This window comes from Monodelphis domestica, chromosome 1 (genome assembly GCF_027887165.1).
Source record: "Monodelphis domestica isolate mMonDom1 chromosome 1, mMonDom1.pri, whole genome shotgun sequence".
Classification (NCBI taxonomy): Eukaryota; Metazoa; Chordata; class Mammalia; order Didelphimorphia; family Didelphidae; genus Monodelphis; species Monodelphis domestica.
The window spans coordinates 263,242,742-263,303,689 of NC_077227.1; the positions used below are offsets into that span (position 1 = coordinate 263,242,742).

A 60,948-nucleotide genomic window follows, 5' to 3' on the forward strand; every position below is an offset into this window, starting at 1 on the left:
CCTGAGCACTGGGGTGGGAGGTAAGTCCTGCCTGGGGAGGGGGTCCACAGACAATGCCTTCTTCTTCCTGTCATCTCCCTCCAGCTCGAGCTAAGGCTTCACTTTGTTGGGGTTACTCAGCTCCATTATCCACTCCAGGAGTTATCCACTCCAAGACTCGTCTTTAACCCCTCCAGAGCCAGCGCCTGAGTGCTCTCTCTGGGTCTCTGTTTGAGTCCAGTCTCCAGGCAACAGGGTAAATCCATCACCCCTCATAGGGGGAGGGCTGCTGATAGGTAACAAATATTAGTACAATGTACGGGCAGCAGGGTCCCCGTTCTTTCCGAGATCTTGCTGTAAAGTTGCGTGATTTCTCAGCTGCTAAAGTCATCGGAAATATGTATTTTCCAATGGCTTTAGGTGACCCCTGTGTTTTGGTCGTTCGACCCCCACCAGGGTCACGACCCACAGGTTGAGAACCACTGCTTTAAGGTCTAATTAAAATACTACCTTTTATAGGAAGTCTTCCCTAATCCTTCTTAATTCTAATGCTTTCTCTCCTTTAATTATTTCTTATAAATAATGTGGGGGAAAAAAGATCCCTGCCCCCTTATACTTGATTGGATTTTAATGATAGTGATAGGTTTAAGGTCATCAGCATTGTGATTCTAATGTGATTAGTATAAATTCTATTATAATCTTAATACAATCAGTAAAATTCATAATTTTTACAAGGATTTCTAACTAAAGCATAAAAACTGCTTCTAAAGGGATATCTAACCTCTCCCTAAGTTTGTACTTCCCTTTATCATAAGATGCTGACTATCCAAATCTCATGTCCCAATATGGCACAAACATCACACACCCTTTCCTGTTTGGAAATAGTCATCTCTTCCCCCAGATCAGATGAGAGAGAGGTATTGGTCATTTGACTTGACTAAGTCATTAGGCAGAAGACTAATATGGGCTTTCCGAAATGAACTAACCAATCAGCTTTGTAATTGGTTAACTGTTTCTAAAATAAGGTCTATGTGATGTTATGTCTTGTGATCTTGTATGGAAGTATTCATTTTGTTATAAAAACCAGGTCTCAGCCTCTGGGCGCTGTCTCTTGCCAGGGTCCAACAATGTAATACATGCAAGAGAACACTTTTATTGGAGGACTTGGCTCTCTTCCAATAAAATCTGACTTTCTACCTTGACTTGGAGAAATTTGGCTTTATTTGACGTTATTTACCTCAATTGCCTATATGGAGTCTGTGGGTTTCTATTTCACAACAGTTGGCGACTCTGATGAGACTAGAGTGCCAGCCTTGTCACCTCCAATGGGTTTCTCCTTCATACAGAAAGATATTGATCTCAAAAGGGTACCCACAGGATTTATTCTTCCTGTTTCTTTTTCTGTATGAGAGAGAGGCTGAGTTTTGGTAGGCAGATGATGGCTCCTCTAGACCAAGAATCCTGTCATCCAAGTAAGGTAAGAGGATTTGGAATTCTTCAAGGCTGCAGACTAGGAGATATTCCCAGACCTATCTCTCATTTTTCTTTAATAGTCTTTTAAATTCAGTATAAGCCAGAAGTTTGTGAAAAAGAGGAACTAAAATTTTTCCTTCTCGTAGTTTGTGGAAATGAAAAAAAAATGTTTTAAAATTAATAAGGCAGTTTTCTTCTGTATGTCCTAGGCTAAGTAATATGAAATTGGCAGAGAGAAAATTAAGTGTTTCTGTCTAGGTTATTTGTTTAAGGTGTTATGCTCTCTTAGAAACTGATTTTTTGTTTGTTTGTTTTTTAGCTCACTATGAGGGAAAGCAGACTCTGTGAATAAATAACATGAGGTTGTGTTTTGGGGGGGGGGTTCTTATGGTTCAGGTTTAAAATTTTATGTGTGGGACGTATGCTTGGGCAAGAAGTTTTGGGGAAGGTGAGTCAGAGGGCTAGATTCGGTGGCCAGAGGGGCCCTGGCTAGGTCTATGCCTGGGGGACATTCACATTGTGCTGAAATTGTTCACACTCACATATTTAGTTTAATGTAGTTTTGTGTGTGTGTGTGTGTGTGTGTTGCAGTGCACTGCAGGAGAACTGGAACTCCCAAGGAGACCAGAGTGCTGGTCTCATGGCCAAAGAAAGTTTGCAAGGGTTTCTCAGCATTAACCCTTTGATTGGGTGTTCCTGAGAAGCCCTTGCCAAGATTGGCATTGGAGTACACGAACCCCCAAGCAAACATGGTTTTTTCATGCAGCACATAGGGTCTAGGGTGCATGAAGGGTTAACATTTCTTCTTGACAAGCTTTGTGACCCCCAATGGGTGGGACACCTCCCAATAGGGACTCTAGACTTTTGAGGGGACCTATTCCAGAAGGCTCCCCCCAAGACAGATTTTTTTAAAAGCTTGGGATAATGGAGATCTGCCTATTGAACAAGGAAAAGATAGGGACAAATCTCTTAAGTATTGTTTTCTTTGATCTAAAGCCCTTAAGAACTTCTGGCCAAAATCTGGGACCCAAAATTTTTTGATTAAGTTAGAAACCCTCTTAGAGAAACAAGAAAATTGGAAACAGCTTGAATATTTAGGAGATTTGAAATATCTGGTTGAGCAAGAAAGTAAGAAAACTTGAGGAGGAAGAGATGAAGAAAAATAACCTTTATTTCAAACTGAGACCATTTTTGCAAACCTCCTTAGTCCTTCCTTTCTATTCTGAAACTGGAAAAGGGAAAAGCAGTGTCCAAAATCAGGAACCCAGTAAACGCCTGTCTGAGAGTCCAGTTTCTGGGAATGTTGCCAAGATATGGGTGGAGAAAAAAGTTTTGCACAGAATCAGGCAAAGAGTGCAGACTAGGCATTATTAATGAGACTCCCCTCAAATTGGGGTGATAGAAACCACTAACAGAGTAGTGGCAGGCCCAGGAGGGGCTGAGACCTGGCCATTACAAGATCCAGGATGGGATTATAACACTGTTGGGGACAGAATAGTTCAGCTGATACCAGAATTAATCAAAAAAAGGGGGGGGAATGAATTTATTTTCAGAATATCCAGAGAATTATAGTAAGTTTCAAGAGATCATACAGGAGAAGGATGAATCACCAATGAAGTTTTAAGACAGGCTGTGTAAAAGTACCAAGAGATTCACTAGGCTAGATCCTATTAACCCTAGAGATGGCAGAACAATCAATGAGGCATTTGTAAACCAGTTTCTCCCACACATTAAGGAGTATTTCCTGAAATACTGTCGAGGCTGGCATAAGAAATCTATAGGTGAATTGAAGGCTCTTTGTATGTGTTTGAAGGAAAAGACGAAGTGAAAGATAGAGAAGCTGCTTCCAAGGCCAGGACAAATTTCCAAGGCAGTTTTAGCTCCACTTCAAGAAAGACAATGGCCTGCAATAGATCATATGCAGAAAGAGTGTTGTCAGAGAAGGAAGGATTTAGTAGATGAGAACTTTAGGAACAGAAGTGTAGCTGCTTAGGTGGAAAACAATAACAGAAACTGGCCACAGAATAGAAGTTGGAATCCACAAATTCAGAGTTGGAAACCCAAATACAGGGATTGGAATTTTCAGAACAGAGATACTGATCCCCAAAATAAAGAGACCTCTCCAGCATGTGGAGCAAGGGAGGGGCAGGTTCAGAGGCAGGTTTTGAGACTCATAGGGCAGACTTTCCAGCTACCAAGAATGACTTTGAAAACTGCTGTTTCAAAGAGAATGCTGTCCTGTTTTTGTAAATGTTTTAAGTGAATGCTGTACTAAGGTTTTGTCTAATACTTCCTCTGAGAAGGAAGTGTGATCTCCCTATTCCTGATTCCTTGCCTCAAGAGGTTTGGGCAACTGCCTCTACTGATGTTGGGCTGTTAAAATCAGCTATACCATTTTCTATTGCTACTAGAGGAGGGAAACCACTATCTGTGCCTCAGTACTGTAAAGATTAAAAATTTAGGGGAGACTATGGCAGGTAGAAATTAGTTTCTCTCTGCAAGGAGCATTATTTTTTTTAGAGATTTATTAAAAGTTAAAGATTAAAGAAAATACAGAATAAGAAAAAACACATGCCTAGGCCAGAGGCCTAGACAAGATAACCTACATTATGGAAAGAGCCACGTCTGCCCCAAAACGGAAGTCCAAAAAGAGCGCTCAAAAGCCTTTACAATCAGCTTAAGTACCTTCTCGATCTCGCCCACCTCAGAATTCCATGAGATTACAAAGCATTTTGGGGAAGTGGAGCAAGGGCTTGTGGGGATTGAAGTCCAGAGTTCAAATCTCAATTTTACAGTACCAACTATGGGAATTGCTCCCATAATTGATTCATTGGTTAAACAAAGAGTTGTTGTTCCATGTAGAACTGAAGTCAATGCTCCTATACTTCCAGTGGAAAAAAAAAAAGAAAATAAACCTAAACTTAATATTGAAGGTAAGCCAATATATATATTCATTTGTCCAGAATTTGAGAGCAATTAACAACTATGTGATTCCTCTACACCCTGTTGTGCCTAACCCCACAACTATTGTGTCCTTTATTCCCTGTGGTGCAACTTGCTTTTCTGTTTTTTATCTATGTACAGCCTTCCATCCTATTCCTATTAGCCCAGAATCTCAATACCAGTTTGCATTTACCTGGCTTGGTCATCAATATACCTTTACAAGGCTTTCAGGGATTTAGCAATTCATCCAACTTTGTTCTCCCAGATTCTACAACAAGATTTGTCTACCATCACTTTGGAAGACTTTACTTTGATTCAATAGGTAGATGATTTGCTCCTAGCTTCACCAGATTGGGAAACCTGTTACTGTCATCTGGTTTAAGAGTTTGCTTAAAAGGGACATAAGATTTCAAAGAACAAGGTACAGTTGTGTAAGTCACAAGTAGAATATTTGGGTTTTATCTTGTCACCAGGAAGAAAGAACTATTACACCAAAGAGAGTTCAGGCTTTGCAGAACCTATCCATTCCTAAGACTAAGAAGCAAGTATGAGCAGTATTAGGGGCAGCAGGTTATTGTTGTGCCTGAATACCAGCCTATTGGGAAATTATTAAGCCTCTCACTGAACTGACAAAGAATTTGATCACCGAACCTTTGGAGCTGACACCAGAACAGCTTGTGGCTCTGAGGGAGCTAGCAAAGGCACTATTGACTGCACCCACCCTCAGGTTTCCTAACTACTCTAAGTATTTTACTTTGTATGTTATCAAAAGGAGGGAGGTAGTGTCTGGACTTATAACTCAAACGTTTGCTCTTTCTCCAAAGACCTGTAGCTTACTACTCAGCTCAGCTAGACCCTATAGCAGCAGGAGCTCCTCCCTATCTGCATACAGTGGCTGGAGCTTCTCTGCTAGTCCATAAATCATTAGACCTAATATTAGGATGTCTTTTGATGGTTCTGTACTCCCATGAAGTTGAGGCTCAATTGATAAGACCCAGAATGCAAGCATTTTCAGATTAGAGAATTGCTAGATATGAAGTGACTCTATTAGCAAATGAGAATATCACCCTAAAGAGATGCAACACCTTAAATCCTTCCACATTACTCCTAGACCTTCCTGTGTCAGAAGAACCTTTCTATAACTATGAATCTGTTCCTGAACTATCAGAAAGACCACTTCAGGATTTGTTGGACTTTCCTCTGGAAAATCCTGAGTTTGATGGTTCTTTTGTTTAACAAGGCTGTCATTTTACTCAGGCAGTCATGGTTACAGACTATGAAATCTTTTGGGCAGTCTCTTTGCCTTCCAATCTGAGGGCTCAAGCTGCTGAACTTATCACACTAATGAAAGCTTGTTTCTTATCCAAAGGAAAGACTGTTAACATCTACTCAGATTCTTGCTATGCTGTGGGAAAATGTCATGCCACAGGAATGTTGTGGTTACAAAGGGGCTTCCTCACCTCCACCGGAAAACAGGTAGCCCACTCTGATCTGATAAAGGACTTGTTATCAAGTCCTTTGATCAGACCTTGGCCATCTTACATTGTTCAACACACAAAAAGGAAAGTGATCCGGTGTCCAGAGAAAACTAAAGAGCTGATTTAGCTGCTAAGTCAGCAGTCAAGGATCACCATGATGCTGGCTATTCCAGAAGACAAACCTGATATAGGTAAAGACTATTCTCCCTAAAGGAAATTGGACAGGAGTCATCTATGAAGAAAAGGAAGTAGACACTTAGATTAAGCAGTATGATGGTAAGCAGGTATCAGGGATCTGGGTAAGTAGTAAAGAAGGCAAGCCATTTCTTCCCAAAAAATGTTAGCAGGAGGCCTGTCTTTTGGTAGGATATGCAGGTGGTCACTATTGTGCATGAGAAATTGTGGATACAATAAGAAAGGATCGGATAGCATCTGGAATCACATTGGTAGCTTCTTGAATCACTGTGGGTTGTCCTGAATGTTTGGCTTTTAATCAACATGTTTTTAGAAAGGTTGCATATGGTGGTCACCCTCTATTTTATCTCCCATTTGAAACTTTGCCAATTGATTTTATAAATATGCCCAAAGTTGCTCAATGGAAATATTGCTTGGTTATTATTGATCATTTGACTCATTGGGTAGAAGTTCTTCCTGCCTCAAAGAGAGATGCTGCATTTGTTACTGATTGTCATGTTTCTGCTTATGAAATGTTACTTGGTCATCTGCTTCTATAGGCCAAGCCCTTTGTTATGGTATATACCTCTTGGGGTGACATGATAATTGCCAAGTATCTTAGGGAATTGCAACACAGGTTAAAGGAATTGCAAAAAATGGGAACTATTGTTCAGTCAGGCCCTATTACTTTTGAACTACCATCATTTTCAACCTAGTGCTTTTGTCTATATAAAAATAAATTTTTTTTCCAGTGGAATATAAATACAGTCATATGGGAATAAGCTGTTCCTTTAAGGCTCAAGCCTATTCTACTTCCCAACCAAATGATATAGATCTGTTTGTCACAGTACATCTTATATATCAGGTTGAGGCAGACTTTGCCTCCTTGGAGTTTTTGGAGCCTGACTTTTTTAACATTCTAGTTACTCCTCCAAGACATAGTTCCCTAGTCTTATGAGGAGGGATAATAATAGTAATAATAATAATAATAATAGCTAAGAAATTGGAAAAGAGACACAAAATTGGACATGCAAATTTCAGCAACAACAGCAACAACAAACATCTCATTCAAACTGAATTCCACTCTCAACATGCACATGGAGATTCGGTTAAACCTTACTAGAGTCCTTTCTGCCCTTCATACTCCAGTGTTTAAGGAGTGCAATACATCATGCATAGTACACTACTTTCAAGAAGTACAGACTATTGTAGATAAAGAGCCAACCACTACCCAACCTGCCTTGATGAGAGCCAATAGCACTTGAGATTTAACTGTTATTTTGAGTTTATTACTGTTGCCTTTAGTTTTGGGAAGTGAGCATTTGGAACTCCTTGATTATTTGTTATCCTAAGTGTGAGCATGGTGTAAGCTATCCTGGTTTGTTTTGCAGGTCCTGAGGAATATTTACTGTTCTATTTGAACTCTAATCTAATATTGTTGGAAATTCTATGGACCTTAGAAATACTTTTCAAATACCTTGGAATGGGTACGTGGTGACCCCAAAACACTATGGGAATGGAATTAACTGAACCTGTAACTACTGATCCTGCATCTGAATCTACTCCTTTGTTAACCTTGAATATGGCTCCTTATGTGCCACCTACTCAGCAAATGTTTCAACATCGATTATCTAATGGTTCTGTAGTTACAACAATCACATCTCTATAAAGGTGTTGTATATGTAATGGGTTTAGGAAAAGGAAGAATGTACCATGATGTGCAGCTTGTTATTCATTCCATAGAAGAAGTATCATAGCTGTCAGGAAAGGGACTATACTGACTAGAACTTGTACAGACGATCAAGGACACTCTTTACTTCAATCTCTCTTTAATTGTAGTCATTATCAATTCTTAAAAATGTGCTGCTGCTGGAATCCAGATTAATGCTGGCACCTTAGAATATCAAAGAGGATTTTTTTTTGGGGGGGGGGGGTCTTCCCTGTATACAATATTGTTTTCCTTCTTTCTTTGGAACTTTGCAACAACACTTTTGTGCTCTTTGTCAATATAGTAATATTGTTTGATTTCTGATGTTGTTTGTCACTTACTGTCTCATGGCCCTTTGTCTCTCAAAATATATAGATATATAATTTAATGTTTATTGTTACTTTAATAAATATTAACAGGTTATCTTCCCAAAGGCATCTCCAGTACCTACCAATGTCCCTGCTCTTATGGCTGATTTTGTGAACTACAAACTTAAACAGAAAGGTTATGATAACCTATTGGGTCCAGAAAAGAACTTCTTTGCAGGTGTACTCTCACTAGATCCTCTACATTCAGCCATGCACCCTGCTGGAGATCAATATGACTTCTTCTGCAACAATTTGACTCAAAGAAGTATTTTAATCACAACACAGATAAGATTTTTGAATAAGAGATCACCTGGGATTGCATAGTGGGATTTTTTCTATTTCGACGCTGCATTTGGTCCCTGCTTTATTGGTTCTACAACAAGTTCCCAGATTCAACTAGTTAAGAACTGGATGGTGACTTGCACAGAGTCTAGGTTGATGGACTGGATCCACCAAAATGGTGGAAAGGGCAGATTTATCAACTTGGTAGAAGGAAGACATCTGAAAGAATTAAAAGCTGTAAGATCATGTTGACTGTGGGACTATATACTGTTAATGAAACTTATTAATGTATAATCAATCTCCTATGTATTAACATGTGTGCCTGTTGACATTATCATGTTAAATGTTACGTTGTCTTTTTTAGATTGTAAATGATCCAGCAGAAAACTGGTAGCAGTTTTCTTTGGATCAAAGGAGGGATAATGTAGAAAAAAAAAGATCCCTGCCCCCTTATACTTGATTGGATTTTAGTAATAGTGATAGGTTTAAGGTCATCAGCATTGTGATTCTAATGTGATTAGTATAAATTCTATTATAATCTTAATACAATCAGTAAAATTCATAATTTTTACAAGGATTTCTAACTAAAGCATAAAAACTGCTTCTAAAGGGATATCTAACTTCTCCCTAAGTTTGTACTTCCCTTTATCATAAGATGCTGACTATCCAAATCTCATGTCCCAATATGGCACAAACATCATGCACTCTTTCCTGTTTGGAAATAGTCCTCTCTTCCCCCAGATCAGATGAGAGAGAGGTATTGGTCATTTGACTTGACTAAATCATTAGTCTAATGACTAATATGGGCTTTCCAAAATGAACTAACCAATCAGCTTTGTAATTGGTTAACTGTTTCTAAAATAAGGTCTATGTGATGTTATGTCTTGTGATCTTGTATGGAAGTATTCATTTTGTTATAAAAACCAGGTCTCAGCCTCTGGGCGCTGTCTCTTGCCAGGGTCCAACAATGTAATACATGCAAGAGAACACTTTTATTGGAGGATTTGGCTCTCTTCCAATAAAATCTGACTTTCTACCTTGACTTGGAGAAATTTGTCTTTTTGACTTTATTTACCTCAATTGCCTATATGGAGTCTGTAGGTTTCTATTTCACAACAATTCTGTATATACCTTGCTTTGTATATTTTTCTTTGCATATTGTCTACCCCATTAGATTGTAAGCTCCCTGAGGGCAAGGACTATCTCTTGGCCTTTTTTATATCTCCAGAGCTTAACACAATGCCTGGCAGATAATGGGTACTTAATAAATGTTTATCAAATTGTATTATTGTATGTACAGCTATTCTTTGATGCTCAACATTCCCTTTTATTAAGTAGTATTAATAAATTAATATATATATAATTAATATAAAAACAACAAAAACCTATCCCATGTTAATTCATATTGTACATTGAGAACTTTTATTATTGTCCTCTTTGGGGAGAATCCTTCCATTTATTTGTGAGTCATAATTAGCAATGTCCCCAAGATTCTAGGGAAGGAGAGTAAGTCAGTGAGAGTGAGGAAAATAAGTTCCCCCTCTTACCAGGGGCAAGCTTTTCAGTACTGAAACCTGTTCACAACCCAAAGTGGCTGTGTTGAGTAAAGGATTGAGAGGGTTGAGCTCCCTAGCCCTGCAAGAGTCAGCTAGACACTGAACAGATAAGTAAACTGAGGCTCGGGAAGATTGTGATTTGACCCAAGTCACAAAGGTAAATCAACTGCAGTGTAAAAATTGAGAAGCTGTAGTTTGCATATTGTAAGATTTTTTGGGGGGGTGGGGGTCGTTGGAGGTTTGGAACTGAGGTCGGGGTTGTGCTTTTATTTTTTTTAATTGGAGTCTTACAGGAGGATGTGGGGCAGAAAATTGTCCTAATGCTTAGATAACAGGGGCCTCCATTTACATAAGTTAAAGTACTACTTTCTTTTATAAATAATCTTAATGATACCTTTTACCCCCCTTCACCCTCAATTCTTGATTTAACCTTTTGCTTAACTAATTTGTTTTTTTTCTTTTTCTTTCTTTTTCTTTTTTTAGTTAACAGGAACTTATTTTCTCTCCCTCATCTATTGAGGGTACGGGGGAAACTATGTTAACAAACATGCAGTTCTTCCCTTGCAACAAAAACTAAAAATAAATAACAGTTCAGCAAAAGCCAATCTCGGTTTTTCTCTGAGTATTGTATCTTCCTTAAAATTATATTTCAGATATTACTATGGTGATTTGAGTATAGACCGAATATCTTAGTATGTCTGTGCTCCGGCCTAATTTTGAAAATTAACTTATGTGCAGCAGGATGCAAAAGACAAGGAATTTCAGCAAATGCTCACTTAGAAAAATGTAGAAGGGGGCGGGGCAGGCTTCAATCATTTCCCCCATACCAGAAAAGGAGAGCCTTCGCTGGAGAGTTTACGTCACTCAATCTTTGGCCAATCTCGCTCAAGACTCCTGCGGGAATCCCGCCTATGATTCGCAGACCCGAACCTTTGGCCCGCCTCTCTCGAGCACTGGGAGGCGGGGCTGGGCTCAAGTGCCGCGGGCGGGCTCAGTCGGATTGAGGCAGGGCTGAGCTCTAGTGCCACGGGCGGGCTCAGTCAGATAGAGGCAGCAGGGGGAAAATGGCGGCTGCAGGGCCACAGCGGACATGGAGTGCTGAGCAGCTGCGTAGCGAGGCACTCCCCAAGAAGGATATCATCAAGTTTTTGCAGGACAACGGCTCGGATTCGGTACAGCAGGGAACGGAGGGGGGCAACCTGGGATAGTTGAGGGGAACCCTTCTTTCCTACCCCCACCCCCACGATGACATTGTGTCTTCCGCCTCGTGCTCCTAGGCACGCGCACCTCAACACAGTATTGGGAAGGGAGCGGGGGATTACCCCCCTCCCGCCCCCATATACCGGAACTGGAAATTTATGTTTTAATCTCCATCCCTGCGGAGAAGTCCTGCCCCCTGGGGCGGAGGGAAGATGGAAGGGGACGGTGGAGACAGTGTGCACCAGCCTGGTTGGGGAGGCGCGAGAGCAGAGCCCGAGGGGGATTGTGGGACCTAGGCTTCCCTCCTTCCCGGTTACCAGTCCCTTTGGGTTCTGGGTGGTGCACTCGCCTTCTCATCTTTTTTCCTTTAGTTCGGTTTTCAAATTTTGATGAACCCCGTTTAACGGAATCTTAATTCGTGAAAGGAGCTGGTGAGAATGGGGTCGGTGGGTCTCTTTCCTGCGTCCAGGGGCCAGTTTTGCCCCATGTCCTTTCTTTAAAGGCGCCCTTGGCTTCCTAAGGCTAATTCCAAATTTGTAACTATCTGTTATAGTTAAATGTTCCCGCAAAGAATCGAGGTGCCTGAAGGTGGTGGGGTTTTTTACATTTTGCATTTATATTGATAACTATTTCAGTATAATGGGTTTCCTTTGCACTCCATGCCTTTAAAAGCATTATTCAGAGAAGGCGTCGATTGGCTTCACCAAACTCCCAGAAAGGGTATATGATATAAAAAAAGGTTCAACCAGTTCCCAATTTCGGTTATACTCAGATGATCTGCATAAGAAAGAGGTTACTTAAACTAGGGTCCATGAATTTTTTTTAAAGGAAATGAGAACTTTCAGTATAATAAGCTTCCTATACATTTTATTTTATACATTTAAAAGCATTATTCCAAGGAGGTGTCCATGACACAAAAAAGTTTTAAAACTTCTGTCCTAAGGACAAACTTTTAACAGTGTGAATTCAATTTACTCCTCTTTCCCTTTGAAAAGCCATTTTGATCAATATTGCCCCCACTAGGTGATTATATGACTATCTCTCTCTTACTCCAACTTTTACTGCCTAATAAGTAATTATAAAATATGTAGTCTCCAGAGAATTTTAATCATAACCTCAGTTATACTCAGATTCTCTGCATAGAACAAGGGTACCAGAACTTGGTGATTTAGGGTTGGGTTTTTTTTTTAATTTAACTTTAAATATAATGTTTCCTTTGTATTCCTATGCATTTGTAAGCAGCATTCTGAGAGGGGGTCTATTGGCTTCTCCGGACCGGGGCGGGGCGGGGGGGGGGGCCGCCGAGGAGTGGGGGGCGTCTGTGCATGATTCAAAAAAGGTTAAGCCAGTTCCAACCTGGATTATGCTAAAATTCTATGCATAAAACACAACATTCTGATTGGTTCCTGAATTTTTCTTTTCTTTTTGAAATTTTAAAATAAATTTTAGTATAATGGGATTCCTTCGTATTTTATTTATTTTATGCATTTAAAAGCATTTTTTTTGAGGAGTCCATAGGATTCATCACATGTAAAGGACCCCCTCTCCTAAGGCCAGTTCCTTATTCTCTCTTATTAACCTCAGTTATTCAGGTGCTATGCATAGAAGAAAATTGAAAGTAATCCTTTTGTAAAGATGAAAAATATTCAAATGATAGATTACAAAATGACTTCCTAAAAAAGAGATAGTCTCCTTTTAGATACAGAAAAGGATAATAAAAATTCGTGATGAGCCAAAGACCTAGATTAAAACAGAGAAAGAATTGAGTAGGAGAAAGTGAGTTATTTTAATTAAATTCTGTTTTCCAAATTAACCAAATTCCATTTTCTTCAGACCACCCATGCTACCCCTAGTTGAAATGGTAAGAAAAAAGAAAACTTCTAACAAATATATTCAGCTAATTAGTACATTAAGGAAATAATTTAAAGATTAGTACACAGTTGTGAGATGAGGAAAGAGAAATTAATTTTTTACCTATCTAAATTAAAATTGTATTATTAATATTTCTAGATTTTCTACTTTTTTGATAGAATTTCTGACTAGTACAAGTGAATTATAGCCAATTTTTTAGTTAAAATACTCTTGCACTGTACCAAAACCAGTAGTGCTAATATAATTCTGTAATTCTTTTGCTTTTCAATAAATGTCTATAATTTTAACATTAACCTTTTTATTAAAAAAATTACTCTGTGGGTAGCACCATGGGTAAACATTATAGATAAATTTTAATATCCCTGTCGTATACACTTTATTTCAGGTCCACAAGTATTTATCAAGTGCCTATTCTGCCAAGCACTGAGCTTCTTTTGGGGAGGGGAAAACAATATATATATACAGATAAGTATATAGAAAATATTTAAAATTAAGCATAAAGTAATTTGTGGTATTGAGGAAAATTAGGAAACAACTTCTTGTAGCAAGTGCTTCACTTTGAAGGAGGCTCGGATTCCAAGAGAGTTAAGTGTGGAGAGAGCATCTTGTAAAGGCATCCCTTGCTTGGGGAAATTATTATGTGTAACTTTATTCTCAATAGTTTCTTGCAGAACATAAATTACTTGGAAACATAAAAAATGTGGCCAAGACAGCAAACAAGGATCATTTAGTCACAGCCTACAACCACCTTTTTGAAAGTAAGGTAAGTGTCTCCACCTTCTATATTCAAATTATTATCTTTTGCATTTTTTTCTTTAAGAATTATATAGACATGTGTTTCCATCTATATATGTACAAATATATTAGAGCTATAATTAGATTTTATGTATATATTGGTGTTTGTTAAATAGATGTATATCTGCTGAAAGTTTGATTTCTAATAACATAAAATGAGATGTTGGGTACCAAGGCACTTTGAGAATCTAGGTATTAAGTAGATGTCATTATCACAATACTGAAATAGTAAGGTGTTTTTTGTTTTTGTTTTTTACAGTTTAGTGTTGTGGGAAGAGTGCTAGATTAGAGTAGAAGTATATACATTTGAATCCTGGCTCTGATATTTATCATAGGAATCTCATTGAACTTTGGGTAGTTGATACTTTAACATTAAAGCATTAAATAAATGTGATGTTATCATCACATGATAGGACACTTGAATTCAAGTTCTGCCTCTGGATATATACGGGTTATGTGGCAATAGGCAAATCAGGTAACTTTTCAGTTTCCTAGACAACTCTCTAAGATGAAATATTGTAGACCAGTTACAGATTTGTATTGGTTCTGAACAAAAAATTACCATGATGAAATCAAGGCTCCTCTGTTTCAAGCAAAATTTTAACCTTAGTCTATTTAAAAAAACTTTTTTAATCTAACTGGTTTCCCTTGTTCTCTTTCAGTGTGTGTATGTTGTTGTTTTTCATTTAAAATTATTCCAAGAATGATTTTAGTTCGTAGTCCATAGGTTTTATCAGACTGCCAAAGGAGTCCATTACATGGAATAGATTACCCTCCATTTTAATGAGTCTGCAAATGTTATATATATTCAGATTCTGGTAGCTACAAACGTCTCAGAAAATACGGTTCATATTGTTAACTGTAAAATAAACAGGTCTAGCAGAAGGGATTCCTTTTTTTTTATTCTTCCAGGAACCATGTAGTATACAGATATGTTTTCCACCCCTTTCAACTCCTAACCCAGGGCCTTATTCCCAAGAACATACTCAGGGTTAGAACTATTTGATTTTTGTCATTTTAGTACAGCAGGCAATTGAATGTTTATTGATTTATGTCGATTGTCAATTTGTTTTACAGAAATGATTTTGGGTATGATAATATATAACAGGTCTAGAGGTAAAATCCAAAGGTGAATTGACAAAAAGAATGTTATTACAGTGTTATGATTTGAGTTAGGTTAAAATGTAATCTGGTCTGGGCAGTATTATAAGGGATGCATTTGTACAACTGAATCAGGGAAATATCCTTAAGGTTGTTTTTTGGTTCTTATTTGAAGTGTTATTTGGAGAATTCACTCATGATTTATCCAAATAAAAACATTCAGAATGATTCCTTTTATTTTTATATTCCTTAGGCCAATTATTTTATCTTAAATTCTATATATTCATGTCACAGATATTCATTTGTCATAGAGGCCAGATTTACTTTTCATGAAAACAATTTTCTTTATAGCGTTTCAAAGGTACTGAGAGTGTTGCCAAAGTGACAGAGCAAGTGAAAAGTGTGAAGCTTGATGAAGAGAAATCCAAAGAAGTCAAACCTGAAGAGACTTTAGATGAGGTCTGTAGAATTTCATAAAATGTTTTGCAACTTAATTTTTGCTTTTGTGTGTAAATTTTAGTAGTATTTTTTACTTAATGGAATCTGGAAATCCAACCATGGATTACTCTTATTTCCCATTCTGGGTCGTTATTTTCAGATTTTTTTTAGCCACGAAATTCTGTATGTAAATTGAAATAGAGTTTAGGGAAATTCTCCTTCCTTGACTAAATCTATTTGTAAAATTTCTGGGACTTAGGTGATGGAGATATTTAGACATCCTTGGACCTTTCATACCTAGGTTGACATCCAGAAAAAAAAAATCTCTTGTCCATCTCAAATGTCATTCTTTTCCCATTTGATTTTTATTCCCATCATTCAATTATAATTGTTTATTCCAAGGTTACCAGTGGCTCTTTCTCATTCCTTGGCTTTCTTGACTTCTGAAGTATTTGATGCTGTTTAAATAACACTTCTAAGGTGGGGGGTGGGGATATAGTTTTCCTGGCATTAGTCTCTCCTGATTCTTTGAATATTTGGATTCTCATCTTGTCTCCCCACCTCTGCATGGATGTGCCTGCTGTCCTAAATCCTCTTCTCCTTTTGTGATCTTGTTCATTCCCTGCTTTCAGTTGTTTACAAAGAGACCCCCAAATCTTCTTACTGAATTCATTGCTCTTCTGAGTACCAGTTCTTTCACCAAAATTTCCTGCTTCATCTCTCCTCAATGCCATATCAAACTCAACAAGACTAAAGAAAAATTCCTTTTCCTCTTGAAACTCATTTATTTTCCTGTATCTGACAGGATACTATTGTCATTTGGGTTTCCTGTATTTGCAACTTTGAACCATTCCATGGGGGGAGGAGGGGGAAGTAAAACAATTTTTTCTAAAAACTCAAACGGTTCTGAAAATTAACCAGTTTACTGAGCACATAAATACAAAGTGCTCACTATTGTGCTGTGAACAAGTAAAAGTCTTCATTATAGGGGGATAACTGGTCTAAATGTGAGAAAGATAAAAACAAAATACATTTTAGGAACTTAGAATAATAAGTGAAATTTAGGGAAGGTTACACAAGAGGAAAATATGGTTTAAAAAGAGGACGAAAGGCTAGAAGAGGAGATATAGTTGATTCTGAGATTCGAGTTGGGATGAAGGATCTCTGACTCAGAGTTGGACTTGGAGGAGAGACTGGAGACAGACACCCAGACTTATTTTCATTTAGAATTAATTGAACCAGGCCTAGAAACAGGTGGTCCTGGGATCAAATTTGTCCTCAAACACTTCCAAGCTATATGACCTTGGGCAGGCCACTTAACTCTGATTACCTAGCCCTTGCCACTCACTCTCCTGTCTTAGAATTCATACTGAGACAGAAGGTGAGGGTTTTGGGGGTGGGGTGGGGATGGGGACAGTAATCCTGCCTGCAGAACTGAAAAAATGCTATTAAATATGCAAGGAAAACAGAACTGAGAAACCTCTGTTAGGAAGCTATTTACAGTGGTGAGGTCCTAGATTTCTGGTTGTGAGTGGTGAAAAGGAAGGTGAAATTCAGAAATATAGAAATAGAATGAACATTTGGCAGTTGATTAGATAAGCAGTGTCTGAATTTCCAGCCAAATCTTCTTAGAAAAGGAAAACATTGCTTTTTGAATAGAATCTATTCTTGGAAATGTTGCTTTGAAAAACCCTCTTTGTAAATACCAAGCATATAAAAGTACTTTACATCCCAAACTTATGAAAAGGCATCCTCTATTTCTCCTATACCATCACCACCACCCTCACCCCCCAGAAGTTTTTGGTTCAGACTTCTCAAATTACACTTCTAACAGAAGAAGACACTACAAGGATGCAGTATGACAACCATCCTGATCCTCAGGATATTTGGAAGTTAGCTTTTCTTAAAGGTTTGAAATTCAGTGCACAGTCATTTTAAAGTATAACATGTAGAACATTCTTTACACAAAAAGCAAATTAAAGGATGATTATTTGATATAAGCTGAGTATTTTTAATAGTTAATCAAATTTGAGTTATGGGCAATTGGAATCAAAGCTATTAAAGGTGGCATACATTTGGGTAAATATTAGTATCTATGGTTTAACTCACTTTAATCTTAAGAATGTTAAGAACAGTTGAGAAATTTCTTTGGATTATGGAAAACACAGTTTCAACTTATTACAAAACTTTTACCAGCAATTCTTGTCTTGGTTTTCTTTCTTTTTAAACCCTTACCTTGGCTTGAATGCTGTATATTGGTTCCAAGGCAGAAGAGTAGTAAAGGCTAGGCAATGAGGGTCAAGTGAATTACCCAGTATCTCACATCTGGGAAGTGTCTGAGGTCATATTTGAACCTAAGGCCTCTCATCTCTAGGTTTGGCTCTCAATCCACTGAGCTATCCAACTGCCCCCTCTTGGTTTTCTTTTGCTTTAAGTTACTTGGAAAGTAAACATTTAATAAATATTTGCATTGATGGGCTTAAAAAGTTCGTTCAAGAATATAGTAATAGTTATGAAATGAAACCAACTCAAATCAAGTTTTAATTTTAAATGTTCTTTTGGCATGCAAAAAAAGGAAATAAATGACCCCAATATAACTGACTTGAAAAGGGTGATGTTGAACTAGTTTTAATAACGTGGTTTGATTCAAAACATTTTAAATAGTGATAATTCTAATTATTTAAAGTGAAATTAATATACTTTTATCCAGTTCCTTCTGGAATCTAATATTCATTTAGCAAACTTTTTGACTTAAAAATCGCTATAGGTGATTTTTTGTTGGGGGAGGGGGGTAGAAGTAACAATTGTGTGTATTCCTCTTTTATTTAGGGGCCACCAAAATATACAAAATCTATTCTTAAGAAGGGAGATAAAACTAACTTTCCCAAAAAAGGAGATGTTGTTCATTGCTGGTACACTGGAACTTTACAGGATGGAACTGTTTTTGATACTAATATTCAAACTAGTAAGTCTGCATGTAAATGAGTATGTGGTTTAATCCAAAGACATTGTGATCATTTGTTTGTAAATTGGAGGGGGGTTGGGGGGATCCTATCCATTTGGCTTTATCCACTTTCAGTCTCCCCAAGTTTTTCTACCTTACTACTTTGGAAGAAGATACTACTATAGGGACAACGTGTGGGGCGGGATTTGTCCACATCAAAAAAATTTCATGTACCCCCCATTCGTTAAGAAAATACAAGACAAAAAATTACTATGAATTTAAAAAACTTTTAATGACATTAATCTTATCCGCATCTATATACAGTTTTTAAATTGTAATACATAAGTCATGCTGCATTTTTTATTGGAACTAAGGTTTAAAAAATGCCAATGTTTGGTACATGTGGATCTGAAGACCCCTGTAATGATTTTGCTGTTTCTCTTTACATTTTAAGTCTTCCCCACCCCCAGGTTGGGACCCACCAGTTTACTTCAAACTTCTCTGAATTTGCAGTCAAGAAACCTAGATTTTAGCCCAGACAAAATCAACCTTTGGTCTCCAAATTTCTTTTCCTTGTTTTTAAATGAATCTAAAAATCAGCACTTCTATACAGGCTATATTTGGGAGAAGAAAATTAGATAATTACATGAAAATGCTTTGTAACCAAAAAGCACTATATAAATATACGCTGTCTTATTAACAAGTCTTTTTCACTGGCTGACTAAAAGCTTTTAATAGCACTGTGCCTTCACAGTTGATATCAACAAAGTAATTCAAAATCTGAGTAGAAATGAGAGAACTCTTTAATTCTCCAGCCTTGAATGATGCAGCATTATAGGGCCTGAAATAAGTTTCATTCAAGCCTAACAGAATGGGGGGAAAAAAACAAACAAATAAAGCTTGAACATTTAAAGCAGAATTCTGTCATCTGATTTTTTGGCTTTTACTTTGTTTTATACTACCAAAAAACCTGCATAGTGACATCAGCAAGAATGTAATTGGTTACTGTCTATTGTTTAAATAAAAAAATCAAGTTCTCAAAAAATAGATCATCTTAAAATTGTATTACAGGTGCAAAGAAGAAAAAGAATGCTAAGCCTCTAAGTTTTAAAGTTGGAGTGGGTAAAGTTATCAGAGGAGTAAGTATTTGCATTTCTGTCCTATGGAAGGCATTGTGCTAGGTCCTATCAAAGACAAAGTCATTCTTACCCTTAATAGCCCTACACTTTCAAATCTAGAATAATTCTTTTATCTTTTTTACTAGTAAGTAGTAAATCCTGGGATGACCAGTGAAATATTTCTAAAAATTTTAATTTTTAGTTTGCATTCCAGACAATTACATTTAACTTTTAAGATGATGAACTTGGATTTGTCTTCTTGTTACTGATAATTCTTGTTAATTTATCTTTTAGGGCCTTAAACCTAAGAGACAAAAAGTTTTCATGTAGCTTACTGGTAGCAAAGTTATGGAAAGTGTTGAGCCAGGAAGACACAGATTACAATTTTGATTTCTCTGAAATGAGATGATTTGGACTTGATGACCTCTAAGGTCCCTTACATACTTTGTAGGAACAATACAAGAATCATGTGGAATTCTGATACTTTGATAAGGACAAGTCTCAATTCCTTTATTAATTGAGACTTTCTGAAGTCATGGAATTGGCTCTCAGAGTACAGCATCTCATATTAAGTGAGGGACAAGGCAACTTTCAAATTCTGTTGAGTCAGGTTTTCATTCAAATACTTCCACTGTAAATGCTCAAAATATCAGCTAGCAGTATAGAAACCTTAGGAACTAATTAAAGGTTATTAAAAATAAAATATTTTAAGAATTATGCACAAAACCAAATATAGTAGGAATTCTTTCCAGGACTGGGGTGTTAATTTTAGTGATTTGACAGTTCCATTCTTTATAAATGTATCCTTTTCACAGATGAAAAGGATGTGTGTATACATATTATGCTTCTTAATCAGCTTTTCAGTTGATCACCAGAGTTTGAGGTGAATTTTGTAAACTAGACTTTTTAGCACATAACCTTCACCTGCTTACATTTCTGCTGCTTTTATTGACCTCTTGAATGCTATGGGAACTCAATTTTATCACTTGTATGATATTCACTTAAAAGCTAATGAAGGATTAATTCCATGTGCTTTTCCATAAGCTTTTATATATTGCAATTCTGACATGCAAAAAACCTCACAAGGATATAAATGTTTAGACGAGTGTTATAAAAAAATAAGCCTTGGTAAAAGTAGACTTGATTTATTTAAAATAAGGGTAATGGGTTCATAAAGAAATAGTGATCTCCTAGAATGTTTCAACTTGCTTAGATGAATTTCTATGTAGTTTCTACCTAAATTTTCCTATTTTATCATACTTTTCTATGTTTTCACTTTTAGTGGGATGAAGCACTCTTAACAATGAGTAAAGGAGAAAAGGCTCGCCTGGAGATTGAGCCTGAATGGGCTTATGGCAAGAAAGGACAACCTGATGCAAAGTATCCTTTCTGCTTTCAAATGGGAAAGAGAAACCCAACCTCCTTGGTATTGACATTCATTCATAGCATATTCATCTCTCTAATAATAGCAACCTTTTGAAGAAGTTGCTTGCTGAGTAGACAGTGGTGATGCCATACATAAATCATCCCTCTCTGAAGTACTGTCTCATTTTGCAAACTTTAAAGTGCTCTTCTCCTTTTACTCACTTAGGTGTGTAGGAAAGGACTTGTACAGGTAGTTTATTAGGATTACCTGGCATATAGGGGAATACCACTGTGTTCTCCTTGGCCTAACACCTCCAGAAAGTGTTGTGACAAATATGCCACTGAAAATGGGGCCTGTTTTCTAAAGGTACTTTGCCCAACATGCCCTCTAAAAAGTGAAATTCTTCAGTTTGAAGTATTCACTATATTGTGATACCCCAAAAATCTTTTCAGAACAGAATACAAAGTAGCTTTATTCTGATCCATATAGATCGGGGATTCAATAGATCCTTTCTTTTTTAGCCTTGGACTATTGTGATATATTTATTTAACCTTAACTTCCCAAACAGAATTCCACCAAACGCAAAACTCAATTTTGAAGTGGAATTAGTAGACATCGATTGAAGTTTTTAGTACTTAAGGAGCTACGTCTACCTGTGGCCTTGTCTATACTTGAAGAACTGACCTTATTTCCAAGAATATGTCCCTCAAGTTGGATTTGGATGTATTTTTGAAAAGGCTATGTAAAAGGTTGATTGGGGTTCAGTTTTCTATTATTTAATAGTCATATTGTAAATAGAAAATCCTGAATACAAACAAATACATTAACAATTGTGGATGGCTCATTGAATTTAATGGGGCTATATAGCTATATATATGCCTATAGGCTATATATATGCCTAAGATTCTCTCAAGTGTCTTAAATTTTTAGATTTTACTTAACTAGAAATTCAATAGTTGCTCTCATTTGACTTAAAACCTAATAAAATGTTAATTTTGTCAGAACACAAAGTTTCAGCAGCACATATGTTTAAACTCAAATGCTTTTGTTGTAGTAATAACTCCTTAGTAATGTTCCTTAGATCATGACTAATGGGTCTCTTGCTAGATGTAAATAATACACCCAATGAAAGATTTTTGAGTCCACAGCACTAGTTAGTGGCTAAAGAGTTTGGGATCTTGGTTTAAGTCCTCCTGAGTATGAGCAAGGCAAACCCTCTTTAGACCTGTATTAAAATAACGATTATGCAAGGAGCAGAGTTTTTTGGCATTTAAAATAAAATGAATAAAGAATATTAAAATGTGTCTTACCCAGCTTGTTGCCTGCTTTAAATTGGCACAAGTTCAATTTCTAAAACATAGTTTTTTTTTAAAAAAAATCAATTCATAAGCAATTGTAATAGAAGTCCTTGTTTTATTACGAAAATGAAAACGATCAGTTCGATCAAAAAAGTCTGCTCACAAGTTATACATGAATATTCTAAGTACAAAAATCTACCTGAAACACCATATTTTTAAAATATGATTTTCATTTTTTAAGGGATATTTTGACATTTCATCACTTACTGAATATCCATATAAGGATTAGATCTTTTTAGATTTCTGAGTAAATGTAACATCACAACAAGGACAGTTAGAACAAAGACACAATCCTTTTCAGAGTGTAATACTTGAAAGTCTGAACTCTTTTTTGATAGATGAGGTGAAGACATTTTAATAATCAGCCCTTTATATATATATATATGGATATATATATATATTCAAAATTACTTGCTATACTGACATGACTTTCAGTCAGTTTTTTTTTTCTTAAGGCTACAAGACTTGGTTCCAAATGTGTTGAGAATTCTAGACCACTTAATGCAAAATTTAAGAAAAAAAAATTCTCCAGTAAAAAGTAAGAAATAGCATTTGTTATTAGCTTTTAAGTGAAATATTGTCCCAATTACTAAGTAAATCAAGTTACATGTGAACAGGGAAGACAAGTTATCAAATATTATCAAATTTTGCTGTTTATACCCCTCATTTTAAAAAAAAAGTGTGCGTTCCCCTCAACTCCCAACAATACCAATTATGAAGTTAAAATACTTTTTTCCATCAGGTAGGTGGGGGAGGATAATACTGTCCATAATTCCAGGGATTCTGGTAATTGTACTGTAAAGAAAAAACAAAATTATCAGGGCTATCTTGTTACTTTAATCAGAAAAACTTGTTATTCACCAAAATTCATGAAGTCCAAAAGAAAGTAGGAATCTAATTTTAATTTCATTTCAGTAATCGACAAACAAATACATTGACAAAACTAGCTATACTTCCTTATAAAAATCTGAAACAGTTGCCAAAGAAAGCCTATAACTTATCAGGAATAGCATCTAGTAATGTGTGGAAAAGGCTAGCTGGAAGACTGGACTGGAAGTTTTAAAAACTCCTCTGACCCTTAAAATGACTCATGGAACAAGTTACAATCTTCTTAGTTCCCAACCAACTCAAAGACATATACAAATGGTTACAATTTGCATTAATTAGATCAGTTCCACACTGACAAAAATATAGATCAAAACAAGAATTTACTGACTAGCACCCTAACTTACTACATGTTGGGCACTGCATCATGTTATCCTTTTATTAGAAGACAAATAAACCTAAATGAACCTTTCTCTTAGGAGAAATATTCTGATGCCCATATACCTCACATAGAGCCAAGTGTTGAGAGGAAAAGATGAAAAGGTTGAGAGAAATTTTTTAAGCCCCAAGGCTGATTTATACACTTACTTGATACCAGGCACTATAATTATATGCAGCTTGGTTAGCTTGGATATCTCCATCAATCATCTGAGTAGATGCTAAACTTGCATCTTCTGTGTGTACTTTTTTTTCATCTGGCTCTTCTGCCCTATTAAGAAAAATAAAAAGAATTTAGTATTGGAGTTTTGGGGTTTTTTTTTGAAACCTTTATCTTCCATCTTAGAATCCATAGCATATATTAGTTCTAATGCAAAAAAATTAGTTCAGATTAGCCAATAGGATGACTTGACCAGGATCACATAGAAAGTATCTGAGCCCAAAACTGAATCCAGGACCTCCCACCTATCTGCTCCTAGTCAAGTTTTAAAAACCACACCCGTGTCCTTCAAACCAGTTTGAAACAGTTAATGAAGGAACAATAAGGCTCTTATTCTCACTGATGAATTCTGGTATCAATGTAACTTTATTATACTTTGCAATTTTTTTTTTAACCTTACCTTCCACCTTATGATGTATAGGCTATGTATAGGTTCTAAGGCAGAAGAGCAGTAAGGGCTAGGCAATGGGGGTTAAGTGACTTGCCCAGGGCCACATAGGAAGTGTCTGAGGTCATATTTGAACACAGGACCTACCATCAAGACCCAGCACTCATGTACCTTTTTAAAAACTTTCTATATTCAAAAAAATTATTTCTGAGCTAAAAAAGCATGTGGGACATTTTCATATAACATATTCCTAACTTAAGATTTATATATTCACAAGATCACAGATTTAAGAGTTTGAAGAAGCCTCTTTGATCTTACATACCCATTTTCAGCTTTCCTTTTTAAAGAGTCTTGTTCCTTTAAGAGTATTTGATGTTCATCATAAGCATCCAGAAGCCTGAATGGACGGAAAAGATGCCTTACGATTTTTCCCATAAATTAAACTAAAAATTATTTTTTTTTCATAAAAACTGTTTGCTCTTTCAAAAATAAAGTCTTTAAGCTTTGTAATAGTAATAAGTTTGTTTTGTAGTTAAAAGAAAAAACCTATAATATTAAATGAAAACAAAAGTTTTACAATTTGAATACTTTAACTCCCTGACATCAAGCTGTCAGTTCTTTAAAATTTTATGAACTTTTATATTTCTATGAAAGTGTTTTTTCCCAAAAGACAAAACGTTATTAAGTTGTTAACATAAGATACAGTGGAATGCCCAAACATCAGTTTGTATTATGTATTAAATCTATATTATTATTTTTTTTAAACCCTTACCTTCTGTCTTAGAGTAAATACTATATATTGGCTCCAAGGCAGAAGAGTAGTAATGGGGGTCAAGTGACTTGCCTAGGGTCACACAGCTGGGAAGTGTCTGAGGCCAGATTTGAACCTAGGACCTCCCGTCTCTAGGCCTGGTTCTCGATCCACTGAGCTACCCAGCTTCCCCCAATCTATATTATTTTTAACAGGATTTTGGGCACTTAAAACTTTTTTCTATATGAATGGAGACTATTTAATAACAAAGAGAAATCCTACCTTAAATCCTTAATTTCCATGATTAAAGTTACTCTTAAGACTTGTGCCTCAAGACCAAAAAAAAATCCAAAATCATGATGAATAATCATAAAAATAAGCTATATTTGTAACATAATGGTGCAAGATGTAAATAGGAAAAAAATTTTAACCAAGTTTTTAAAAACTGTACTATTTCTTGAAAAATGTGAACTGGACAATAATGATGTTATGTTTCATTTCCTTAAGTTCCGATTCTTGTGACTCCAATTCTTAAAAGAATTTTCTAGCAAAGTAGAAACTGGCAGGTTCTACTATACTGGAGAGGCTTTGAGTTAAGCCCTTCATTCCAAATTTTCTATTTCGTGAGGATCAGCTAGCCAATTACAGAAAAGATCTCCCAACAACCATGTTAGGTGATGAATTATTTGGAAAACATATAAAAAGAAGATAAAAATTTCTGAGCCCTCTTTTATTCATTTGCTATGAAAGCAAGCTTTATCAAGGAAATTGGGTTCTCAGGGTCTCAATTCACTCATCTGTAAAAATGGCAGTTAAGCTGGTACAAAAAGATTTCTGGAAAGGAGGAAATAATTCTAAGGAACAAAATTTTTAGAACATCTATAAACACTAGCTATTGGCAGACTCTTGAGAACCCATGAGTCTTGAGTCTGTCCAAATGTTTAACCTCTCCTTAACAAATTGCCTCCCTCAACAGAATCTTAATAAACTGGATTTTAGCCCTTAACTTGCAATTGTCTTTATGGTGATTTTTCTCAAAATTTCCTCATGATTACTGAAATAAAAGATGGACAATGATCCACTGAAATAATGTTTCCTGTTGCCTTTTAATTCATTAGAAAAACCACCTCTGCCAAACAAAGCCTTTTTTTGCCTTTATGAGAATCTCTGAATCATTCTTATATTCAACAAGTTACTTTTGTCTTTCAATTTTTTTGAAATTTTTTTAATGTGATTATCCCTCTGGATGTTCCTGTTAATAAGATGATATTATGCTGAAAGCATGAGACCCCTTGAAAGAGGAGAGGTGTCAAAATGAACAGCCTTTCTGAGCCCCATGTGGCACCTGACTGCAAATTAAACCAGATTAATATGTAACTGGTAAAATACTTAACAAAGTAAATGAAAATACAATAAAAAATAGAAAAAAATTTTGATTATCTTCAGTTCAAGCCATAATTAGTAAACATAAAACTGATATTTTTTAAATCAAGAAGATCTATAATCAAAATAATTTAGAAATTTTCTCCAGCAATATAGCCCATCACTATCTAGCCATCATGCACAACTGCTGTTCATGTTTTCCTGAAAGTTCACCAGAGTGGTAACACCAGTGTGATATGTAGAATTTTCCCTCAATTTCTCCTCACATTCTAAGGGCACCTGTGGAGCTCTCTGGCTGCCCACCTCATTTTCTATCCCATCCTCATTTTCTTACAAGAATATCTTTTACTCCTGTTTTTCTTCAGGGGCTCCCCATGGACTATCTTTTTGCAACCTACTCATGGTCTTTGTGTGATTGATGTTCATTTTTAGTTCTTTTGAGGGATGTTGTATTCCATATCCTGTTGCCATTTGCCAACCCTGAGAGAATGTTGGTGTTAAAAAGATGGACTTTCATGGGAAGCTTGGGGTTATGAAAAGAGCTTTGTGAATTTGCAAAGGCAGTACAGCAATATACATAGCAGCCTTCTCTCCTCACATTCAATTCTAGCCCTGATTCACTGTCCATCTGGACAATTTGCCCCATATGCACATGGTGATAGGTGAGCTCTAAGGGTTGAGCAAACTAATGTTTGTAGGAATCTGGGCAATAGACAGTCTTCATCCCCTTGGTCTTTGCTCTGTGGATGGTCAAGCTAGGTTTGTTTGAAGAGTCTCTTCAAAGTTCTGGGACTTGATGGAGTTGATATATTGGTATCTACAAGCCAGAGCATGTGAAGAATAATCTCTCCATCCACAGGGTGGCCCTCATCACCTCCACTGCAGTGCAGAATGATTTTGGCAAGCCTGCATCTTATATCTCTCTTTTAGGCCTTGTCAAATATTTATGATCAGAAAGTCATTCAACAGGGTTTTTTTCTGTTAGAAAGTGTAAATGTCATAGTCATAGTCATAGGCTGGGAGAACCTTGTAAAGCAGCATTTTTGTCCTTCCAAACAAACGACCAGAGTGATTATGTGCAGTCTTGTGTTCTCTTCGACTAACTGTGAAATGGTATGGATTTGAGTCTGCTATTCTCTACCAATACACTCATCAAGGATGGCCTCAGATTCATGGAAGAAGTCTTTGAATGCCCTTTTTAGTGATATTAAAGCCTGATTTTCTCTATACCTTATGAATGTCTGTCTCCTTAAATACTTTTTGTATCCCTCAGTCGTCAAAAATGGGTGAAAGTAGAATAATCAACATCAGTTCTCCACTTCCTATTTTTGATGGTCTAATATTAGTTTAAATAAGGTTAAGATTAAATTTTTTCAATGGTACATCATCTTGCTCTCATTTTCATCTTTTTAAAAATACTAAGTCTAATGAGTAGATTTCTGACTAGTCAACTAACTCAGAAATAATGCCACATCAATAACAAGTTTTTCCCCCTCAGTATTAAATATATCTATCTCTTCCTTTACAGTGTTGTCACCATTTCCAATGCTTACTAGTTTTTTTTTGTTTATTTTTAAGAAAGTTCATAATTACAGTGAAATGTGCCTTTCTGCTCTTTCCTTAACTATTCTATTTTTGAAAGAAATGGGAAAATTTGGAAGAAGATAATTTGTGGGGGGAAAGAGATAAGGATGTTTTGTACATGTTGAATTTAGATGCCCCATATATAGCTACTGGTGTAGAACTAGAGCTCAAAATTCTGACTTGGGCAAAAAAGAATAGATATGGGAGTCTCTTGCATAGAGATATGACAATTAACCCTTTGGAACTAATGAGGTCACAAAGATAGTATAAAAGCAAGAGAGAAAAAGAGGGTTCAAGACAGAACTTTGAAGTATACCCATGGTAAAAAGTTATGGATAAGGGTGATGGGACTGACAAATATAAAATTGATTTGGGCCTAGAATAAAAGACAGCATGTCTGAACAAGATTACTCTTTCAAGCTGCTACAAGGCTGGAAATCAAGAAATACTACTTCTATGAAAAATAGGGCACCAAAAGGACCACATAAAGACACAAAGTAGGCACAGCATATAACAACACAGAATTGCAATGAAAAAAAAAAACAATAAAACTGAAAGATGTCACATATATATAAACTGTGAAGGGGAGATTGGAATGCAAAAACAAATTAAAAAAAAAAAAGATATACTACGCACAGGGCCTAAAGACAGACCCTTGGCACATTAGGCATAGCCCACATTTTTATCATTTATAGGAAACTAGAAAGGAATTACAAAGCAGAATGGCATAGCAATACATGGAAATCTGGATTGTACTTAAAGAGAACTTGAGTTGGACTCATGGCTGTGCTAACTTATTCTTATGAAATCTTGATAAACTAACTCAATCATCTCTGGGCCTATTCCTTATCAGTAAAATAAGTACTGGACAAAAAAATCTTAGTAATGTTTTAATCTGTTAAAGCTAGATAGGATTTATGCTTAAAACCGCACTAAAAATCTGTGGTATTCTCTATTACAACAGTCCCTTTGAGCTCAACTAAGGCATTTTTATTAGAGTATTCCTTTAAAATGTAAATTTTGAAGCAAAATAAAACTCAGATTTTGGTCAAAATATTATTTTTCCCAACTTTCTTCTTTTTATGAATTCAAAACATCAGTCAACATAATGAACATTTTTATATACAAAGAACATAAACAAGGGTCTGTATACAAAACTATCAATCTGTTTAAATTTTTTCTTTTTAAAGTATTAAAAATACCACAATTGTACCAACACTGCTTTTCATTTGAACTTCCTTCTGATATGTTTCATGAATATCTTTCATTCTTTGCTTCTCTAATTACATTAAGCCCCAAACCCCAATGTATTTTTTTTAAAGCAATGAGATTTGGGAGGGGGAACAAATTGTGTTACAGAGTAAATCCTGGCAAAAGACGTCCCTGGACCAATGAAATCTAAAATGTTCTGCAATCCAGAAGGGGCTCTGAGAATGTAAATAACTTGTTCCTGAGTTTTACAATGTGTATCACATTCAGAGCTCCTAAATCCATGGCACTTCTCCACCTACTGTGTTGTGCTTTTTTTAAATATAAAACCCTTAAGACAGAAGTTTTCAGTTCCAAGGCAGAAAAGCATAAGGCCTAGGCATTACTGGGGTTAAGTGACTTTCCCAGGATCTCCTGTCTCCAGACTAGCTCTCTACCACTGAACCATCTAGCTGCCCATTGTGCTACTTTTAAGATTTCATTTTAAAATCAAAAAGCTCCTTATATAAGTACTGCATTTTCTTTCAAGATACCTCAAAGATTCGTTAAGACCAGGTTCTAATTACTAATTACTCTATTGCTAGAAGAGCTTAAAAATTATTAAATACAGTCTCTCCTCACTACAATATTCCCTATTATATGGGTATTAGAATAAGCCCTCACTCATTGTTTCAAACTTCAAGTGGCTCCCCATTGTCCTCAAAACTCTTAAAATGGACTTTTAAAGGCCTTACTATAAGTAAATGTGGCCACTGCATGTAAATAATTTAATCTCCCATTCATCAACCAAATAAGCCTTTCACTCTAGCCAGGCTTGTTTCCTTAATAGCCATAATAGCCATGCAATTTCTAAATTGATTCTTACCTCTTTCTAATATGGAATAATATTTCTTCCTTCTACCCCAATGTCCCATTAAAGCACCTTTAAAATACAATAAGGGGGACTAAGTTCATGTTTCTTTCACTGACTGTTCCAGGGCACTTTTCCTATTTTGGCTCATAAGTATAATAAATAAAAACAAAATAAAATTTGTTAAACTCTTTCATGCATGTATTATCTGTCCAAAGTGGGTGCAATTTTTCATATTTGTATTGCTTTTATCTCTTCTCAGGATCTTAAAGTACTGAACAGAGAGGAAGCATTTAGTATTTTCCTTAAAGTTTCCTCACAATTAAAAAAGCACAGTTCTCACTGAAAATTATTAACATGAAGAAAGCCATGGAAATAAGATGACATCCAGTAACTACGCTTCATCGCAATTTCCAAGTACGATGACGAGAACTACCAAAATATTCTTCCAAGGCTCCTAAAATCCTTTAGTTAAAAGCTTTAATCAGGACACCTAGGTGGCACTGTGGTTAGGATGCCTGGCCTTGAGTTAGGAAGACTCTTCTTCCTGAGTTCGAATCTAACCTTGGACAATGTGTGAAACTGATTCCTTTTTAAAAATCACATTATCCTCAATTTCCTCACCTGCAAAATGAGCTAGAGAAGGAAACAGCAAACCACTTCAGTATCTTTACAAAGAAATACCAAAAGGGTCATCACAAAGAGTTCTAATAAAGCAAACTGATATATTACACTTGCCTTTTTCCTCATTAACATTAATGTATACAAAATTGATGATCAGGAACTCTTTTTGCTGAATTGAAAGTAAAATAATTTTTGAAAGACTTTAGTGAAAGAACTGGCATTTAAGAAATTGAAGATTCAGAATAACTTTAGAGTCAAATAATATCTTCAAATGAAAAGGAGAAGTACAAACGGGGAAAAGGGAGAATAAGAGTATCCAAGTAAGACAGTGGTCCATATTCCCTTAATTAAGGTATACAATCCACATATGAATTTTTAAGGGCATAGAAATTTTTAAAGAAACAAAATTATCATTTGACAAATTGCTTGGCTTTAGTGTAGAGGATTTTTTCATATTTAATTTAGACAGAAAAATATTAACTATATAGACTTCTGAATATTTTTAAAAGTTCACTCATTCATCTTTCAAGTGAATAGCAGATTTAATGTCTTACTTGTTCACATCAGAACCAAAATCTTCTAGAAACTCCACTTTTCTCTGAGAAAATGTAATTCTCATTTTAATAGGCAAAGAACCATGTATTGCCTTGTCAAAACAGGTGAGAATATTGTCTTCATTTTGTTTGAGGTCTCCACTATATTCCATTTCAAGTAAATTGAGGTATAATTTTGTGTTCTCCTATACAAAATGAAATACAAATAATATTAATTGCCTAAAAACAAAGAACAGAGCTTAAAAACATTAAAAAAATAGAATAGCAACTGTTATAGAAATACATTATTACAAAATTATATAAATAATATATAAAAATGGGGAGGGGGAGTCAAGAGCACCTAAATACACAAAAAATTAAGCTCAATACAATGCTATGTCACGGGAAACAAGGGGAGCAAGCAGACTACTCACAAGCATGAGTCTCAGAAAAGACCTGTGTAGGAACTGATGCTTAAGTTCTAAGAAATGATTTTTTAAATGCCAGGGAATCAGTTTACATTTTCTCCATGAGAAAATTAATAAAGGATCCATAGGACTTTATCAAGTAGAAGATGAAATTGTTAGAATAATGCTTTATGCACATGGGCAGCTTTAAAGAAAATTGTTTAGAGAGAAAAGAACAGAGGTAGGGAGAATATTCAAGATGCTACTACAATAGTCCAAGCATAGGGTCTGGACTGAAGCAGGAAAAACAAAACAAAAAAACAAGTTCCCATTCTCCAGAAATATTCAAAATTATGTAACGTAGCAAAAAGTGTTCCATGTTTAAAAAAAATCAGCATACAGTCATAAGAAATATGAAACATATAACTACTGATATATTTAGTATATATTTTTAACAAATGGTCTCAATGGATGTTTTTGCTTTTAAAACAATAACTATTCGTTTTGCTCTCAAATATTTAAGAATAGGCAAACGTATATTATCCCATGCCAGGCTACACTTTCATTTTTAAATTCAATTCCTCCATAAATTGAATTAATATTAACATGTAAGATATTAACATAGGGGTATGAGTAACATGAATTTTAATATCAATCAGATCTTTAATTTAATTGGCATAGGAAACTCCAGCCGTGAAGGGTGAATTAACTTGGGGTCAGAGAACAAGAATAACTAAGGTAGGAGGTCAAACCCAGATATTCTTGTCATTAGCTCTCTAACCATTTATTTTCATGATGCCTCCACCCCCTTTATATTTGATTAATGCTTAAAAGAATGGCAACATCAGCTTAGAGGGACTGGTGTCTTCATGTAGTAATAAAATATATTACATACAGACCAAACCTGTCATCACTGTTGCCAAAATAGTAAAGCATCTGCTTATTTGTCTATATTTCATAATCTCAAATGTATAAAACACATACTTTATCTCTCTCAATGGCTTCCAAGAGCACTTTCCTTGATTTTGGAAGGTTCTTCTGTATCTTGAAAAGATGTCGAGCTAGTTTTATAGCATAAAATGAGGATTCATTATTTGATTTGGCATTCTTAACAGCATCCTGAAGCAACTGCTCAGCTTCTTCCATGTTTCCATGCCGTCGTTCTAAACTTACTCTTCTCAAACGAACCATGGCCAATCCTAAAACACATTCTTCAAATGTTCTCAGAATGCTCCTTGCTTCATTAATATTACCTAAAAGTAGTAAATAAATATTTAATATTTTTTAAATGCCTTCTCCCACAACCTTCCCATTCTTTTGATTTGATTTTGGAATTTTTACTTTAAATTATAAATAAAATTACAACTGTTACAAATTCTTACCCTGCTGTTCTTCAAAAGCAGCCCATAGCATGTGAACCATGGGTTTCTTTGGAAGATGTATAGTACAAGCCCTGCTGTAGACATGTCTCACTCCTTCGATACTATGGTTTTCCATGTACTTGGCATACTACACACAGAAACAGAGTAAACACTGAATAATTTATGACTGAGTAGGCCATTAAATACATTTCAGAACAATAAAATTCTATTTTTAAACCCATTCAGCACCTTTATTGAACCACTAGACTAGTTTCTGTAAGGAAGGACGAAGAGAGGCAACGAGGTTGGCATATGCAGCAGTCAAATCTGGTTGCAAGCAGACCATCTCCTAATGCAACAGATATAGTTACATGAACAACATTCGACAGAGGTACAAAAAAGGTTAGTCACTAGATCAATGTTTGTAATCTATTAAAATTCATTAATATGTTATTTTCTCACCTTAATCCAAAAGTCCTCATAGAGGGCACATGATATGACACATCTTTCAAAGAGAACCACAACACGTTCATGAGTCCCATTTTCAATTTCAAATTCTAAGTATTCTTTCCAATTTTTCAGTTGTGCTTTTTCCAATGGTTTCACATGGAAATAAGGTCTTTTAATCTGAAATTTAAAAAACAGCATGGCAGTGCAAATATGCCAATATTATATAACACAGAAATATCAAATGTGGATTTAATAATATAACTCAAATGCTAGTCTAATGTCTAAAGATATTTCTTGATCTAACATCCTATTGGGAATTTTTTGTTTTACTTATATCCTTTGTAATGAGTACAGAACCTATGAGGCACATAGTGTTTATCACATTCATTTAAAAATGAATATTCATCTAAAACTACTCATGAACTTTCAAGCAGCATTTAATAATTATGATCTAGCTCCACATGAGTACTAATGGATTCAAGAAATGAAATAACATGATTTTTATGTTAATTCAATTTAACTCAGGATTCTAAGAATTCTAATAAATTCTTGACTTATGGTATCTTCTGGAATTCAAATAAATTATTTTAATGACTTAAATCTAGGATAGATAGTTCAGTTAGAAAAGCATACATTGTCTTTAAATATTTCCTAGTTAAGGGGGCAGCTGGTTGGCTCAGTGGATTGAGAGCCAGTCCTAGAGACAGGAGGTCCTATATATATATATATATTTCCTAGTTAAACAAGCACAAACATAGAAACAAAGTCAAGTTTTAATACAGCATATATACTTCAAGTTTTTCTACTTACACCTTCTTCAAAGGTCCATCTTTTGCTAACTTCATGCTCATTATAATTAAACATTTCTTGATGAATCTCAATAATTCTATGTCTCATGTTTTCTATTTCAGTGATTAGCTTAGAAGAAAAAAAAGTGTTAAAAAAATTAGTTACATATCAAAAGATTTCACGTTATACCAGCTTGTTTTAATCTCAGAATTATAGTTATATATATTATTTTCTTTATTTAGAAATAGTACCAATGTTAAAATCATCTTTAATGGGATTTTTTCATTATTAAAAAACCAAAAACATTTTTTATTTCTTGAGGTTTCTAGGTTGCATACTATTATCAAAATATTCCTTTGCTAAATTCTAAGAATGTGGAAATAGGTCTTGATCAACGACACATGTAAAAGCTAGTGGAATTGTGCATCAGATAAGGGAGGGGAGTGACAGAAAGGGAGGGAAAGAACATGAATCATGTAACCATGGCAAAATATTCTAATGTTAATTAAATAAAATTTTCCAAATTAAGGGAAAAAAAGAAATTTCATTGCTAGTTATCTTTAGAAGTTAAAATTTAGCTTCTATGCAGAATTAACAAAATTTCAATTAATAGATTACACAAATTACACATAAGTAAAACAGGTTGAGCTGAGTCACTATTTCCCTTCCAGAGAAGGAAACACCCATTAATTAAACCCCTTTCCAAACAGAAATGGGGCAATTTATAATTCAATACATCATATCAGCAATGTAGGCCATGAAAGTAGAATTTATCATATACTAAGCAAGAAACTTTGCCATTTTAATTACCTTTGCGGGGTCTGTTATATCTTCAATTCCAGATGGTAAATCATCACCAGGGGGACCATCATCACCACTGTGTCCATTTACAGAAGCCAGTTCTCTTCGAAGCTGAATAAACTGCTCACTACTTAAAAGATCTCGAGGCAAGTTATTCTGTACATGTTCTTTAAACCTACAAGATGCAATTTATATAGATATAAACATTTAGAAGACTCAGTCCATCTTACTCTTTTAGAAAAAACATCCATTGATTTTTTAATGTTCCCGAATTTAAAAGCAAGAAATAAGATCTGATATAACCTGAATCTACTCAGGGGAAGTTTTCATAACAAACTGATCCACTATCAGAGAAAACAACATAATGTTATTTATACTAGTTCAACTCAAAAACAAAATTGCACAGTATGACCAAGATTTGTATAAATGCTATAAATCAAACATGAATTTAATTTCACTTTATTGTGCACTTTTGAAAATATTCCATCTACTATTGAGAGTCAGGTTTAGAAATGGAAGGCCCTATGATTCTAAGACGGAAAAATTTTTTAAAACTTAACTCACTAAATTGGGCTTTTTCTTTAGAAAGCAATAATTGAGTCAGCTGAAGAATTTTTTTAAATGCTTAAAGCTATTAATTTACAATTTAGAAGTGAATACATTCCTTGAGGAAAGGCAATTGGAATAAATGTTTTTCTATGCTCCCTGAAATTAATGTCAAATCAAAACCATAAGAGTGGATTTATATCATAAAATAATCAAATAATTACTACATATAAATGCTGTGTGTGTTTGTACACACACTGATGTGCATACTACACAAAAATCTTTAGGTAAAGAACATGTGTTTTACGTACAGATTTCTATCGAAATGGCACAACTTGTTTGATGTTTGCCAACCAATAATTCTGTTCTACTAAATATAATTCAAAACTTATACCATAATTTCCTTGCAGTGAGGGCAAACACTACTTCTCAATGATTTGTTGATATCAATCCTATAATTCTTCAATAAAAATTGCATTTTACAGGTTTATTCAGCAAAATAGATAATGCATTTATTCGTACTTTCTCTCTGACTCTCCATATTTACATGTCACAAAATTGACCAGGGAAGGGGACTCAAGAGAAGAAAGGAAAGTTAGATGAAACTGTGTATATGTAATGTATCTGTATAGATATAAATACATTCAAAAGTACTACTCAAAATTATTTTTAAAGTTTTACTTAAGACTTAATTTTTCTACTTACCTCTGGAAATGATGACTATATAACTGTGTTGGAATACCAAGAATACGATCATATATAGTTGTAACCTCTCTCAGATTTCCCTGTTCATTTTCCCAGTTTATGTACATTTCCCATAATCTATCAGATCTGAAATCTGTTCCTGCAGCTAAAACGGCATGTTCAAAAGTTCTGAAAAATGAAATCATTATTAAAGTTATCTGTAATGCAATCAATCTTATAAAAATTTTATAATCTAATTAAAATCTAGTAAGATAATCCTAATATTAAAATTTATTTCAACCAAATCCTAATAACTAAAAAAAAACTTTAATTCCATTAAGGACTGTCCATTATGATCCCTCACACCAAGTAGCACAAAAATACACATATAGGGCACATTAAATTCAAAAGGAAACTTAAGTTAAACTGAAATGTGACATAAACAAAAGTAATAATCTGAAATATAAAGGATTTTTTAAAAAACAAGAGTAACTTTATTTAATCTTGTACTTGGCACAAAACATTGCACAATAAGGTGCTTAATAAATGTTTGTTGAATTAAGAAACTAATATAATTGCACAGGGAATTCTCTAACACCAGATTGAAAAATACAAAAAAGGCAAAAGCACATAATGATACATAAAATTGACTGTGGCGAGCAGCTGGGTAGCTCAGTGGCTTGAGAGCCAATCCTAGAGATGGGAGGTCCTAAGTTCAAATCAGGCCTGAGACACTTCTCAGCTGTGAGACCCTGGGCAAGTCACTTAACCTCCATTGCCTAGCCTTTACCACTCTTCTGCCTTGGCATCAATACACAGTATTGATTCCAAGATGGAAGGTAAGGGTTTAAAAAAATTGACTTGTGTGTAAAATCTCATATTTCCTCTAGTTATATTTAAAAGTCATAGGATTATTTCTTTAAGACACAGACCGTATTTTCAGTAGAATTGAACATGGTCAAATAATAACCCTACTATGTTAGAAGTATAGGAAATTTGGAGATAAAAATAGACATGTCAAGTTTTTAACAATGGCATAAACATTTATTTCCACTGGATTTGACTGGAAGGGAAACAAGGATGAAAGACAAAAGAAGCTTGGAAACTATAGGACTTGAATAAGGATGAGTCCCTCACCCCAGATTCTGTTATTTACAAATGTTCCTACGATTTTTAAGAAATGAGAAAAGGGTAAATTTTAAAAATAAACAACCAAGCTTAATGTCATTTCCTAAAGAAATTGCTGAAGATATTTTTTGAAGAGATGGTTTGTGATCTAGAAAAGAAAGTAGGTCACTAAGAACCAACAACGACTTCTTAAGAAGCAGTTGTGACAACATAACCTTACTTCCTTTTAAAATGGGACAATGTCAAAAAATATGCCAGAGCAAGGATATCAACATATTTCTTTTTTATCTCCCTTGTTGGAATGCAAATTCCTTTCAAGCAAGGATTATACAATTCATTCATTATATTTTAACTTCCTTGGCCAAACAGTGCCTGGCACCTATAGGAGATTAAATGCTTGTTGAATGATTTAAATACTCTTAAATGATCTCACTTCAGTTAGGATACCAAAAAAAATGGAATTGGTTAAACAATCATGTGCAAAGTCTTGATTAAGAGATATCAATTTAGAAACAGGTTTCTAATGCCAAGCCAAGAAACTCTGTACCCACAGAATTATAAAATTATAGATTTAGATGCCATCAAGTCCAACATCCTCATTTTACAAAGGAGAGAACTGAAGTCCAAACATTAGATGATGGTTCCAAATCTCGTAATTATATTTATCAAATATTTGAATGAAGACATGAAGTTTATCAAGTGGGTGGCTAATATAAAGCTGAGCTAGCTATCTAATGTAAGTAAAAGAATTAAGATCCAAAATTATCTAATGAATCTGGAACAGTAAGTTAAAACTAACAAGGTAGAATTTAATAGGGTAGATGTTTGATTAATAATAAAAACAGTTAGCATTTACCACTCTAAGTGCTTTATACATATTACCTCATTGTATCCTCACAACCACCAGAAAGATGTTATTATTACCCCCATTCTAAACAGAAGGAAACTTAGGCAGGCAAAATTTAAGTGGCTTGCCATGGGTCACAAGGATTTGAAGTTGGCTCTCATTGACTGCAGATCCAATGCTTTATTATCAACTGTATCATCTAGCTGCCTTTAAAAAAGAAATATCAACTGCAAAAAAATAGATAAAACTTGGCTTGACAGCTGTTGAAACAAAAAAGACCAGAATGTTTAAGCTAACAAGGTTACTTACAAATACTTAAAAAAATGTTTAGGCTGTTATTAACAAAAGAAGAAAGTTTCTATCAAGAAAGGGAAGAACCCCACCATTATCTTTACTAGTCAAACTGCATTTGGAATTATGGACTCTTATTTTAAAATTTCCAATGAAAAAGTAGAGATTCAATAGAAGGGGCAACCAGAATGGTATTTACAAACCAATTTATTTGAAGAATATTTGAGGGAAAGGAAGAAGCTTAAAAAAACAACTGGTTTAAAAGACTGCCATCTAAGAAAGGGCAGATATTTTCTTGTTCTTTAAAAAAAAGCAGAACTAGAGCAAAAGATACCAATTAAAGGAGATTTTGATTCCACATAATGCTGCCTATAGTTTTATCTACATGTACTCAAATAATCAAATGAACATATGATCCCACTGATTCAGGAGTTGACATCAATAATGCAGTCAAACATTTTTACCTATACATTCATGTGGATCTCTAGATATGTTAAGTCTAATGATGTATATAAATGAAACAACAGATTGACATATATATACACAAACACATTTGCAATTTAACAATTGCATCCAGAAGATTAACCAAAATTAATCAACTACCACAATAAGAACAAAAGGTCCAAAAATGTGATTTACCCATCATGCATATGACTTAACACCAACTGGAGGCAGTTGCTAAAAAAGAAGCAAACTAGCTACAATATAAAGTATTTTGGAAAATCTCACTAAGAAGAATCATGGACAATTATAGGTAGTGGGATCTATTAAAGCAGAAAAAAGGTGAGAGTAAAATGTTAATTAATTTTCTCTAAAACCCTTACCTTCTGTGCTTGAATCAATATCATGTATTGTTTCCAAAGCAGAAGAGCAATAAGGGCTGGGTGACTAGGTTTAAGTGACTTGCACATGGACACATGGCTAAGGAAGTATCTGAGGCCAAATTTGAACCTAGGACCTCTAGTCCCTAGGCCTGGCTATCAATTTACTGAACTACATAGCTGTCCCCTGAGCAAAATTACTTTAAAGAAAGCTTGACCTAATAGTCAAACAAAATTAAGTCCCAAAACATTTAATGTTCAAAAATAGGATAGGTAACAAGAGTCAAACAAATCCTTGCTGAAGGCAACTTGATTATGTGGATGGACTGAAATAAAAAATATCTTAAGGAGCTAATAAAAATGCCCATGGTATAGAAAAACAGCTGACTTTCTTTTTATTTTTGAGGGGGAAAACAGCATTCACAAGAATAACAATGACTACTGACCTATATCCTTCTTGTTCCATTTATATAAAATCTTAAAGACTTATTACATGAACCTAAGGGCATCCTTGATGAGTGTATTAGTAGAGAATAGCAGATTCACATCTATTTTTTTATTATTATTTAGAATATTTTCCCATGATTACATGATTTATGACACCCCACCCCCCACCCTAAATTGAATAAGGAGCTCCACTGGGTTATACAGGTATCATTTTTCAAAACCTATTTCCATGTTATTCATATAGCAGACTCAAATCCATACCATTTCACAGTTAGTCGAAGAGAACACAAGACTGCACATAATCACTCTGGTCGTTTGTTTGGAAGGACAAAAATGCTGCTTTACAAGGTTCTCCCAGCCTATGACTATGACTATGACATTTACACTTTCTAACAGAAAAAAACCCTGTTGAATGACTTTCTGATCATAAATATTTGACAAGGCCTAAAAGAGAGATATAAGATGCAGGCTTGCCAAAATCATTCTGCACTGCAGTGGAGGTGATGAGGGCCACCCTGTGGATGGAGAGATTATTCTTCACATGCTCTGGCTTGTAGATACCAATGTATCAACTCCATCAAGTCCCAGAACTTTGAAGAGACTCTTCAAACAAACCTAGCTTGACCATCCACAGAGCAAAGACCAAGGGGATGAAGACTGTCTATTGCCCAGATTCCTACAAACATTAGTTTGCTCAACCCTTAGAGCTCACCTATCACCATGTGCATATGGGGCAAATTGTCCAGATGGACAGTGAATCAGGGCTAGAATTGAATGTGAGGAGAGAAGGCTGCTATGTATATTGCTGTACTGCCTTTGCAAATTCACAAAGCTCTTTTCATAACCCCAAGCTTCCCATGAAAGTCCATCTTTTTAACACCAACATTCTCTCAGGGTTGGCAAATAGCAACAGGATATGGAATACAACATCCCTCAAAAGAACTAAAAATGAACATCAATCACACAAAGACCATGAGTAGGTTGCAAAAAGATAGTCCATGGGGAGCCCCTGAAGAAAAACAGGAGTAAAAGATATTCTTGTAAGAAAATGAGGATGGGATAGCAGGTGGGCAGCCAGAGAGCTCCACAGGTGCCCTTAGAATGTGAGGAGAAATTGAGGGAAAATTCTACATATCACACTGGTGTTACCACTCTGGTGAACTTTCAGGAAAACATGAACAGCAGTTGTGCATGGTCTGAATTATTGGCAAGTTTCCATACTGATGAGCTCAGAAACCTATTTTAACAAAACTCCACCATCCCACCCACATACCCTGTGTGCAGTATGTTATTTGTGTTTGATGATTTCTGAAGATGCTTTCAAATGGTGGGACTAACTCACTATCAAAAACCAGTAATTTTACAATTACTCCAAAGGAATGACAGTGGATATAGACGGCCTTGGAAACAGGATGACCTATGCTCGACCTCTACTTCAAACACTGTGCAACTCTAGGAAAGTCATTTCATTTCTCTTACCCTAGATATCCTCATATATAGAACCATTATAATAACATCTCCTCAGAATAAGACAAATTTAAGGATCAAAGTAGGAGCCAGCTTTGGGTAGGAGGAGACAGATGAAGCCAACTCAATTTATATGTCCTACTAGTTCAACAAGATTCTACAAACAGGTGGCAGTTGGGTAGCTCAGTGGATTGAGAGCCAGGCCCAGAGATGGGAGGTCCTAGGTTCAAATCTGACCTCAGACACTTCCCAGCTATGTGACCCTGGGCAAGTCACTTGACCCCCATTGCCTAGCCCTTACCACTCTTCTGCCTTGGAACCAATACACAGTATTGATTCCAAGAAGGAAGTTAAGGGTCTAAAAACAAACAAATAAATAAATTGATTAAATCATTAATTAAAGGATTCTACAAACAGATAACGACAGCTTCTTGCAGGTAGCTATGCAAAGAGAAGTTTGAGAGGAGATAGTATGTTGGTTCTAATGTTAAGGTGACTAAAGCAAGAGTCAAGAAATGAAATGAAATTTTTGAAGGTACTTTGGTGTACATCTTCCTTCTTTGGGAATATTTTTTGCCTCCTCATAAGCACATTTCTTCCCCTACCAAGGAATATGCTGCTTCTGTGGGATCAAGCCTTCCCACCTGTATGGATTCAGGTTCTTTTGGTCCCCAATGCTAATATATAGATATCTGTGTTACAGGTCCCCTTTTCCCTTTCTTTGCTCTTCGACTTATTTACCCATTCTCTTATTTGTCAACAAAACCTGGGTTTTTAATTCATCAAAAAAAAATCTACAAGGGAGAGGAAAAAAGAGGAAAAAGAAATGAAGTGAAATTCTTGAGTCCTGGTCCCATGGCCCTGTGCCAGGCCAGAGCCATGGAAAAACAGACAAAATTATAGCACAATTTATGTGGAGGGAAGGAAAGGAAATAGTAGGTAAATAAGGGAAAAGAAAGGAGGCCTGGCAGTACCCAATTTCAAATTATGCTACAAAGCACTAATCATAAAAATTACTTTGTATTCCTTAAAAAATTTAAATTGATAACAAAACAATCATGTAAAATAAGGTCCAGAAGCAATTTAGCATAGTATTTGATAAACCTCAGAATACTAAATATTATGGTAAGGAACTCACTAAGGACAAAAATTTCTGGTGAAACTGTAAAACAGTTTCAAAGAAATCAGACCTAACATCATATACAATAAGGTCCAAACAAACAAACATATGCTATGTGGTTAACAAAAAGAGATAGGAAAGAAATATTTTTCAAAATCACTAATTGGGTAAGTTCTTAAACAAAGGATAAAGAAGATCCTTAGACAAACTGCACAATTTTGATTGTATAAAATAAAACAGCTTTTGCAGAAACAAAATTAATGCAATTAAAATTATATAAGAGAAAATGTCTCCAAAAAGACATGCTAGCCAAAATGGGGTAAGAACCATAGATTAAAGAAGCAAAGATATACAACTGCAAGTTAAGTCAGATTTTATCTTTTTCAATTCCTTCATTTTACAGAAGACAAGACCAACACCTAGGAGATAACATCACCTACCCATGATAAATGCTTAGACTATAAACATTTTCATTGTCAAAAACTGAACTTTTTTTTTTAATTTCTGCACACAAAACCAAAGATCCATTTTATATATGATGAAGAAAAGAGAAAGGACTATAAGTAAAAGAGCTCATCTTGATTGCAAATAGCTTTCTACTTTTAAAGTTGTCCTGTTCCTCTGTGTTTCCTTCTGAACTTTCTTCAAAGAGGCAGTTTTCAAAGAAAAAAATTCAAGCTAAGAATGATCACATGAGAAAAGCTTCCAAATCAGTAAGAACTACAAATTCAAACAATGCTTTGGTTCTGCCTCATACTCAAGACTGGCAAAGCTGACAAAAAAAGGAAAATGACAACTGATTGACTGGGAAACAAGCATAAAGAACCACTGGTGAAGCCATGTGCAAATAGGCACTACCATTTTAGAAAGCTTTGGAACTACTGCAAAGTCACAAAACTTACATAAACTTCAATGCAACAATATGTGAATATTAAACTCATTAAATATAAATTAAAAATAAAAATTATACTCCAAAGTCTTAAGGCAGGCCTGCATACAAGTATTCATAGTAGCACTCTTTTGTGGCAAAAAAGTGCCAAAGAACTGGGGAACAGCTATACAAATTATAATAGCACATGATTAATAGGCTGAGAAAAATCCAGGACAACTTGTATAGAAAGTAGAAGTGTGAAATGAAAACTAGGAGAGCAATATATTTAGCTACAATGATGTCAAGGAAAACTACTATCAAAATTCTTTAACAACTCTGACTAGTGCAGTAAGTTATGATTCAAGAGGACCGATGACAAATGGCAAAGTATCGGTCCTCCTCCACCACCACCACCACCATCACCATCATCATCCTTATCATTTACATAGCCCTTTAAGGTTTTTAAATACTTTATAATTGGGGGCAGCTGGGTAGCTCAGTGGATTGAGATCCAGGCCTAGAGACGGGAGGTCCTAGGTTCAAATCCTGCCTCAGCCACTTCCTAGCTGTGTGACCCTGGGCAAGTCACTTGACCCCCATTGCCTAGCCCTTACCACTCTTCTGCCTTGGAGCCAATACACAGTATTGACTCTAAGACGGAAGGTAAGGGTTTAAAAAAAAAATACTTTATAATTATCATTTGGACCTCATAACAATCCTGGGAAGTATTATTAAGTATCTACAATTTACAGATAAAGAAATTGAGGCAAAAAGCATTTAAGTGCTTTGCCAAGGGTCACTTAGAATTTCTTATGTGTCTGCTATATTCTACTGTGTTATGTGCTGGAGATACACAGAAAGGCAAAAAGGGTCTTTGATTTTGAAGCTCAGTTCTAATCGGGGAGACAACATGCAAACAACTATGTATTAACAATCTATGTATAGCTAAATTGAAGATAAGCAAGAAAGAAGGTACTAGCAAATCCCAAATGTTAGTGAATAATAATATATAATGACATCATAGGACTACTCCATTTTTTTCTTTATTCCAAACACACAAATCCCTATACCAGTGATGGTGAATTTGGGGGGGGGGGACCCACTCCCATCCTTGTCCATCAAACCAAAGCCACGCCCACTCCCCCAGAGAAAGAGAGCCATGCCCCACCACTACTACCACACACACATAGGGGGAGAAGAAAGCACTCCTGCTGGGCTGCTGGGCAGAAGGGCAGATGAAGAGAGGAATGTCCTCAGCAAGTGTAGGGAGGGGGAGGGGAGTGGCCAGAACCCTAGGCTCACCATTAGCTCAGATGTCTGTGAACTGTCCACCTTACACCCACTCTAGACTCTCCTTGGGCAGAGGGATGAAAAAAAATGTCATCACATGAGGTAGAGAGGGGGAGGGGAACAGCTCTGCCCAAATCCCTCTTGCCTTGCTAGTTAGTAACAAAACTGGGATGGGGGTGGAGGTGGGGGGTAGAAAGGGCAGCTGCGTGACCACAGAATGCTATATGTCATAGGTTCATCATCACAGCCCTATACCATAGCCCTTATGAGTTACTACTTCCATTATCCTTAGTCAAACCTTGTAAGATAATTTGCCTATGTATCTCATCCACCCTTCTTATCTCCTTGCCTGTCCTATTCCCAATCAGCTGAAGCTTTTACCTTCCAGCTTCTCTTCACATTACAAACCTCCTAACCTAAAGCTGCCAAACCTCATGAGACTGGTCATGAGTAGTCAGTCTCCTTTTCCCAACTAGTGTCTGGAGCCAAATTTAAACTCAGTTCTTCCTGAATACAGGTCTGGCACGCTATATAGCACCATTCTCGCTATACAGCACCATTCTAAGGAACAGTACACAAAAAGACACATTTTCAGACAAGAATAAAAGAACATGAATTTGTTTGGCTTGATTATAGCTGTTTGCTAAATGGAAGGACTTTTATGTGGCATGGAGAGATCTGTATAAATAACAGAGACAAAAATTCTTTAAAAGTACCAATGAAATAGATTAAAAATTTAAAAAAAAAGAGTAAGAAGTTCAGAATAGACTAGAGAAAACTAGGTCATTGCTGGTACTATCATTTTAACTACATAGTAAAATACATTTTTATTTATGTATGGGACATACATAACTAAACATACATTCAATTTCATATACAATCCTTTTTTATTGGCCTTCTTTGGATGAGGAAATGTTCACATTCTTTCAATTTCCAGTTTATACTTTTGTTTTTTGTTCTTTATAATTGTTTTAGAAACCTTTAAAAATGACAAAAGAAAATTCAGAGAAATGTGAGAGCTTATGAACCAGAATGAAATGAGCAAAAGTGGAAAAGATTTGCAGAACTACAACATAAAGAAAAACAATGGAACAATCATGATTTCAGAAGAGTGCTAATAAAGCATATGTCATCCCTCTTAGGAGGTTCTTAAACAAAAGTGAAAATGAGGCATTCTTTTTCAGATATGACCAACATGTGAATTTGTCTTTACTAACTATAACTATGCCTTTATCAAGGGAGAGTTTCTAGTTGGAGTAGGCTGGGAGAGTAGGGACCCTGAGGGCATAGAGCGAGTAGGAACTAATAAGGATGTCAATTTTTTTTTAAATGAAGAAATATTGGGGGCATCTGAGTAAGCTCAGTGGATTGAGAGCCAGGCCTAGAGACAAGAGGTCCCAGGTTCAAATCAGGCCTTAGACACTTCCTAGCTATATAACCCTGGGCAAATCACTTAAACCCCACTGCCTAGCCCTTACTGCTCTTCTGCCTTGGAACCAATATACAGTATTGATTCTAAGTCACAAGGGAAGGTAAAAAAAAAAAGTAATACCAATTAAATATTTTTAAAATACACAGGAGATAGAAGAATAAAGTTCAGAATGGGTCAAAAACAATCAGTGTAGTTTGTTACTTCAGTATGTATACATATCAAGGCTGTGTATGTGTGAAGACTTTTTTTTAAATGCTCAATTGCAGGGGGCAGCTGGATGGCTCAGTGGATTTAGAGCCAGGCCTAGCCAATACACAGTATTGATTCCAAGATGGAAGTTAAGTGTTTTGAAAAAAAAAGTTCAATTTTATATAAAAATTTTGTTATATTAAATTATATGTTTGTTAATTTCATGATGGGGGGACATGGAAGGAGCTAGATGCATTGGCCAATTAGAAGAGGATAGATAATAGTTAAGTACATTCTAAATGAGGAAGAATAAACAATTAGTTCTTCAAATTCCTGTTGTCGGAATGATCACAAAGAGAAAATAAAAGACAAATGTAGAGCCTCTTGTTGGTTTTAAAAGAAAAAAGAAAATGGAGGGAAAAAGTAATAAAGAAATGAAAGGGAAAGAGTTATTTCTCATAACTGTTATGGGCAATACTATAAAAACATGGTGGTGGGAAAAAATGAGCATCTCATGATTTTTTTATTCTGAAATTTTTATTGGAGTAAGGCAAATTCAATACAAAGGTTAAGAGAGAAATCAATTAAGTTCAATAGGGAAATAGGTAAAGCTATATTTAAAGGGGAGGAAATAATCACAAGCAAAACAAGCATCAACTAAAAAATCATAAAAGTGGGGTCAAAAGTAAAAAATGTAAGAACCAATAACTTGGGTCTGTACAAAAAAGTAACCAGATTACTAGTGTAGATGCCATTACTATTCTTTCGCCATCTTTTTCCTTTATAAACAAGAGGGAAGACAAAAAGAAGAAAAAACTTAAAAAGTTGATGGGGGAAAAAATACAATTATTATACGGGGTGAAATGTTAAAATGGGTTTAACTCCCAAAATAGTAGAGGGTAGCAGAATGGATTAGAAAGCAATCCTACAATATATTATAACAAGAAAACATATGAAACAAAAGTTTCACACAAAAGAGTTGTTTCATAACAGTTAAGGTTGGAGGACATATGGAAAAAATGGGCATGCTAATGCACTGTTAGTAGAGCCATGTATAATTTTAACCATTCTTCAAAGCAATGTAAAATTATGCAAATAAAGTAGCTAAAATGACCCAAAGATTTCACTGCTACACATATAACCAAAGTAAGTCACTGATAAAGTCTCTAGATACACCAAAATATTTATGGCAACACTTTTTGTGATAGAAAGAATTATAAACAAACTAGATGTCCATCAAATTGGGAATGGCTAGACCATGGCATATGTATTTAATGGAATATTACTGTGCTTTAAGAAAATATGAACATAATAAATACAAAGAAGCATGGAAAGACATAAATTGATGCAAAGTGAAGAAAAGTTAGAAAATAATATACATGATGACTAAATCATGGGGAAGAACTTCCACAAAACAATCAAAAATTAATGTTGTAAGATTAAAAAGAACAAGATTGGCCTAAAAAAGAGATGTGGAAGGATACCTCTAAGTGTAAAATATGTATTAAATCAACCCCCTTCCGCAAAATATGAATGTGTTTTGCTGAGTTGTATCTCCCCCTTTTTCATTATAAACATTCTTTAGTCAAAGGAAAGGCCCACTGGAAAGGAGAAGAAAAGGATACATGAAATTAAGGAGGCAATATAAAAAACAAAACTTTTTTTTAAAATGAGGTTCAACTATATGATCTCTAGGACAAGTTCTAGTTTTAATGTTCTATGATTCTTTGAATGGCTTTTTGTGGGAAAACCCAGGAGAATAATAGCTCTTGTACACTGTGTCTAAAGTAGGGATTTTTAATCCTTTTGTATTGTGGATCACTTTGTCAACGAAAACTGGCACATTCTTTACAACTTCTAGTGTCAGTTACTTAGATCACCAAAAAATTACATTGAATGTAGAACATTTAAGTTACTTAAACCAAAATTCAATCAATCAAAACCTTTAAGAGCTGGGGATTCAATAGATTTAGATCTAGACAAATTTAACAGCAAGATAAGTAAGAAGATAAGGATCAGAACAGAATTATGGAAAAGTCATTTAAAACAAACTTCTATATCAACTATCAAATGGGAACTGAAAGGAACTCAATTTTGCATAGCACCTTTGTAAAAACTTATCCCGTCCAAGGGCATTTTAAAAAAATATTTTTTAGTCAATAAAATGCAGAAAAATCCCATTCCCTTCTGGACAAGAAAATAACATCTGTATTTCACCTACCCTCTTACTGTATTATTTGTCTCAGGATCATCTGGGTCCAAAGTTTCTTTTAAGAAGTTTATATAATGAATCCAAAGATCAACACTAAGAGGTATTGCCTGAAGCCCTCGTCGATAAACCTAAGAAGAAAACAACAAACTGTACTTCAAATATTTATTTATTTCTTAAAAGAGAGGCAACACTGTGTTATCCGGTGAACCTTAGAAATACTAATTACTGGAATTTTGTTTAAATAATCTACCATTACCATTTGGGTGGAGGTTGGATAGAACATGGCAATGTTCTGATCCCCACGTGCAGAATCTTGATCTTCAAAGCGCAGCAGTCCCTGCATTCTGACCGGGTTGTGTGGGCAGGCTTTGGGGTACAGACCATAGGGCACAGACCCATTAGAGCATCAATGACAGCGTCTGACCAAAAATGCAATAAGACGTAGCAAATGTGACTAGCAAACCAACTATATTATTTGGAAAATGAGAAATAAATGTAAGTGAGAAAAGCCCTGCCCTACTTGTTAAGCTGCAGTGTAATACAGAGGCTTGCACTGCAAAGCTTGACAAACTGTTGAGGTTTTACGCACCTGCCAACAAAGAGAGAAAATATTAGCTACAAATGCCACAAGAGTGACAAATGCAAATAAAATACCCTATTAAACTATTTAAGAATAGATGATAGGTACTGCCAGCCAAAAAAAAAAATTTTTTTTTGTTATTATTTGGCTTGCAGTACCTATCGGTGTTAACTTCATTCAGTGATGTACGCACCTCATCTGATTGTTTAATGTTGTCATGGCGCTTTTCAAGGTCTGCATACTTTTTCCAATAACCATAGCAATATGGATAATGTGTAAAAAATTTGTCAAACGCTTTTCTGGCAGCCAGCAAGTGATTCTGATGGGGAGAAAAAAACACAAGCAGAATGTTCTTTAAAATCTTATTCCTTACATAACAAATGTGAGCCATTCTTTTACCAAATAATATATTAGTGAATGCTAACAAAATATATTTTCAAATGAAAATAACAGAATGGATTAAAAGAAATACTGAGTAATAATTTATACTGTGCTTCAGGTTGCAAAGCAGTATATAAACATTATATATGGTCCTCCAGACCACCTTATTATCCTCACTTTACAAATGAGGAAATTGCCACTGAGATTACATTACTTGCCCAACATCACAAAACTCCATATTTAAAGACTGATTTAAAAGTAAGTTTTCCTGACTCCAACACCACTCTTCATCTAATGAAACCACAGGCTTAAAATCAAAAGGACGCTGATAAGCATACTTCTACAATTAAAATGCTAGCTTACTTAGACAGAAGCCATTAAATCTAATTGTAAGCATATTTTAACTTTCAATAACATAAGCTAATATTCTTTTCCCATAAAGATGATGCTAGAAACACTTCTCTAATATCCACATTATTAAAGATATGTTCAATTAATAATTTTTCCTACCTCTTGGTATAAGGATTAGACAAGAACTTTTAAGTAAAATCACATTACAAAAAAATACCATTTTCTTTCATTTTTAAAAGTCTCATTATGATCTGAAAAGCACTAAAGCCAAACAATTTGATGTATAAAATTTCAAGAATAAAAGCCTACCTGATAAAGTTAATTTTTTTATGTTTCCCCCTTAGCCTAAATTTAAACAATTACTAACCTCTTGTTCTACATACTGCAGCAAATATACCCAGCCAGTAAAATCCTGGAGATTATTTTCTACAGCTTTCCAAAACTTTTCATATTCTGGAGGAAATTGTGCTTCAGTGTCTGTCACTGGTAGTTCTACATTTGAAATTTCATTTTCCTCTGTATTTTCTTCATTCACATTGGGAGAGCCATCAGGTGACTGTTCCATTTCTATAACATTCATAATCTCAGTACTGAAATCAGTGGTCTGCTCTATGGCTACCTCAGAATCATTGCTTGCATTGCCATTTATAGAACTGCTGTACTCATCCACATGAGCAGAATTCTGCATAGCTGTTGATGTATTCTGTTAAACAATGACCTGTGAAAACATACAATAAAAATCACCATCTTCCAAAAGATAATAAAATAGCACAAATGCAGTCAACCCTCTTTAGTTAAATGCAAAAGAAATGTAAACTTCAGCGCTCAAATTTATAACCCTTCAAATCATACTACGAATAATATATCTTTCATCATTTGTTCTGAACACTTACTTATAAGTGAAAGTTACTTATATCTACAAAACATACAAGGATAAGTGATAATGCATCTAGAAAGCACCTACTATACACTAGGCATTGCTATTAAGGATAGGCAATTAATGGGGAAATTGAGGACCAAAGAGAGAAAATTACTAGTCAAGACCCATTCTACCACAATCTTCCTTTTCCCCATTATCCAGGCTTGTAACCTCTAAATTACCCTCTTCTATTCACTCAAACTCCCAAGTTCAATTACTAAATCTTGTCATTTCTATATCTGCAAGATCTTTCTATCTAATCCCACTTTTCTACTAATACAGCCATCACCCTCTTATTTCAGTTCCTCATTACTTCTGGCCTACACTGTTGCAATGGCCTCCCTACCACCTCAAATCTTATCTTTTTAACAAAGTTGCTAAGATGATTTCCCTCAATGACCATATCACTTTCTGACTAAACACAACTCCAGTGATTTGCCTGTAGGATAAAATATAAACTACTATCAACCTATTTTTCTTTTTTCTTTTTAGTGATTTGAAAAATTTTATTTAATTTAAAATATTTTTCCATGGTTACATGATTCATGTTCTTTACCTCTCCTCCCACTATCCTCCAGTAGCCAGTGAACAATTCCACTGGTTTTTACATGTGTCATTGACCAAGACCTATTTCCACATTATTAATATTTGCATTAGGTCAACCTATTTTTCAAAGTTTGCTTATAATTAATTCTCTTTGCTCACTCTACATGTACTACAGCCTGACTATGTTTCTCACTGTTTCTTACACATAATAGTCCATCTCCCTGGGGGAGTTAAATATGGAAAATGATAATGGGGGGTTGGTTCTGTGCTGGGGGTTTTAAAAAGGAAAAACAAAGGGACAGTAAGAGGACTATACTAGTGTAAAGAGACAAATCAAGCAAGTATTTTAAGTGTATATTATGTGTCAGGCACTGTGCTAAGCTCTAGAGATGCAAAGAAAAGCAAAAAGTCTTTGCCCTCTAGCTCATAATCTAAGGGGAACACAACATGAAAATTATTGTGTACATTAAGAGATGGACAAATAGATATATAAAGGTGTGTGTATAATAAACTAGAAATAATCTGAGAGAAATCCCTAACATTAAAGAGGATAAGAAAAGGCTTCTTGCAGAAAGTAAAAATTTTAACTCATACTTCAGGGAAACTAGAAAAGTCACAAGAGAAAGTGAATTGCAGGTATGTGGGACAGCTAATGGAAAAAAAAATCCAAGGTAACAGGAAATGGAATGTCTTATGTGAGGAATAGCAAAGAAGTCTCAATGGCCAGATCAAAGAATAAGGTTTAAGTAGACTAAAAAAGCAGGAAGGACCAAGTCAAGAAGGATTTTAAGAGGATTTTTATATTTTATCCTGGTGGCTTTTGGGAGCTACTGGAACTTAACGTCAATAATAATGATTTAATAAAAAAGATGATCAGAAAGGGAATGGAATTTGCTATTTCTCAATACATGGGGCATGTGAGAAGAGCACTAATACAAACAGAAAAGGAATGGAAGGAATGGCCATTAAGATGAATCTCACTCATCTGAAATAAAGTTGAAAGAACTTACATAACAGTTTAATGTTGAAATACACCATCCTCAACAAGCACAAAAGCAGGAATTGGGGAGAATGCAGCACCAAAAGTGTTGCCAAGAGTGTCAAGAGAGGAAAATAATGGAGAGGAAATGACTATGAAATCAGTTTCCTGATGCTGAAAAGGGGGAAGCGCAAAAAAAAGGAAAAAAGAGGAGGGGTGTCAAACTAGGCTCTAGGGGAGGGGGTGGACCCATCAACTGGGGAATGGCTGAACAAATTGCAATATGTGAATGGAATAGAATACTATTATGCTGTAAGAAATAATAGATGATTTTAGAGAATCCTGAGTAAAATGAACAAACCAAAAACAAAATGACAGGAACCAGGAAAAATGATTTCTACAAAGGTAGAAACAGAGTAAAGAAAAGCAATTTTAAATTACTTAAGAACTCTGATCAATAAAATTTTAATCAACAATACCTCCAGAGGATCTGCTGAAATATATTATCCACCTGCTAACTGATAGGTGATGGCCAGAAAATATAAACTGATGGTTTCTCATATACTCCTTTTTGGGCTCTGTTGTGTATATAGAAGTTATTGGGGGAGGGACCTCAAAATTTAACTGCTTATAAGCAGGTATAACAAAAGTTATGTTTATATAGTTCAAATGATTATTCACTTCTCAGGTTACAGACCTAGTATTTCATTCCCCAAATCCCAATTTTATGGCAAAGCAAACAAAACATTCACATCTGTTTACATTTCCACAATTTGAACTTCTAAACTGCAAGGGAACAGGGTGGCCTAAATATCCTTTCTTTTCTCTTAGCTCAACTGAATCTTCACACATTATCTAAATGTGATTTTAAAACAATTTTAAGTAAGTTTATGTAAGTAAAGCAACATCTACTATAAATCTTTCCCCCAGGAAACAATGTTGTAGGCATAGAACAAAACACCATAATTGCAGAAGAGCCTCAGGTTTTCAATTTATACTCCTGAGATGCCTGGGGCACTGAAAGGGATTAAGGGATTTGCGGAGGACTTCAAACCAAGCATTCTACACTGGAGCCAGCTCTAATTTAAAACAAAACCTAAATTTTGTCAATATATTACAGCTGGTGACAGTGCAACAAGAATTGAAAAACTAGAAACTTAGGTTTCTATTTGCTGCTAGCTAAAGTGCTGGAAGTCAAGAAGAGTAGGATACAAAGGAAAACAGGTGAATGAGTGCTTAGCTAACTATTCAAAAACTGACAGACCAGGGTACTATTTGCCAGATAATGATCTCAAATTTGTTTTCTTCTAACCAATTGCTGTTGTAGATAAAATTCAGTACCTCATGATCAATTAGATAGCTAAGATGGTACCCAGATACTAGTCATATCTAAAGCTAGACAGAAGCTTGAACATTCTTGAATGGGCCTAGGAAACTTGAGTCACTGCCATTTCACAAAGAGCAAAAAAGAACTTCAATGGAGGTGTTTTTATTTCCTGAAAACTAGAATGAAATAAAGACTGGACCTGTAATTTCAGTGATAAAGGAACTCCTAGGTCAAGAATTCCCTTTTAACAATTCAGGCCAACACTATTTTTTGCAATTTATACTCTCAAAGAGTTTCTAGAGCATCCAAAAGTTATGTGGCTTGCACAGTTCCTATTGCCAGCATGTATCAAGAGCTAGAACTTGGAGCCAAGTCTTCCTGTTTTTGAGGCCTACTCTAATCACTATACCATGCCAACTCTTATTTTAAAATGCCCATTGATGTTGGCATGCAACTTCTAATGAGCTCCCCATGCCTTGCAATTGTTAAGTTTCCATCAGAGTACATTTTGTTTTATGTTATGACGAAGAGGTGAGAAATTACTGTATTCCTCATAGAATACCACTAATAAAAATAAAGAGGGACAGGTAGGTAGCTCAGTGGATAAGTTGGGAAGATGGGTTCAAATCTGGCCTCAGACACTTACTAACTGGGTGATCCTGGGCAAGTCATTTAACCCTCACTGTTGTTGCCCATACCTTTGGCTTTAGAGTTGTTACTAAGAAAGTAAGGGTTTAGGGGGAAAAAAAAGGAGATGAAATGTGCTAGACACGAAATAACAAGCAGGTCAGACTGACTAGAACATAAGATATAAAAGAGGAAGTAATGTGCAGTAAACCTGGATAGTAGGGGGCAGAAAGAAATGACTGGAAAATTTTAAATGACTGGTTGAGGGTTTGGGGAGGCAGGGAAAATATAATGTATTCCATTATAGATACACAAGAGTTTTAGATAATACCTATAGGCCAGCAATTGTGAGCCTATGGCACAGATACCATAAGTGGCCTGCAGAGTACTCTTTGGCCCAGCACCCACCCTTCCCCCCTCCACCTGCTCTGGGTGGGTGGGAGACAGCACTTGGTCTCTTGGGGGGGGTGATTTGGCACTCAGTCTCTGCTGGGAGGGTGCCAAAGGACTTGGTCTAAGGGGTGGGCAGGGCCTGGGTCTCTGTATCATCAGGTTCACCATCACTGCAATTTAGGACATGGAGATAAGAGATTTTCAGCAGGCAGTTGGTACTGAAACTGGATTTCAAGTGAAAAAAATTTGCTTTTTAAGTCATCTGAAGATAATGGAACCAGTTCTTGAACAAGAATTCCCTCTAAAACATACCCACCCCTAGCAGTTATCCAGCTGCTGCCAAGAAAAGGTCTCTAGGAGGCAAATCCAAGGCAGCCCATTGCACTTCTGAATAGCTCTATAAAGATGAGGGTTGAATTCCAGAGTAAGGATTTGGCATTTTATATATCCCAAATATGAACAATAATATTAAAAAATATATAAAACCCACAAAATTTCATAACAATTTAAAATTGTAAAAGAATGTTCAAGTCTTTTTTTCTGTTCTGGACTCTATAAACTACCTAATCCAATCCCAAATGAAATGTTATCTCATTTGAATATCATATACCTGTGAGGTAGGTACTACACAGTATTACTGCCCACATTTACCTAACCCTGGATTTGCAGTTACAAGGTATTAAGTTGGAATCCCATATATAGTATATGGATGAATCATGACATCTTCCACACCTGTGTTCTCTCCATATCCTCCTGAAAATGTGGGGTTAGATTATAAAGTTATCTTAGTTAGTTTCTTCCCAGATCAAAATCTAAGACCTTATGACCAGATGCTAGGCCTCTTTGCTTGTGTTCCAAAGTGGCTCTCATATTTGCAAGTTTTACAAAGGGAGTACTATAAACAATGATTATGAAAGAGACTTCAAGGGACTAAAAAGTAGATCCATCTTAGTGAATCTTGTGAGAATGATTCATAAAGCTAGTTAAGTTTCAGAGTCCATTTTGTCAATTGTAGCCACAGGACACATTGACATCTGCTCCTTTTTCTCCACTCATACAATGCCATCCTGCATCACTAGAACCATCATAGCAACCTCCAATTATCATTTTGAGTCCTAACAAGATGGCTTAAAGGAGTCTTTCCAGATTGATTTCATATTACTCTTCTCTAAAGGCGGTGTTAACTTGTTCTTTTGTTCTACACCTCTTTGCATAGGGTGCCAATGTCTGAACACTCTCCCTTCCTTACCTCTAACACCTAGAATTCCTAAAACCCTTCAAAGTTCTGCCAAGGCTTTTTCTTGACTCTCTTTATTTCTCCCCATTGTTTCCCTCCCTATTCCCAAATTATTTTGTATATATTTTCTACTTATCTGTATACATTTTCCTCCAACAGGTTAAGTTTATTAAGGGCAGGGATTATTAAATTTGTCTTGGTATCCTCCCAATTCCTTCCATAAAGCATCTTGACACAAAGTAGATGCTTAATAAATGCTTGTTAAATTATCAGTCTAAGGGGCAGCTAAGTGGTTTAGTGGATAGTGCTAGGAGAGCTTCTGGATATGGTTATGTCCTAACTGCATGACCCTTAGCAAGTCACTTGATCCCAACTATCTAGATTTTACTCTTCTACCATGTAACAAATACTTGTATTGATTATAAGATAGAGGATAAGGTCAAAAAAAGCTTGTTAGTTTGCCATATAGTACATGAAATAGAATGCCTCCAATTAATATGGCCAACTAAAAATGTGCTATTCAAACAGGAGATATTGATTTAACAATAACTTGCCAATTTAGAATTTTAAGGGACTTTTTAGATGATTTTAATGATCCCTATTTTTAAATTACAAAATTACATGTATAAACATTTTAAACCTTTTTTAAAAGGTTGAGTTTCTAATTCTCTTCTTCCTTCTAAGAAACACACATTTCTTTAAAAAGTAGGGGTAAAGGGAGCAGCTGAGTGGCTCATTGGATTGAGAGCCAAGCCTGGTGACTGGGTTCAAATGTGGCCTCAGACTCGTCCTAGCTGTATGACCCTGGGCAAGTCACTTAACCCCCATAGCCTAGCCCTTATCAATCTTCTGCCTTAGAACCAATACATATTGACAGTAAGTCAGAAGGGTTTAAAAAAAAAGTGGGGGTGAGAAGATTCATTTTCTCTGAAAAAATTTCCTCCAGCCAACAATAAAAAAAACCACACAACTCCAATCATTATTTTCAGAAGCAGTTATTGCAATATTTAAATATTAAAAGATCCCTAGGCTGATACCAACTAATGACTTGAGTTTAGTTTCCTTATCTTGAATATAATTGAATATATCTTTCATTTATGATCTCCATTTTGATGTCCCTTTAAATTACTGAGTCCATGCTTTTTTGGTCTTTGAAAGTGTTTGCAAAACAACCTGAATCCTAGAAATCTTATTCTTTTTATTAATATTCAACTCCAAAATCCCTATCATAAGCACAGTTAAAGGATAAAAGTCAGGCTCACACAGACTCACCTGAGAGGATTAGCTAGATAGACAACTCTAAAGTAAGGTGGAACAGAAGAGTAGGAATGAATAGTAGAAAAGTCAGTGAAGGTATAGTGTAAAAAATGCTAAATTGGAGCTGCTTGTATTCTAAACAGTAAGATTACTTTTGTTCAGGTTACTTTGTTACTGTTTTAAAACAACTACAACTTAGGCTAACAAGGGCTTCAATTTAGTAAAGCCCTTTAAGATATTCTGGGAATGATCTGAAATTTAACCAATGTGTAAATACTATTGTAGCAAAACAGGAACCAAAAGTCTCAAATTATGGAAAACAAAAATGATCCTGCTTGGCTCAGTTTAAATAACTTATTAAAAGTATAATGAACATACCTCAATGAAACAAAGTATCCTACAAGACCACAGGTTATGGAGAACTATTTACTTCAAATTAAATTATAAATCTGAACAGTCAAGGAAGTAATATTAAGTCTTTGACAATGCCTAAAAAAACCCCAATGACTTTATTTAAAATAATTCTATATTTTAGCAAAACAAACAATAGTTCTAAATAAGGATCTACTGCTTCTATGCATAAAAAGAAAATTCCATTGTTAGAATTGCATTTTCTTTTTTTGCTAGATAATTAATATAAGTGTCTATCTAGTAATGCTGATTGATCAACCTCAGGAGAAAATACTGGATTTCTTCCTGCCCCAATTATCACCTCAGTCATGTGACATCAACTGCTCAGTTCATCTATTATCCCCAGAGCCTATTATTATAGTTAATAATTGGGTTCATAAGTCTTTTTTTTTTTGGACATTTTATTTTTACTAAAGGGCATAGCCCTCAAGCTTAGAAAATATATAAAAAGTAGTTGCAATTTAGCAGCTCCATTTATAGTGGCATATGGCAAGCACTTAATGCCATTTATTTCATTCCAATTACGTAGGGAACAGAGAAGTTAACAGTTATATAGTTTGTATGTTATAAGTCTGAATCAAGATCTTTCTGATTATACTATCCAAATTGTTTAACAAGGCTACTTTCAATCCAGATAATAAGGCAATGTGATTATTATAGATAAGGCAGACTGTTATTTAGTCCTTCAATCATGTCCTCCTCTTTATGACCCTATGGATTATTCATATCCCTAGGGTTTTCTTAGAAAGGATACTGGATTGGTTTGTTATTTCCTTCTCCAGTGAATTCTTTTTGTCAGTCAGAGGATAAGTGACTTGCCCATTGTCACAAAGCTAGAAGACAGTTTTTACTTTACTCTATCCACTAAACCACACCAGCCTCTAAAGCATTATTTTTAACTTAAAACGCCTCACTAAATCCCACCATCTCCTCAATTTATCATCCTACTATTGCCCTTCCATTTCTCAAGTTTCTAAAAAACTGCCTTCATTCATTTCTACTCCAAAATTATCAATAATCTTAACTGCCAAATCTGAGAGCCTTTTCTCATTCCTCAGCCTCAACATCTAAGAAGCATTTGACACTGTTGACTGCCCTGTGGTTGTAGATATTATTTATTCTGTCCACCTACCCACCTAACTGCTCTTATTCAATCTCTTTTACTAGATCCTTAACTATAAATATACCTCAAGCCTCTGGCTCTACACTCCCTGGCTAATTAATTCCCGTGAGTTTAATTAATCCCTATGAAGGGGATTCTTAGATCTATATAGACAGTGCAAGTCTCTCTCCAGGGCTCCAGTCCCACAAATCACCTATTTGACATTTCAGACTAAATGTTCTATATAAGTATCTTGTATTCAACATAGCCAAAACAGAACTCATCCTTTTACCAAAACCCATACTTTCTTTCTACTGAGATCACCATAATTTTTACATTCACCCAGGGCAATAATCTAAGAGTCATCCTCAATGCCTCACCTCTCCAGACCCCACAAACCCAGTTCAGTTGCCAAATTTTGTCCTTTATACCTCTAAAGTACCTCCCACATCTGCCAATATTCTTGATATTCACACAACAATCATCTTAGTTCCGGTCCCTATCATCTCTCACCTGGGCTATTTCAAAAATCTAAACAGTTTTGCCTTCCCGAAACCTATCCTCCCTCTCCCACATCGTCATTCTTCATTCAACAGTCATTTTCCTAAAGCTCAGATACACTTCACTAATCAACAAACTAGCAATTTCCAATTATCTCTAGGATAAAATGTAAACTTCTGTCTGGCATTTAAAGCCCCAAATCTAGTCTCAATCTACCTTTCCAAATTTATGACTCACCGTCACACTCTAGAGCCCAGCCCAAAAAGCCCTCTTTCATACCGGACACAATCTTTCATCTGTCTCCCATACCTAGAATTTTTTCTACCTTCATCTGTGATTCTTATTAATGTCTAGTTCCCCCCCCCCCCAAAGAATCAGGTCAAGCTCTTCTTTTAACATTACGTCTTCCCTAATTCCACCCCAGGTGTTAGTATTCGTCTTAAAAAATGTCTTGTCTTTTTTCTACTTATAAAAACGTGCTGACCTTCCCCCTTGTCCCCTACTAACCAATGAATGTAAACTCCTTGAGAAAGGTCTTTCATTTTTATCTTTATTAACCCCAGACCCTAGCAAAAAAAAAATATATATATATATATATACATATACACACACATATATATAACATATATTATTAGTATTTTATTATATATATTATTAGTATATAATAGCAAGTATTCGCGTTTGTTGAGGAAGCAGCTGAGCAATGGATAGAGCCAGGCCCTGAGACGGGAGGTCCGAGCTCAAAAATTTGACCTCAGATACTTCCTAGCTGTGTGGCCCTGGGCAAGTCACTTAACCCCCCCATGCCTATTCCTTAACCCAGTATTGATTCTAAGGCAGAAAGTAAGGGTTATTATATAATAAAGTTCTAAAATAAAGTGTTTAATACTGTAAAGCGAGAATGAAAAACACTGGGGCTGGTTCAAACTCGCAGGAGAAAAAGTTGGGCTCCAAACTGACTGCTTAAATTCTTTTCCTGTTCCTGAAACTGCCAAATTAAAAGGAAACTTTGGTTTATCTTTGGAACGCTGCTGCCTGCTTAAGGTCCAGCGTTTGTTTAACAGTGACCTCCAAGACTCCAGAATGAGCTTAAAGCGCTTGCAGAAAGACCCGAAAATGGGATTTTCTATTCATAGGAGGGCTGACTGAGACTTCAAACTTCCTAGGATTTGTCCAGACTCCCTGGTCCTCGCCCCGCCCCCATCCTGAACTGACTTCAACTTCAGAGGGATGGGGGAGGGGCGAGGAAGCTATACCCTAAGGGTACCTGGGAAGCAGGCAAGACCCAACCCAGATTCTAAAGCAGTGTCACCCGCGTAAAAGCCCGCGGCGATTGGGCCAAGTGAGGGTCAGAGGAACAGAGGGGAGAGGAGAAGGGGAATTGAAGGAGGGGGTTACCAGGCGCTCCGAGCGCCAAGTCTAGACCAGGCCGCAAGCGCCAGTAGGGTGGGGGATGGGGAGGTGGCTAGGCCCAGGGCTGGAACAAGCCAAGCCTTACCCCCAAAGAAGTCGGTCGCCAGCTCTCCGCTAGCGGCTCTACCTCGCCGATCGACCCGCACTAACCTTAAGCTGGAAGCCGTTCAATGCCATTAAGGAGAGACTTGGGCCTGGCTCACCACAAAACCAGCCCACACAGCCACGTCTGCTTAGGCTGCCGCGGCTTCAGCTACTGCGGCTTCAGCTACTGCGGCTGCGGAAGCTCTGGGCGCTCCGCCCAGGACACTCCGAGAGCTCAACGCGCATGCGTCCGCATTCCTCTCGCGGGCTGGCGGGGTCACGTGTCTTTCAACTGCGCTCCACCCACCCTGTAATCAGCCCTCCGGATTTTGAATTGTATAGCCCGTTAATTCTGTCTTCTCTTAGACCGATCAACCAACTTGTTGCCCTCCTAGAACTCGCTGCTGGCCATGCCTGAGCTCAGCACCGAAAGCCTCCGGAACCTGGCGCCCCCTGACTCCTGTGCGTTTCACTTACTCTACCGGCCTCACCTGAGCAGAGTGCGGGAAGCCTCTGCAGGTAGCCTCCTACTGCTCCACATGTGTTCTATTCACCTAAGCTAAGTATGGGAAGGCCCCACTGCTGGAGCTGCCCTACTTTGCTGTGATCTACCAAGTTAATAAACTGGTGAAGTGCCTACTGTGTACTCAGCTTTGGGAAAAAAGCTAAAACAGCCCTTGCTCTCAGGTCCCAATATTAAAATTAGGGATTTTTCAAAAATCGAATCAA

General features: G+C 35.8%; 2 protein-coding genes and 1 non-coding gene across 7 annotated transcripts; 1 reads left to right on the forward strand and 2 right to left on the reverse strand.

The window, feature by feature from the left end:
* The first annotated feature begins 10,902 nt into the window (after positions 1-10,902).
* On the forward strand, positions 10,903-21,799 carry FKBP3 (FKBP prolyl isomerase 3). The gene is made up of 7 exons (XM_001368718.5): positions 10,903-11,133; positions 13,695-13,796; positions 15,281-15,388; positions 18,197-18,332; positions 19,383-19,450; positions 20,712-20,809; positions 21,364-21,799. The coding sequence occupies exons 1-7, from the start codon at positions 11,026-11,028 to the stop codon at positions 21,416-21,418; spliced, it is 675 nt and encodes a 224-aa protein (XP_001368755.1). The 5' UTR covers positions 10,903-11,025; the 3' UTR covers positions 21,419-21,799.
* On the reverse strand, positions 18,579-60,439 carry PRPF39 (pre-mRNA processing factor 39). Of its 5 annotated transcripts, none has more exons than XM_001368750.5 (14): positions 60,286-60,439; positions 49,791-50,141; positions 48,885-49,010; positions 48,121-48,239; positions 36,018-36,185; positions 34,776-34,941; positions 33,987-34,094; positions 33,189-33,353; positions 32,748-32,874; positions 32,350-32,618; positions 30,980-31,164; positions 24,347-24,421; positions 23,567-23,687; positions 18,579-22,948 (listed from the first exon to the last, which is right to left on the reverse strand). In XM_001368750.5, the coding sequence occupies exons 2-14, from the start codon at positions 50,109-50,111 to the stop codon at positions 22,892-22,894; spliced, it is 2,007 nt and encodes a 668-aa protein (XP_001368787.2). In that variant the 5' UTR covers positions 50,112-50,141; positions 60,286-60,439; the 3' UTR covers positions 18,579-22,891. The 5 variants fall into 5 exon arrangements, with proteins under 5 accessions (XP_001368787.2, XP_007472987.1, XP_007472988.1 ...); XM_007472925.3 differs by lacking the exons at positions 49,791-50,141; positions 60,286-60,439 and adding exons at positions 48,368-48,530; positions 48,632-48,700 and having other exon boundaries at positions 48,885-49,012; XM_007472926.2 differs by lacking the exons at positions 49,791-50,141; positions 60,286-60,439 and adding an exon at positions 48,368-48,530 and having other exon boundaries at positions 48,885-49,012.
* Positions 32,202-32,287, reverse strand: LOC130456790 (small nucleolar RNA SNORD127). Its single transcript, XR_008915823.1, has one exon. It is a non-coding gene; the product is annotated as a small nucleolar RNA SNORD127 (small nucleolar RNA).
* Positions 60,440-60,948: the final 509 nt, after the last annotated feature.

Coding starts and splice junctions, on each gene's coding strand:
- PRPF39 (XM_001368750.5), bottom strand. CDS start 50,111: ATGCAGAATTCTGCTCATGTGGATGAGTACAGCAGTTCTATAAATGGC. Junction 36,186..48,120: donor ACAAATAATACAGTAAGAGG/GTAGGTGAAATA, acceptor TTCATTTTTCAG/AACTTTTGAACATGCCGTTT. Junction 34,095..34,775: donor ATATAACAGACCCCGCAAAG/GTAATTAAAATG, acceptor TTTTCTTCTAAG/CTAATCACTGAAATAGAAAA.
- FKBP3 (XM_001368718.5), top strand. CDS start 11,026: ATGGCGGCTGCAGGGCCACAGCGGACATGGAGTGCTGAGCAGCTGCGT. Junction 19,451..20,711: donor TGGGTAAAGTTATCAGAGGA/GTAAGTATTTGC, acceptor TTTCACTTTTAG/TGGGATGAAGCACTCTTAAC. Junction 20,810..21,363: donor AAAGGACAACCTGATGCAAA/GTATCCTTTCTG, acceptor CTTCCCAAACAG/AATTCCACCAAACGCAAAAC.